Below are 72,089 nucleotides of genomic sequence, written 5' to 3'. Positions count from 1 at the left end.
ACCTCAATGGAGTTTGTTAGATGTCCTACATATGCTTTATTTAGAATGTTCCAGCTACTCAGCATAGTCTATGATCTGGTGTAGTTAAACTCATGAATTAACCTCTGTGCAGTTTGTTAGATGTCCTACATATGCTTTATTTAGAATGTTCCAGTGCAATCTTAGTGTAAAGCATGTGACTCTCCTTCATTTGCTTCTTGCAGCCTTCCCGTTCTTTGATGTCACCAGGTGCCCCCAGAGTCCTCCCTCTGAAACATGCTGCATTGCATCAGACTTGTATAGTTTTCTATTTGTATTTTGAAAATATGCTGGCCAAACAGCAAAGTTTACCTAAATGGCAAGCACTTTTTAACACACAACTGAGCTGGGAGATAAGGACTATTCACTGATGAATTCTTCCAGTTTTATGATTTGCAGCAGCAGAAATCCAGGCAAATTCTCGATACATTATTATTTATTACTGTGTTTTGGTTACTGATTATTAACTAATATGTAATCACAGTACTCTGAACTTCTAAGACATTTATTTATTCCTGAAAATTTACAATGAATTATTCTTTTAATTTAGGTAATTTTAATATCCTCAGTTAATTTCAGAAATAGTAATAAAATTACATTGTTTATAAATTTCTCCAGAGCTTAAAAAATGTTAAGTTGATCCCCAAGCCCACTGGAGACACATTCTCATTTCAGGGGTAACCCACGAGCAATGTCTGGTTAAGTGACATCTCAGAGCACACTATATGCTCTAGGAATCAAAGCCAAGACTGCTTGAGGGTCTAGGTCCAGCAAAACATATTTAAGTATCTAGTAATTTAGAGGGCTTTAATATTAAATTATAGATTTGAAAATAATGGATAGTGTCAATTGTTAACTTAAATAAGGAATTCAGGGAGAGTTAGGCAACCGTATCGATTTAGTCAGTTCTGTTTTTGCACAGTCTTAAAGAACATTTTTGGTATATTGATGGGAATTTGTGTAGAAAAACAATCCCAAACTATTTGCTGTTAAAATTCTGTTTTGTGTTGAAATAGATCAGCATTCTATCTAGCATGTGACCAAAAACAGAGATATTAGAAAGAGCTAGACTTTGAGCTTTATAAGCAGCAACAATAACAGAAATCTTTAATCTGCCTTGCTTGTTTATCATTCATCTCCGTAGTGAACTAGTAGGTTCATAGGTAGGTACTAGGCTATCTGCCCAGAGGCATTTATAAGACTAGTCAGAATGTGTTGGCTTTCACCACCCCCTTAGATTAGTTCCCTGTGCCTCTGTCCAGCAGAGCCACTGAATTGATCCCCAGGGTAAACTTTCTGTTTTCCATCCACTCATCAAGGTTTCTCTTGAAGAGTGTTAGTGAGGAGGTCTACCTAATTTAGACTGGAATCTTGTTCCAAAGCATGGGAAGTCTCTGTGACATGAATCTATCCCTCCAGCATGGCCTATTTATTGTTGTGGTGAGGTCTAGATCCCTAGAGCATGTGGCTTGAGGGGATAAGCTTTTCTTTAGGTGGAGCATGTCCATCAGTTCTGCGTTGGACATGGCCTTGTATGTCAGGCAGAGATCACCTCTGAGTAGGTGGTATGCAACCAAGTACAGCTGGAGTTTCTTCAGTCGAGCTGCATAGGGTATCTGTTTGAGGCCAGTGATCATCTTGGTGAGGTACTTCTGTGATCTTTCCAGCTGTTGCAGGTGCCTTGTAAGATGCATCCCAAATGGGGCGTTGTACTCTATGATGGGACTGATAAGCGATGAGTAGAGGGACAAAATATCCTCTTTTGATCTGGATGTGAACCCTTTTGTGATAAGGTGTGCCACGTAGAAGGATTTTCTAACCACTTTGGAAATGTGATTATCAAAGGAGAGTTTACTATCTACTTGGGTCCTCAGATCCCTTATTACATCTTCTGTATTTAGGGGACTACCACCTATGTGGTATTTTGTGGGTACTTTTTTTTTCCAAATGGGATGACTATTCACTTTTCGGCATTTAGCTTGAGGCCATGATTTTGACACCAGGTGTCCGTCTCAGTGAGGCCCTTTTGGAAGTTGTTTGTGTCGGCCAGAGAGTCAATTATAGCCCCTAGTTTGCAGTCATCTGCGAACTTGGTCAGCCATAGTCCTCCTGTGCTTGCCTGTACCTCTGAGAAGTATATGTCATACAGGAGGGGTCCAAGGACTGAGCCCTGGGGAATGCCACTTGTAACCAGTTTAGAGTCAGACCTAGCTCCTAACTCTTACCATGTGGGTTCTGTCCGTGAGCCAGTTGGCAACCCATCTTGTGACATAGGGGTTTATGTTCAGGCTGGTGAGCTTGTCTATAATACCATAATGGGGAATGGTGTCAAAGGCCTTTGCGAGGTCTAGGTAGGCTGTGTGTACCACCTTTCCTTCGTCTATAGCCTTGGTAACTCTCTCAAAGAAGTCCCCCAGGTTTAGGAGGCATGATCTTCCCTTAACAAACCGAACTGGATATGGTCCAGTGTTTGGAGGTTCCCAATGTCTCTGTTAATGAGTTCCATGATGATGTGCTCCATAGCCTTGCAGACCAAGCTAGTCAGGCTTATAGGGTGATAATTCCTGAGGTCTGTTGTGGCTCCACCTTTGTGGAGCGGAATAACTGTTGCTGTGCACCACTCTATGGGTATGTAACCTGTGGAGAGGCTGAGTTTGAACAGTGTGTTTAGGTGAGGGGTTAGTTCATCTTTGAGCTCATGTAGGATGCAGCCTGGGACACCATCCAGTCCCATTGACGCTGTGTTTTTGGCTTTGGAGAGGGCTGTTTTAACCTAAGTGTCTGTGATTTTTAGGAGCTCTACATTCTTCTGGTATGGTTATGGGCCCTTTTGGGGGTGAGAGGGGGGTGAAATTTGGGCTGAACCTGTCTGCCAGGATGTTGGCAATATCAGTCGGCTCAGTGTATTTTGTGCCATTCTGCACTAACTCTGAGCAGATCTGAGCATTGCCACTTAGATTCTTGACTTAGCTAAAGAATACCTTGTGGTTATCTTTGGAGTCCGTGGCAATTTTTCTTTCGAAACTCGCCTTGAATGATTTTATGAGGGATCATAGTTTCTTGCTGATACTGATCAGGGATGTCTTCCCTTCTTGGGATTTTACTCTTTTCTGTACTAGTTTCCTCCTTCTATTGTATAGCTTGTTTATGGCAGGGGTCCACCAGACTGGTTTCCTTTTCTTAGACGAGTGAGTCTTGGTTTTGCTTGGGATAGCATGATCCATACATTCTTGTAGGTGCCAGTAGAATGCATTAGTAAAGGATTTTGCAGCTTGGACAATGTTACCCTTTAGCATGGGGGCTTTGAAACTTTCCACCTCGGTCTTAAGCAATGTGAAGTTTGCTTTTGAAAAGTTTTTCATGGTGATTTCCTTGTCTGGGATGGGGGCGAAATGTGGATATCCAAAGTGATTTGTTTATGGTCAGATCTAACCAGTTAGGGGTTGACCTCCGGTGTGGAGCACCTGTCGCCCATGTTGGTGATGACCAAGTCCAATATGTTGTCACCTCTGGTGGGAGTGTTGACTAGTTGATCCAGGGCATTTGAGTTTATAAATTCTAGGAAATGTTGGGCAAGGGAGTTAGTACTTGAGTAGTTCTCCCAATTAATGCTTGGATAATTGAAATCACCCAATATTAGGGTGTTTGGTAGCAGTGAGGCTTTGCTGGTACTTTGCAGCCTGGCCAGCCATTGCTAACAATGCATCAGTGCTGCAAATCCCTGAGATTCCAGTCAGTTCTGAAAATGCCTTCAGCTCTCCCCCATTACCACATTCACACTTTCACACAAAAGTAAGGAACAAGAAAGTCATGCAAATGGTCCTGTGTTCCCTGATGAACAAGGGTTTCCATTCCATTTCCTTGTTTGTCTTTGAAAAGTAACTCGTTTAGGATCTCAGTTTAAAACATCATTTTTTTGTACCGGCAAGTCTGCATTTAATATCTTAAGTGTAGTTGTTCCTGTTTGTGAAAGGAATTAACTATACCCTGAATTTGTGTTCACAATTGACCGTTTCAAACATGAACTGGCCAGGTAATTGGCAGTGACATTGTGAAAATAAGAACAAAATCTTTAGCAGTTTTAACAATAAACATCAATTGCATTAAATAGGTAAATATTATTTAAATGTAAATTGATTTAGACTGCACAACTGAAATGTAATTTTAATTGTATGCATGACTTTGAGTGGAACTTTTCTCCAACAAAAGTAACAATCTTAATCACTACTACAGAAATGTTAATGTAATGCTTTCTGAGACATAATGTGGAGCTTTTCTTCCTGGGCCTTCACTTAAAAGAGGTGTTAAACTATCCAATCTGACTTTTCCTGTAAACAAAGGCAATAGATACATACATACATAAATAAATAAATGCATCAACAAACATAGTACTGTGAAAGGAAAGTGCACATACTATTGATATAGCACTACTAAGTCATGTTCATATCACTATAGTCAGATTCTAATTGCTAAGCTTGTACACATCTATGCATTTTAATTCCTTCCTCAGAAGGCCTGGGCTCAAAAGGCTGGGGAGATCATTGACCTGCCCAGGGGGCCAGAGGATAACCTCATAGCATACAGGTAAAGTGTGAGCTACGTGAGTGGTCTCTAATGTGGTTACTGCTCTAGGCATTGGTGTGGGAGTCTTAGTGCTGGCCATCTAAATCCAATTATATTAATATCATTGGCAAACGTCTATCCTGAAGATTTAGATTTATGGTGAGGCTTTAATGTAACACCAATTTTATGCAAATTTATTTTGGAGAAATTAAATGGACACTGGCTTGCTAGGTTAAAATTTAGAGGTACATATCCCAAATTATTCAGTCTCTTTGGACAGTTCACTATTTCAAAATCTTCTGAGTTAGGGGAAGAAATAGGTAATTAGAAACATTTTTGGGAGTGTAATGAATTGACTGACTTTAAAAATTCCCTGCAGACTACTTTTGTCAGAAATACTGGGTGAGCAGGTTGGTGTAACTAAGAAATGATTTTTGAGCTTAGCTTTGATACAGAATTGAAATTGCTTAGAATTAGTAAGGCCTTGCTGAGTTTAATTCTGGTGGCTGCTGTCAAATGAAAAATATACTTTAAAAATGATCAAAACATGGTAGGTTCAGGTTAAGGTACTTTAATCTTGCAGCAAGGAGACAAAAATGTGCTATTACAGAGTTTGTCTAACTAGAAACAGGAAATGATTTCATTTTTATACACTTTCTAATAAGACATTGTCTACCAAGCTGACGTAGCAAGTTACAAGTCTTTTCATCATCACTTGTTGACCACCATTCTCATGAATTTCTGCTGATTTATCAGTTTTTGTGAGAAACTTCCTAAGGAAAACAATGTGGTCTTGGTTACCACCGGTTAGATACATGTTATGTTACCATTCAAGGTACTATGGCTAATTCAAGCACAAAACTAGCAGTTCATTTCTCTAATAATCCTTTGTTTACTTTATCTCTAAGCTTCTGCAGCTGTACATGTTCTCATACTTCGAACAGAGCTGATTGTTTAGAATCATTACATTTACAGGATATAGCATTGTTAATTCATTCATTCCTGACCTAGCAGATAAGCACCTGCTTCTCAAGTACATTTCCAAAAGGCATAAACATGAATATTGCTGTGCTAGCAGTTACTAGGTCAGAGGGCATCTTGCAAGTTTCAGAAAGCACACTGCAGTTTCAAAAAGCATCTTTTTCAGTTCTCATATGAAACTCAATTTGTATATAAAACAGTGCATATAAAATAGAATGAAAAACGTGTTAACTCTTTTAACTACTAATTTGCATTAAGCATACACACATTAATACATATTTTTCTAACATTCCCCCCGTTAATACTTTTTAATTCTATTTTCAAAAAGAATAAACAGTTTGCTTCTTTTCTTAACCTCTTCCAATCAGGATTTGCAGTTAAGAAAGTCATTCAGTTTCACATTCTAGCAGCTCTTCAAATTCGGTACTCTGATACATAGTCTCACAAACTAATATATCTATAAATTCTTTAATTAATTTCTTCATGCAGGGGATTCCACAACAAACACAAATTCCTATTAGGAGTAATCCCACCCCAATGGCAATCAAAATGTTCATTAGGATGGAACCCCACCCCCCAAACAAATTCTGGAAAAAATCCGTCAGAGGGTTTGGGCCTGGTTTGGTCATGGCCGACACTTGCTGAATTACCTCAAGATGGTCATTAATCTCGTGCTAATGATCTGGAATAAACGCACAGCATTCTTCTTTGATTAAAGTGCACGTCCCACCCCTCGCCGCTAGGGTGAAGTCAAGAGCCATTCGGTTCTGGAGCACTACAGTTCTCATTGCATTCAGTTCATCAGTTATCAGTTCAAGAGCAGAAAAAGTTGCATTACTCATCACTTCGAGAAGTTTAGACAGTTTTTGCAGCTCCCAAATCGATGTAACTGCGCCATATGCAGGTAATATGCCTGCCCACGATATGACAGCATCACTCAAGTCCATGTGCGTAAGTTTGGTTCCCACACTATGATGGTCTTTCCAGCCTGCCTCGATCTGTCCCACTGGATTCTCAGGTTTTTTAACAGTCTTTTTGGTTACATCTCGGGTATTTCGAATATTTCCCTGAGGCAAGACTGCAGTGTGTCATATGGCCGGGACCAGGTATCCCAAAAAACAACTGCCGGACCAATTCTCAGGTAACCATTTATATGCCTTTTTACTACACACAAAATAACAGTCCTCTACCTTAGTGGTTACTTTGTTATGAAATGACTGCCCTGCATGAAACATTTTCCTATCTATCACAGATAACTGTTTAAAAAGTATAGGATTACGTTGTACTTGATCAAGAGTCTTATGCATAGATTTAAGAAATGAGTTATAATCTACTACAAGATCCACCTAAATCGTTTGCTTTTGTATAACATTTATATTGTACGGTCACATTACACTTGCTCCAACCCACCTGTGTGGTATCATTTTTGTAAAAACATACAATTCCCTTTTGTGTCACAGGCAAATACAGTGCTACCTTATCATATGCTTTAATAGCTACAGTGTCAAAAAACAGATTTTCCCAGGTCTCATTGACCTCTAGGGGGATAGCAGTCATTAATAACCCCCCCGTATGCTGTTGGTATGGCCGTGCAGACCCAGCAGTTCGAAACATTAAAAGTCTCAGCATACACACGTGTAATCGCCTGATAAGTGTTAAAGTTCGGATGCCAGTCTATGTTTGGCTCATCACGTTTAATCAGTTCAACTCTTGTGGCAGGAAAAAGGAAAGGCCACAACAAAAAGAACAATGTAATTAGCATAGCTATCAAAATGATCATGCAAGTTTTCTGAGGTTGTCCTGCATCTCTGTTTGCTCTATACCTGGCCATTTTGTTCTCGTTGCACAACAGTAACAAGGTTTTTGTCCAGTTCAAAGTTCTTAACCAATTTATAGTGTGTTAAATGAATCCAGGATGCTCGGTCTGTGATCTTGACTGCAGTGGGTGTCGACAGTAGTACCTGGTATGGCCCTTCCCACTTCGGAGAACTCCAGTTCTTTTTCTTCACAATCTTCACCCAGACCCAGGTGCCTGGGGCTACTGCTGCGTCCGATTTTGGTTGCTCTTTATCTGAAACAGAATTTAACTACAAAAGTTTGTTATTCAAAAATTGCCTCATATATCCTGCAAGTGAACTGTCAGCCTCCTGCTCTGCAGACATGAGAGGTTTCCACTGAGGTGTATAATATGCCCTCCCAAACAAAATTTCAAAAGGAGTTAATCCCTTTGCATTTGGAACAGTTCTCATGCTCAACAGTGCTAGAGGTAAACAGTGCACCCAGTTCTTTTATGTCTCACTAATTTCCTAAGCTTATTCTTCAACACCCCATTTTGCTTCTCTACTAATCCTGCAGATTGGGGGTGATACGCACAGTGGTTTTTCAATGATATCCCGAAATAGCGACTAAGTTGTTGTATTGTTTGGTTTACAAAATGTGTACCATTGTCACTATAAATCTTTTCCAGTATGCCAAATCTGGGTATAATTTCTTTAACAAGGACCTTTGCAACAGTAGCTGCATCTGGATTTTTAGTTGGAAAAGCTTCCACCCATTTGGAAAACATATCTATAATGACAAGACAGTACTTTTTATTTTCACATTTGTTTAGTTCTATAAAATCCATACAAATAGTATGAAACGGATACGGTGGTGTAGGGAAACTCCCTTGCTTAGGCTTCAATGCCCCTTGTGCATGATCCTTGTTACAAATATGGCATGCTGCACAAAAATTTTTTGTATAATTAGTAAATCCATATGTCGTAAACACTCGATTCACTAACTGTACCATCCCCCCTGTTGAGACATGGCTCTGCCCATGGCTCATCAAAGCTGCATATCTAAACAAGTTAGATGGTAAGATTGGTTTCTTTTCTTTGGAGATGTACAGTCCCTTCTCAAGGATTGCTCCTCGTTTTATCCACTTTTGTTTTTCTATATTTGTAGTAAGTGTCTGCATTGTTTTTAACATTTCTAAATCTAAAATCTCAGAGGGTTGTAATTCCTCACTCAAAAGAAAAACTTCTGAAGCTGAAGCTGCCTGCTTTGTAGCTGTATCAGCCCTCAAATTACCTTTTGAAATTCTATCCTGTTGTTTGGTATGAGCTACGCATTTGCAAATAGCTACTTTTTGAGGTAACTGAATAGAGTCTAATAAATCTAAAATAAACTGGGCATGATTAATTGGTTTACCAGTAGATGTTATCATTCCTCTATTTTTCCACTGTTGCGCAAAAACATGTACAGTAGAAAAAGCATACTGGCTGTCAGTAAAAATATTCACTTTCTTACCTTCTGCTAGGGTACATGCCCTTGTCAAGGCAATCAATTCTACTGCTTGTGCAGATAAGTTGTGTGGTAAAGACTTCGCTTCTAAAATCTCGGTATCAGAAACTACTGCATACCCCAGTAGGTTCTGTCCTGTAGGACCCCTCCTGCATGAGCCGTCCACATAGTATGTCACCTCGGCATCATCCAAGGGAACATCTGTAAGGTCTTGTCTAGGTAGTGTCTTTTGCTCAATCTCCTGCAGGCAGCAGTGAGGTTCACCGTCTGCAGGGGTTGGGAGCAAGGTTGACGGATTCAAAGTTGTGCATCGTTCAATTGTCATATGAGGTTGGCTCAACAGTATAGTCATACAGGAAAGATGTCTAGCAGGCGAAAGATATGCTACTTTTTCTTGCAGTAAAATGATTGCGACTGCATGAGGCACTCTCAATGTGAGAGGGTGGAACAACACTACTGAGGCTGAAGCCTGCACTGCCATTGCAGCTGCAACTACTGCTTGTACACAGTGGGGCAAAGATCGCGCCACTGGGTCTAACTGTGATGAATAGTAAGCTATGGGGCGTTGTCTGTCCCCATGCTGCTGTGTCAACACTGATGTCATATAACCTTGCTTACAGTCTACAGTTTGAAAAAAATCACTTATGATAGTTTGGTAATTCTAAAACTAAGGAAGATGCTATAAATTGTTTTAACTTGCAGAAAGCTGCTTCTGCTTCTGGTGTCCACTGTAATAAATCCTGTGCTGCCATCGGCTTTTTGAATATCAAATTAGTCAGCAGAGCAGATTCGAAAGCATAATTCGGTATCCAACTCCGACAAAAGTTAGTAGTTCCCAGGAAGGACATCATTTCCTTCTTGGTGGTTGGTCTAGGTGCTTGTAATATTGCTGTTTTTCTGTCTTCATCTAAAATTCTGCCTTCTTTGGATATTACATATCCTAGGTATTTAACTTGTTTTCTCCAAAGTTGCAGTTTGTTTTTGTTTACCTTGTGTCCTTGAGTAGCTAAGAATTGTAATAATGCTATGGTATCCTCTTTGCATTCTTGCTGGGTGGGGGCTGCCAGCAGAATGTCGTCTACATAGAGTAAAATCTGACTACCTTTCGGTGGGATAAATCCCGCCAGGTTACTCATCATCTCTTGTGCAAATATTGTTGGACTTTCACAATATCCCTGTGGTAATCTCGTATATGTATACCGTTTTCCCTGAAATGTAAATGCAAACCAATATTGGCTGTCAGGGTGTATAGGTATTGAGAAAAATGGATTGCTAATATTTACTACAGAAAAATACTTCTGCTGAGGTTTCAAATCATTCAATAAGGTGTGTGGATCTGGCACAGTTGGTGCCCTGGGAATAACTGCGTCATTTACAGCCTGTAAATCTTGGACCATACGCCATTCCTCGTTTGCTTTCCTAACAGGAAATAAGGGTGTATTACATGGTGAATCGGGGGATTCTATTAAGACTCCTTCCTTAAGTAAGGCTGCTATTATAGGTTTGATCCCTATCTCTGCATCCTTTCTCAAGGGATACTGTCTTCTCTGAGGTCTAAATGCTGATTTTTGCGTAATAGTAACTGGTCCTGCTGTACGAATACGTCCTACATCTGATTTCCCTGTTGACCAGAGAGTCTCTGGTATGTTTTGTAAGGCCTTTTCCTCTTCGTCCAGTAAGAGTAATACTCAGCTATCCTCACTGGCCTGTGAGTGCACAGCTGGGTGTGTCTGTGTTATCCAATTCAATTTCTGCCTCTGTGCTCCTTGTTCAGAGAGTTCTAACTCTGTCTGCTTTCCCACCTCGTGACTTTTTCTCCTAAGTCTGTCCACTTCAAATTTCTATTTTTAGTTAAGCTCACATGTGGCAATCGATTAGATTTGTAAAGTGCTAAAAATTCCTGGGGCAATGAACAGCTTATTACACTGTTTCCTTCTGTGTCCCAGTACAAATTTCATAATACTAGCCTGTCTGCATGGTTTTGAAACAACTCTTGCTCATATTCTTTATCAGGTCCTGGTCTATTACAGTAATATAGAGTACAATGCAACAAATGCTGTTTGTCAGTGTCAAGGGAGGGGGATTTACTGATGGCTACATTCATCAGTTCTTCGGTTACTGCCCCTGGACCAGTCGTAACCAAGTCCTGGCTGTACCGATAATATGTCTCAACCTCCGGTTGCACTACAAAAGTATCCATTTGTCGCTGTGCTTCCATACCCTGCATGGTTGGGACTATGGCTATGCCAAATACCTGCATTAAGTCTCTGCCCAAGAGATTTACTGGGCATTTTGCAGAGACAATTTTGCTTTTCTGGGTCATTCCTGAAATGGGGTTAGTTATTGCTATGTCATGGGAGAGTGGCTCCCGATACAGCTGTCCATTAGCTGCTTTTACTAGTATGTAATCTGGTGATTCTGAATCTTCCGGTAATTTGGAAGGATGTATCAGGGTCCGTGAAGCCCCTGAGTCACACAAAAATTTCACTTCCCTCCCTTCCTCCCTTCTACCAGAAGCGTAACTTCCGGTTTTGTGTCTGCTAAGTAGAGCTCCAAGCTCAATAATGCTAAATCCAAAATTTTATTTTCTTCATCATCTACGAATTCATGTACATCCTCGACCCCTTCTGTCACATCCTCTATCCTTGCTACCACACTCGCGTTTGTCTTTTCTTGTTTGTTCTCATTCAGTGATTCCTGACTATCATATAGTCATTCCTCACCTTCCTTATCTTCCGCAGTTACCTTTGTATTTAGCCTGCAATCCCTTGCCAAATGTCCTTTTTTCCCGCATTTAAAACATTCACCCCTTTTCTTTCTTTCTTCAAAATCTTCTGATCGTTTATCAGATTGTTTGTTTCCTTGGGCATTTTTCTTACCCTTTTTCCTGGTTTGTACTACAAAGACTTCTGACCCATCTTCTACCGCAAATACTTGAGCTTTCTTTTTCTTTTTGCTATTAAAATGCCTTTCGGCATGTCTTGCATATTCAAGTAATGACTGTAATCTACCTGTACAATGATCTACCATGTGTTTTGTAATAAAGTTGCTAATGGGAGTAATACTACCTTTTAAGAATGCATTCTTTAGCTGCTGCTCATATGGGGAATCATGTGTTTGATCTTCGGGTATCTGCATTCCGCAATGGTTATTAAAACACTCTAATAATCTAGCATAATATCTATCAACAGTTTCACCTTCTTGCTGTATGCACTGATTAATGCAAGTCCAATCAGCCCTAGGCTTCCACTTTTCAGAGATTCGGTCTGTCAGACCTTTTACTCTGTTATCCAGTTCTGCATTACTATGTGGGAGTGGTCTGAGCTCTGCGTCATGAGGATTCCAGTTGCCACTGATCATGTGCCAATCTGGACCTACAATTTGTCTAACTACTTTTTCTACTTCTCCATTCAAATGGTAACTTAATCTCATACCCTGTAAGTCTTCTAAAAATTTTCTAAAATTAACTTTCGAATGGGGAATTCCCACTGTGGCTTTCCGGATATCTTCCAGTGTCCATGGTCTATAAACTAAGAGAGTCGGATCCTGTCCTGCCTGTGGATTCGGTACTTCTATGAGTGGACATATTTCTTCCTCACTCATAGCTTGTGAATTTTTATTCATTTCATATAATTCAGTTTCCCCTCTCAAGTTGCATGTTCGAGACCTAGTCTCGATAGGATCCCTGACAAACGGTTGTGATTTTGCAGGAACAGCTGGGAATAGCGGAGGTGGATCAGTTTGTCCACTCGCTTCATATTCTGGTAAGGGAAGCGGAGGGGGCAGAGGAGGGACCGTTGCTATTACCAAGTTATTATCTTCTTTGTCTAAGAACATTGCTTTCAAATTTTTAATCTTTTGTTCTCTGCAATTTGCTTCCTCAAGTCACCTATGTGCCTGAGGGACTCCTAATTGCTGCTGCTTTTTTAACTGACTTTTCGCGTCTGTTTTATGTTGTCTAACGAGTTTAACAAGTGCAGGTTTATCTAAATTACCATCACATTTGTATTTTTCAACCCATTTCATGTAGTATTGAATATTATCGACACGCTGCAATTGCATATATTTTGCGTCTTTGGTTAGGGGCGGGTCTCGGGAATTTTTCGTGCACTGATTTCCCATGTTGCCTTAGCTAAGCTGTATTTTGTTATGTGACCTTTCTTATCATGTGGTACCACAGTTCTACACCTTTTCACAGTTTATCTAGAATAACTGTCTACCTATTCTGTTTCCCTGATCTATGACAATACAGTAACCTTTTTGTCCCTGATCTGCACATGCAAATCCTCCTGACAAAAAACAGTTCTGTAACTAGTCCCTGATCAAAAACAGAAAAAGGTAAATTCCTCCTTACCTGACCCTCCGTGAATTGATCCACCAGATCATTGACTCATCCTCCAATCCCAGATCAGAAACAGTGGCTGGCCTCTTTCGAACGACAATTCAGTTAGAGGTCTTTCAAAGCAGAAGAGCCGATTTGGCCTCTTCTCCGTACGGATACATGCCACCGGGGCCCAATTCTGACCTAGGCCTAGAGCGAGAGGTACTTTCCGGTCCGAAGGACCAAACTGTCAAAGGAAAAATATACTTTAAAAATTATCAAAACACGGTAGGTTCAGGTTAAGGCACTTTAATCTTGCAGCAAGGAGACAAAAATGTGCTGTTACAGAGTTTGTCTAACTAGAAACAGGAAATGCTTTCATTTTTATACACTTTCTAATAAGACATTGCCTACCAAGCTGACGTAGCAAGTTACAAGTCTTTTCATCATCACTTGTTGACCATCATTCTCATGAATTTCTGCTGATTTATCAATTTTTGTGAGAAACTTCCTAAGGAAAACAACGTGGCCTTGGTTACCACCGGTTAGATACATGTTATGTTACCATTCAAGGTACTATGGCTAATTCAAGCACAAAGCTAGCAGTTCATTTCTCTAATAATCCTTTGTTTACTTTATCTCTCAGCTTCTGCAGCTGTACATGTTCTCATACTTCGAACAGAGCTGATTGTTTAGAATCATTACATTTACAGGATATAGCATTGTTCATTCGTTCCTGACCTTGCAGATAAGCACCTGCTTCTCAAGTACATTTCCAAAAGGCATAAACATGAATATTGCTGTTCTAGCAGTTACTAGGTCAGAGGGCATCTTGCAAGTTTCAGAAAGCACACTGCAGTTTCAAAAAGCATCTTTTTCAGTTCTCATATGAAACTCAAGTTTGTATATAAAACAGTACATATAAAATATAATGAAAAACGTGTTAACTCTTTTAACTACTAATTTTCATTAAGCATACACACATTAATACATATTTTTCTAACAGCTGACAAAAATGTAATCTCTAGAAAATAGAAATCAAAGTCTAAACCAATCATAGTAGACGTAGTGAACATAGTAACAAGAGATCAAAGAACTGGAAGTGGGATCTTTAGAAAAAGGCAGGAGCAAATTACATAGAAAACATGGAAACTGTGGGAACAATACACGCAGAATGTTTTGGAGGAGGAATGAAGTTTAAGGGAAGGCAGGAGTTGAATGCTCTATGTAATATTCAATTGACAGTGACTGTTTAGAAAATTATATATGATGTATAATGTTTGTGTCAGTATAGTTTGTTTTCATTGATATAAGTGGATGATTGGTTATGTCATAACTGATAGTTCAATAAAGATGCTTCTTTTTTAACAAAAGAAAAAAATATTCTGAGTTAGTATATCTTTTTTGTATTCTGCAGGGTAAATCCCAATGAGGACAGACTCCAGCAGAGTTCAGTGAAAGACATGAATCCTGTAGGAGAGGATGTGGAAGAGAATGAGATCAAATTTGAGAATCAAGAACTGGAGGCAGTAACTATTGAAGATAAAGAAAAAGAAATGTGTAAAGGAGAAGTCAGAAGTGAAATTGATCATGATCCATGCATATCACCACACCGAAAGAAAAAGAAAAAGAGGCGAAGGTAGGCTGTAGGCAGTTCTGAACAACACATTCACATATGTTTCAAGTTTTGAGCAACATTTGGCAACTGGATTTGAAAACAAAATGAGACGTATCATAAGGATCACTGATGAGAGAATGCGACTCTGCTTACGAATCTTCAAGAGATCCTAGTTGCTGGCCAGTTCTTTTTCAGCAGTCAGGGTTTGCCTTCATACATACTGAGTACTACGGGTTCAACAGGTTGTAAGCTCAGCATTGTTTGGGAAATTGGGAAGAAAGTTATCAATGCATTGATGCAGTTTCTTTTGCTAAAAAGGTAGCGTTGTGCAAAAAACTTAGCTTCTTATCTTTTCTCAGTGCATTCAACTTACTAGGCATTGCTAACTTTTCATTCAACAAAACATAAAGAAAAGGTGTCTGTGCAGGTGACATAAAGCTCTGACTATGCCCAAGGTGACCCGAGTTTAATTATTAGTTTGGGTGCTGACAGCATTGGCAGGAAGGATTGGCAATCCCATCCTGGGTGAGTTAGCATGCTTCACCACATCTTCACACTTGACTCCTGGTGGACGCTGGGCATAAATGGGAGTTCCTATCACATAATCGAACTTGTACAAGTTCGAACCTTATATGGTCGAGACCATAAGTTTGAACTTGTACAAGTTCAAGCGTTCCAATGGAAATCTCCGTAAGGGGAGGTTTCCATTCTGTTGAATGAGGTGCAATCTCAGAGTTGGTATATTTAAGTAGCGGGGGGATGAGTGCTGCAGGGAGGCTTGCCCCCCTGCTTACAACAGTTTTTGTTTTTCCTTTTTTTTTATTCATAGTCGAAGTTTTGTTACTTTGAACAGAATGGTTCGTACATTTCGTGTTCGAATTTATAAAACTTCGACTATGTGATATAGACCCTATAAACGGGGGGTGCTATCTTCAGGAGGACAGGGCTGTACACAAGTCACACATTGAGTCATCGATGATATGTTAACATAGTTCATGACTTGTTCTGGGCCAGAATGGGCATGCTCAGGAGGTGGGTCTTTACAAGAAAAACACTATTCAAAAGCAGTATGGCATGGCCCTAGATATAGGTCACAGTTAGTTCAGTGGAGGCTATTTGGGTTTGGTAGACCATGTGAATGAGGAGAGGATAAAAAACAGAAGGAGTTACAAAAAAACAAAACAAGAGAATAAAAAAAGAAAAATAAACTGCCTAAGTATATTGAAGAGTTTGGAGGAAAAGGGAGGCAATTATCAGTACATAAAATGCATCATCATATCTTATCTTTTTGGATAAGAAAATGTGCAATGTTTTTCAAAAACTTGCCTTCTAGCAATGAAAACTTGTTACAAACGAGAAGGGTCATTTACTTGTTGTCTGCCAAATTCCTTTCAGAAAAGCTGAAATCTGACTACTTTTTGGTACAGAAAAAGGAACATGTTAGCAACTGATTTTGTTCATGGAAAGATAATTTTGAATTTAGACATTCCTAATTAAGATTCATCATGGTAGCTTTTTTCATGGTCTTAACAGCAGGACAAGACTTTATAAAACTACACTTTTGATAGTGTTGTAGGTATTCATGAGATCTACTCAAAGGATGCCTAAATAGCATGTTTCTTTATTGAAAGAATGTTCATACCCAAATCACAACTGTGTGATTCCATGATATTCTGCACAGAGGAATAAAGATCCTGAGAAAATGGGGATGCTTTGATTGTCAGATTGTATGAAGGTAAATATGAATTTGGTCAACAGGATTACAACTCTTGGCAGAAGCATCTGCTCTGTGTTCCTCAAACATGAGAGGCTAGTATTTTGGCAGCATTTTGAGCTTTCATATTGAATATGAAATGGACCTATAAGAGAAAAACAGAAATATATTTCCCAGGTTATGATCACAGAGATCTCTGAATTTGTAGAATGGCAAGAGTGAGGTTGCAGAGAATAATGGAAAAAGGAGATGAGATAGGGGTCCGGTAGTTACTGAGAATTTTGCAGAGATTAACAGTCAGGGCCATCAGGGCCTGGTGCTTTTCCAGATATGCCAGATAGTAAGTGCTTATAAAAGGTGGCCAAAACTTCTATGAGATGTTAAACCAAAGCCCCATCTGCTTGAGTTGGTGGTAGCTTAGGTGGATGTAAAATATCCCATGGCACTTATCAGAAAAAAATAGGGTAAGTTTCCCAGGGCCTTAGCCAAATTTCTCCTAGTTAGTATAAATGCCTCTCCTGTAAAGAGGACATTGGCTTTGTGGGAGTAACACAGTTAAAGTGTAAATAAATAAGTACAAAAACGTGTGTCTACTCAAAGGTGTATTTGGCTAGGCATCATATGGTGCTTGAGATCACCTGCCTAGTACTGCTCCTATGTGAAGACTTCTTGAACGCTAACAGGGAAACCTGAGATAGCTGCTTCTTCCTTGGTTAAAATGAGAAAACGAGAGTCTACACAGTAACATTAGATTTCTTGTGAGATTTTACCTCAGTTAGAAATCTGTATTCATATCTGTATCCATAGGCTTCCTTTCGAAAGTCTGAGGGATGCAACTGCAGTCCATGGAACAAGATGCAAAGTGCAATTTTGGTAAATATAATGCACTAAATGATTTGGTCATTTTGGTAAATATAATGTACTAAGAGATTTTGGTAACTATAACATAGTAAATGATTTTGGTAAATAAAACATATTAAGTGATTTTACTGAATGATTTTGGCAAATATAACATATTAAGAGATTTTGGTAAATATACCAAGTAATTTTGGTAATTATGACATACTGGATGATTTTGGTAAATATAATATACTAAGCAGTTTTCATAAATATAAAATTCTAAGAGATTTTCGTAAATGTAACATACTGATTTTGGTAAATATACTAAGAGATTTTGGTAAATATAACATTCCAAGTGATTTTTGGTAAATATAGCATACTAAGAGACTTTGGTAAATATAACATGCCAAGTGATTTTGATAAATATAATATGATAAGTAATTTTAGTAAATATAACATACCAAGTGATTTTAATAAATATAACATAGTGATTTTGGCAAATATAACATACTAAGTGATTTTGGTAAATATAATATTGTGATGCCCCTGCACTGGCCCAGTAAAAATCTGTGGATTTCTGGGGAACCTCTCTGTAAGCAAACAACAGATGGGGCAAATATTTGTCCCAATCACTCTTAAACTGGTCTGCAAATACCCATAGCATGGTCTTGAGTGTAGAGTTTAACCTCTCAACAAGTCCATTAGTCTGGGGATGGTAGAGTGTAGTCTTCAGGTGCTTCACCCCACAGTGCTTACACAGACAAGCCAGCAGGTCTGACATGAAATTGGCACCTCTGTCAGTCATTATTTCTAACAATGCATTTGCTACCTTTTCTGCCTCAATGGAGATCAGAGGTACTGCCTCCGGGTATCTCATGGCATAATCTACTACCACCAGGATATACTTTTTCCCTGTATAATGTGGGGTACTCAGAGGCCCCACAATATCCATAGCTACCCTCTGAAATGGCTCCTCAGTCACAGTCAAATGCATCAAAGGAGCTTTCAACTTGTCTCCTGCCTTGCCTACCTTTTGGCACTGCTCACAGTTTGTGCAGTACCCTGTTACATCTCTGGAAATCCCGAACCAATAAAAGTTCTGCATAATATGTCTCTTTGTACGTTTTATGCCCATATGACCTACAAAGGGAATATCATGGGCTATGGCTAGGAGTGCTGGATGGTAGGCTCTAGGCACTACCAACTGCTGTATACTCTCACCCTCTAGCCCTCCCTCAGCGGTCCACTTTCTGTACAGTAACCTTTTGTCCCAGTATACAGATTCAACCTTCTCTTGAGAATCAGGTGCCTCACTAGCTACCTCCCTCACACCTTGTAATGTAGGGTCTGAGAGCTGAGCCTGTCTCAACTCTCTCTTTGTAACCCTTCCCAGCTCCCCTTCCACAGGAAGTCTGGTATCCTCTAACAGCGGTGCCCCACTTGTCAGCCTGGGTACTACTACTCACCTCTGCCCTTGCAGCCACTCTGTCTAAGGTAACAGGAGTACCCACAAGCAGCTGTGTCTCACATTCAGTCTCTTTACTACAGGGTAGCTCCCTCCCTGAAGTAACCACCTCACCAGTCCTGGCTGCAAGTGTGCAGTCTGTCTGGGTCTCCCCCAGGCTACCAGACCCATGTGCTTGTCTCCAAGGCTGACTGCATGTAACTGCATGAACACATGGTACTGCATTATGAAAATCATTCTCTATTAGGACATCTGCAGGGATATCCTCAAGCACACCTACTTGCTGGCTTCCTTTTCTACCCTCCTAGTCAGGGTGAACCCTAGCCAAAGATGTTTGGAATGGGGTCCCTCCTAAAGATCTGACTGGAGTAGACTGCCCAGGCAAGTAGTGCTCCTCTGTAACCATTGCAGGCTTCACAATGGTTATGTCAGAGACTGTGTCTCTCTTAGCAATGGTCTCTTTGCCATTCACTAAGATAGGACATAACCTCTTGTGGTAGTTTGGTACCCTTGTTGTCTCAAGACAACCTACTTTTGACATTTTTTCATTCCCACTTACTGGCTCTCCCTTTTGTTCCCCACCTTGCCTCCATAGAAATCTATATGCTACATGGCCCCACTGGTTGCATTTAAAACATTTAACCCTAGGTCCTGGACATGTATCTGGACTAGTGGCTTGCCCTGCTACTGGCAGATTCTGTTCAGTTTTGTTGCTTCTGGGGTTTGGTTACTCCATTCCTCATTACCTCCATGACCCTGGAGAAGAGTCAGCATCTCCTTTTCATGTTGCCTGTGCCTCTCATTCTCCTCAGCTTGCAGACGTCACAGTTTCTCCTTTTCCTCAGCTTGCAGACATCTCATTTTCTCCTTTTCCTCAGCTTGCAGATGTCTCAGTTTCTCTGCTGCTTCCATTTCCAAATGCTTGACCTCCAACTCAAGACTCTTTAGCTCCAGATGGATTTTTAAGTCCTCTATAGAAAGGTTGAGCTGTCCATTTTCTGAAAGTTGTACATCTCCACGGCCAGTCTGATCATCCTCCTGGTTGCTATTTTCTGATGTGGCTTTGACCAAAGCTGCAATCATGTCTGCTTTAGTCAGGTTTCCATGCACCAGTCCTTTAGCCTGGCACATCTCAGCCAACTGGCTCCTTGTCAGCTTGATATACTCCTCAACTGACATGCTTGCCTGCTCTCCCTGACTAACTAAGGTAACAAAAGAAATAAAACAATTGTGATATGAACTCTGAATGTTCACTGCATGGCTGATTTAGAGTACAAAAAGCATCTTCAGTGATCAGTGTACACAGGCTACAGGAATTCAATATCCACACCACTACAAGCCAATTAATATGTGATGTGACTAACTTACCACTGTCAAGCAATTATTATGTGATGTGGATATCCCACCACTGCCAAACAATTAATATGTGATGTCCTTGCACTGGGCCAGTAATCAAGGAGCCTCCATCCTCACCACTAACACCAGTGAGGGACGTGCACATTAGGAGGATGACAAGTACACACAGTAAATTACAGTTTCCTTTAAGAGCACACAGAGATCACAGGCAGTCTAGGGCTGATTTCTACCTCTCTCCAGATCCCTAGTAAGACACCGCACTGGCACAGCTATAGGGTTAAGATCTCAGCCGAGTGGTCAAGCCAAAACCTCCAGCACCTGCTCTATCCAACCAGTGCTTTGTGCCCCTGCCCAAGTAGCTAACATAGACACACTTTGAGATTTGAATTATATACAAACACACAGACACTCCTGGGGAAGGCTGACTCATGTTCACTAGCTATGCCCCCTTCTGCCCAGACTATACGGTAGTATCACCTGCCACCAACCACTCTTATCAGCTACTAAAAGGCCCTTCCCAAAGGGTGGCCAATTCTACTATGCAATGTTACTGTTATCCAAATGGTAAGTGTGTCCAAGATGTTAAGGCTATTTTCGACTGGCCTGTACAGTGTTACCAAATACATGCAAGTACTCTAACAGCTTACATATCTCTATACAAAGCCAGCCACAATTAAAAGGTTTAAATATATATATAATAATAAATAATAAAAGTACAAGACAATACCCATTAACTCAACACAGTGGCAATAGAGTTCAGAATCACAGGAAATATTTTAAAACAGAACAGTCTCACATAAATACAGAAAACATCTAAACTAGTCTTGCTATATTCCTATCAATTTCTAAGAGATACTGTGCCCTAAATATCTTACTTACAGAGCCAGGCAGATATAGATGAGAAGTGCTGAAAAGATGTTTACAGGTCCAGAACAAAATACAAAATGCCCTGATTTTCTCTCTGTGACAGTTCTTAAATTATTATTAAACATTTCTGCTGAGTTATCTCAGATTACATCATTCTTGCCACCTCTGCCTATAGTTTCCAGGCCAACAGAAACCTAAAAGTTAGCACCTCATTGTCAAGAGTACTTATCTCTTAGAAGCTTGCCTGGAACTGGGAATCATAAAACTGTTAAATACTTTTACCCTTGAGACCTATAATTATCTCTGTCTCAAACAATAGAAATAATTTCCAGCTGCAGACATTGTCTTCTAGTTCTGGTAAACACACACATAAAATTCTTTATTTTCTCAGAGTTTGCAAGTTAAATCTGTATGTCCCAACTTTTGCTATTAAAACATACATTTGCAGTGACATATAGTCCATATACATTTCTGCTCTTCTCCAGCAGAGTGCACTGTGGTTACATTGTTGGAGCTCAGCATATAACATATAGTTTAATTATGACATATACTTATCATACATTTGTAAGGCAAGCCTGTGGATCACATTAATATTTACAAATGACATAGGCGTATTTACAAAATTCTAACTAGTTGGGCTAGCAGCCTTCACAAACATACTTTGCAATTTTGATAACTGTAACATGCTAAGTGATTTTGTTAATATAACATACTTAGTCTGAGGTTACACTACCTCAAAGTATTCCCTTTAGTGTGTCATGCAACACTCTTGGAGTTAGTGTATATGTGTTTCAGTGGTGCAGGGCACAGCACTCCATATTTGGAGATAGCAGTGGGCTTGGCACCTGCAGGAATTCTTTACTAGCATTACAGCAAGTTTCAATGTTGACATCCTTTATGTTTTGTATTTGTCAGTCTTGAAATTGCTGATGTCACACTTGCAGTAGGGAGCCAGTCATCATCCTCATCATCGTTAACCCTCTTCTTCCCATTTCAGTGCTCATGCCTGACTGTCAAAGACCTACTCTAACACAATCCATCCATCTCTTTGCTGGACTCTCTCATTTCCTCTTACCTTCTTACTGTCTGTCCCAAATGTTTTTCACCAGATTGTCTTCTGCTTTTCTGCACATGTCCAAACCACCATAATCTGTTCTCTTTAATATTTTCTGCAATTGGAGCTACTTTGGCTTGTGCTGTTGTGTCCTTATTTATTTGTCTTTCCCACAGTGTGCATTCTACCACCTGTCTCAGGCACTTCATTTCCATCCCCTCTAGCTTCCTCATCTGGTCTGCCTTTACTGCACAGGCTTCTGTACCATACGGTAGTACTGATCACACAAGTGTTCTGTAGACCATGCATTTCAGCTCCTTTGGCATTCTTCTGTCATGCACCACACCTAACACTCTATGCCATTTGGCTGAACCCCCCTGATTCTTGCTTTGACTTCTTCATTCAGACTTCACTTCTCCTCAACCACCCCTCCCAGATAGATGAAGCTGTTAACCTGTTCCACTATATTCACTTCTATATGAGTTCTCAGCATCTGATTTCTCCCATTTGCTGCCATTACCACTGTCTTATCTGTATGTAGTTTCATCTGATGTGCCTTCAGTTTTGCATTCCATTCCCCTATCCTTTCCTGAAGTTCTTGCTCTGCGTCTGCCTGTAATGCCACATCATCTGCATACAGCAGCTTTGTTGATGTGTGCCTCTGACCTGTTTGCTAATGTCATAGTCAATATCTGCAAAAGTGTACTCAGAGATGAACCCTGATGCACACACACTCTCACTAGGAACCCCTCTGTGAGACTGAACACAGTTCGCACTTGACATTTGATCTTTGTATATATCCTGCACTAATTCTACCAATGTTCCTGGGACTTTGAACCACCAAAGGACTGCCCATATCAACTTTCGTGGGATCTTGTCATATGCTTTATCCAAGTCTAGGAATGCCCAATTGGAGTCTTTCCTCATCTTTAGCTTCTTTTCCAGTATATGTCTCACTGCAAACATTGGATCAGTTGTGCTACATCCTGATCTGAATCTAAACTGTTCATTTCCCATTTTACATTCTACTGCTCTGCTTATCCATTTACCAATCACTCGATCCAGAACTTTCATGCAGTATGATAGGAATTTGACATCTCTGTACTGCCCACAGTTGTGGATGTCCCCTTTGTTCTTGTGCATTGACATGAATATGCTTATAGTAATCTGGTATACGCCTTTTTATGAGTACCCTCAGGAGTCATTTCTCCCCTATCTCACCCAGAATTTTTATTATATCCTCATCTGAGCCTGCTGCTTTTCCTCACTTCATTTTCCTTAGTGCTGTTCTTTCTTCTTCTATGGTGAGCTTCTCTTCTCCTGTAATTGTAAGCTGTGCTGGGGCAGTGCAGCTTCTGTGGGATTTTCTTCATTCAGAAACTGCTGAAAGTACTCATTCCATCTGCCTTTGATGTCCTGTGGACTGGTGAGCAGGTTGTTGCTGGCAACCCTTACAAAGGGTATCTGACTATCATCTTTACCTTCCTGTCTTTACCTTGCAACCTGATATCATTTCTTTGTGCTGTCAGCTGACTCACTTTCCAGAAGTTGGTAGAGTCCCTCCAATGCCCTGTTCTTTATTAGTGCAACTCCTTTCTTAGCTTCTCTGTTAATGAACCAGTATTCCTCCTTAGGCTGGTCCATCTTTACTGTCTCCTCCTTTTTCCTGCATTCCTTCTTTCTTTTGATGACTTCCTGGACTTCTACATTCCAGCAAAAGCTTTCCTTATGTATCTTATTTCCATACCTAGCTCAGCCACATATCTGTTTTGTAGTCCTCATACATGCTGTTTAGAAGTGCTGACATTCTTCCTCAACTCTACCTATTTCCTCATCTTGTTAGGGTGCTAGAGCCCTAAGTAATTCCTTGAACTGTTGTATTTTCTCCCCAGCCAGTTTCCAGGTCATCATCCTAGTCACAGTTGAGCTTATAGTGTCCTCTGACCACTGCTTGCAACTGATTGTGGCAACCAGTTGTTTATGATGTGCGCTGACTGTTTCAATGGGGTTGACTTTACAGTCATTGATTCTACCCCAGTGCCCTTTCCTTATTAGGAGTAAGTATACCTGAGTTGCACGTTGGCCACTCTTGTATGTGATCTTGTAATTATCTCTATTTCTGAACCATATGTTGGCTACTATCAAGCCATTTGCCAGACAGAAGTATAGAATGGCCTCTCCACCTTTATTCCCGTTGTCCCACTAATGTGGACCCAGGCAAGCCTCATGTCCTGTTTTGTCTGACCCAATATGTACATTCAAGTCAGCCATTATCAATACCTATTCATGTTGTCCTGCTTTATCTAAAAGGTCCTGCAACTGCTGTCTGAATGTACACTTCTCTTCACTGTCACAGCCCTGCTGTTGAGCATAAGCTGAGATTATGAATACTGTCCTATCATTACACTGGAGTCTGGTTGCCATGAATCTGTCACTAATTCTGATGGCATCCCTAATTGCCTTCTGAAGCCTCTCTCTCAAAACAAATTCCCACACAATTTCTAGCCTGTACTCCTCCTGAGTACTAGACTCTGGATCTCAAGTCAAGTGGCTTTGTTGTACAGTCCTTCCATCTTGTTTTTCGGGCACATAGGATGTCCAGCTTCCTCTATACCATCATGTCATCTACTTCCAAGCTCTGTCCTGTCAGTGAACCTACATTAAGTGCAGCAATTCTTAGCTGATGTGTAGGGAGCCAGTCAGTATTGCAAATTCAGCTGAATAACTTTGAGCTTCTGCAATATTTATTCAGATGTAGAGTTTGATCATTTATCTCCTCATGATCTACATGCTTTATCAGAATCTTACTAGGAATTTCACCTAGGTGTTTCTTATAACAGCTGTATTTAAGGGTAATATACCTTAGGAATCAGTACTGGATGGATTTATGTTTATGTAACAACTGACAGAAATTGTTGAGACGTGGCTCAATGTCAAGATCAAAAAGATCCTTCAGTGCATTTAAAAATATTTTAGTGTCATTATTTTCTTGGTAGTAATAATGACACTAAAATATTATTTTCTTGGTAATACTGTGGTGGTGGTGCTGCGGTAGCGTTGTCGCCTCACAGTTAGACGTTGCACGTTCGATTCTCAGTTAAAGTGTCTTCTGTGTGTCGACATGCGTGAATGGGCATTCCTTCATTGAAGGTTGTGCGTTAGGCCCGGCAAGCCAGCACGTAAAAAAGGTCTTTACACAGTGTTTTACTACTACAGTGTCATGAATGTGGAAGGTCTTTACATAGTGTTCTACTACCACAGTGTCATGAATGTGGAAGGTCTTTACATAGTGTTCTACTACCACAGTGTCATGAATGTGGAAGGTCTTTACATAGTGTTCTACTACCATGGTGTCACCGAGGACAAACCCATGTATTTTACCAGACATGGTCCCTGCTATATCTTTAAACCATCTTGCCCAACCAATAACGCTGTGGCGTAAATGAGCTGCCTGCTCATGGGCATGTTTCACAACTTCTCATCTTTGGATGCTGAGTATTGTGGATGTGCAAAAGCACCAACATACTGCTTGGATAAGGCTAAAGATATTAAGAAAACTAAAAGGAATTCATCAAACAATCCGTGTATAAAGGGCTCACTCATTGGATTGCATTCTGATAGGATAAATACATAACATACTCGAATACAGAGCACATGCTACTAGGATTACTCCTTATTTTACAAATGCTTCAGCTTGGGAGCTGTTGGAAGCTGCAGGCTGGATAGATGTGTACACTGTTCTGCAGGCTCGGTGGCATAGAGGGGTGGAGCCTTGACAGTGATCTAGACCACTCTAGATTTGATTATTATTCAGGTGTTGAAAGAACTGAAGACATTTGAATCATGGATGAAGAATTTGCAGTTGATTCCTAATAACATATTGTTGTTTTCTGAACTTATGGAGTAAAGCTAAAAGGCTCTCTTGAAGGAGTCCTCTCATTTAGATCCATTTGTGGGGGTTTCCTACAAGCTGAAGTACGCTTGCCTTGGAGAAGTGCCTAAAGATATAGGATAAAAAGCTAAAGATAAGATAAAAACTACATCTAAAAACAATCTGAAGGTTATGCTGCTTAACGCTAAGAGTCTTAACATGAAACTGCACTCACTGGAAGCAGTCCTCACCTTGGAAGATGCAGACATTTGTGCAGTCACGGACATCTGGTTCAAGGTTGTGGAGAGCAACCGAACCATACCAGGCTACATCTCCTTCCGCACATTCAGACCACAAACTGAAGGTGTGAAAACTAAAGGAGGTGATGGATCAGTATTCATTAAAGATAAATATACCTCCAGATTGGTCAAACAACATGATTCCCTGGAGATACTTCAGGTACAATTAACTGTTGGTAAGACACCTATTCAAGTCATTGCCAGCTTCAGGACCCCTCCCTGAATAAGGACACCTACTCTGCCTAGTTGAGTCTACTTAGTCTATCAAGATACATCTGAGCATCATGGTTTTGGGTGACTTTACCTACCCATCCATTGGCTTGGTAAATTACTTGTGCTCAAACTCTCTTGCCAAAAGGTTCATTGACTTCCTTAACTCCAATGCCCTGGACCAGCTAGTTGACACCCCCCTCAAGGGGTGCCAACATCCTGGATCTGGTGCTTACCAATATGGGGGACCACTATAACACCCCCACTGTATGGTCTTCCTTGGTTAGATCTGACCACAAATCAGTCTCGTTCAATGTAACTATCACACCTGACCCCCCCCAACAGCAACTTAACTAAAAAACTTCCCCAAAGCAGATTGTAACCTCTTATGGGACAGTATAAATAGCTTCACTGCACACCCCCAGATGAAATTGTCAGCTATGCCGAGTTCTACACCAGTGCTTTGTACAAATACCTGTATAACTGCATTGACTTGGCTGTACCTGATAGGACCAAAACAAGCTCCTCAAGGAAGAGCAAACCTACCTGGTGGACAACTGCTATTAACAGACTTTAGAATAAGAGGAAGAAATTGCTGTATAACAGTAAGAGAAAGCAAGCCGTAAACTGGAGACACTTCCTCCTCAGCTTAAACAAGCAAATAAGACTTCTTGAGACATTCTCCAAAGCAAACTATGAATCCAGATTAACTTCCTCAACTAAGGACAACCATAAGGCATTCTTTAGTTACATCCATAACCTAAAAGGAAAGGCCCAGATTTGTGCCGAGTTGGTAGTTAATGATACTACATATACTGAGCCTGTGGACATAGCTAAACTGTTGGGGCTGACAGGTTCTGTGAAAACTTCACTCCCTTTTCCCACCACATGTACCTCATGACATCCCTATCACCTATCACCTACCTTGTATCTCTAAAGACCAGGTCATAAACGCCCTCTCTAAGGCCAAAAACACAGCATCTATGGGACCTGATAACATCCCAGTCTGTGCCCTAAATGGCCTCCAACAAGAATTAGCAACACCATTGGGTACTCTACAATCATAGTCTAAGCACTGGCTTCATCCCAGCTGAATGGAAAATGGCCACCGTTATTCCCTTGCACAAAGGTGGTGCTTCAACTGACTCTGGGAACTATAGACCTATTAGCCTGACTAGCCTTATCTGTAAGGCCATGGAGCAAAATCATCACGGACCTTATCAACAAAGATGTATGTAATCTCCAACCACTTAACCCTACTCAATTTGGATTTGTCAAAGGGAGATCATGCCTTGTTAAACCCGGTGGACTTCTTCGAGGCAGTCACCAAGGACTGAATGAGGGGAAATCTGTGAATACAGCCTACCTAGACTTAGCCAAGGCTTTTGGCACTCTCCCCCACTCAGGCATCATTGACAAACTCACCCAGCTAGGTATCAACCCTTATATCATTAGATGGGTCACACTAACTGGCTCACTGATAGAACACATTGTAGTCAAAGTAGGGGAAACCACCTTCAACAGCAGACCTGTAACCAGTGGTGTTCCGCAGGGATCAGTCCTGGGACCTCTATGGTTTGGAATCTATTTCTCCAAAGTACAAGCAAAAACTAAAGGTCTGTGGCTGACCAAGTTTGGTGATGACTGCAAACTGGGAGCTGTCAAAGAATCTCCAAATGACATCAACATCCTACAAGAGGGTCTTACACAAACAAATGATTGGTGCCAAAGTCATGGCCTTAAACTCAATGCAAAAAAATGAATTATCTCCTTCCGTAAGAGCGATGTTCCTGCTAACTACCACATCAATAGCAACACCCAAAGTACTCACTCAGTGGTGAGAGACATGCACACACAGGTTGACAGCAACCTTATCTTTGATCATCATGACTCCACAGTGGTAAGAAGGGCATTCTGTATTGCTCATCTCATAAGTAAGGGCATTGCCTCCAGAAAAAAAAAAGTTATAACCTTTCTGTACTCTTCCCTCATCGTGGCAATAATTGAGGTACAATGCCCCGTTTGATATGTACCTTTCCAAGCACCTGTAGCAATTGGAGAAACCACAAAGGTTACTCACATGGAAAATTCAAGGTCTTCAGCATCTGTCCTATGTGGATCATCTGAAATCAATGTCAGTTTATTTTGTTTCATACAGACTAATCAGAAGTGATCTCTGACTTGCATATGAGGCAATCGTTGACCCTGCTTTATCAGAAATGCTGCATATCTGCAAGTGAAGTGGTATATGAGTTACTCAATCTAAAGACCTTAACCTGATATGTGACATTAATAGAACCTGCTGCAAGGACAGATTTGTCTCCCAGAGGTTACCACACCTTTGGAACAGACTCCCACTTCATGTCAAACAGAGGACCTCATTGGCCCTCTTCAAACGCAGTCTGGACAGTTGGATGGATAACTATAAATTCACCCTACGGGTTCCACCTGTGTCCCTGTTGGACACAGGCATTAGGTGCTGATTGTGGAAATAAGGGTAGAACTTGGCTAGGCTTGCAAGGTCCCTAGAACCATTAGCCTAGTAACTTCTATGATCCTAAGATTATCTAGTTTGGTGATTTGGTAGAGCCACTATGCCTGATGGAGAATATGACTGACACGTGGTCAGAATTAACCAGAGATGAGATGTGGGATGGAGTGTAGGCTAGAGTTAAGTTGATAAGGACCACATCAAGGGTATTAGAGTCTGTAGTTGGTAGTTTTACACTTTACTCTAGTGCATAGGTATTAACAAAGTCTATGAAATGCTAAGTATATCCATTTTTAAATATGTAAGTGTATAGACCCTGACTGAAATTGTTACTTTACAAAAGGCAAAGAGACCTCATGGGTGTTCTTGAACTTAGTTTATCGCATGACAAAAAATTAAAAAGTAGACCCTTGGGTGTGTGCTTTTGAGGCATACAGGTGTGGCTAAAGCAAAAGTGACCAACATTTGATTGGCAGACTGGGTGCTGCTGTTGCCAGCCAGGGGAGATGAGAATGAAAGAGTGATATCAGTTTGCATAACTCAGAGGATGTGATGAGGCTAAGTCCGATTGCATTGATCACTCCTGGAACAGAGAAGGCATCAAAGCAGGGAGTAGACCATAGCATATGTTGTGGACATATCTGGTTTTTCAGATCACTCACATTTTCCCCTGAATCCCTGGATCCCTATGATGTAGGTCCTTAGGAGCCACTAAGGGCCAGGTGTTAGACACATCATTTGTGGTTGTTGAGATGTCCTCTGCAGGCATGTGAGAACCACTCTTGTTGGTCTCTGAGGAGGGAGCGCTTGATGTTGTAGCTTTTAGAAGAATTAAGATACCTGATTACTAGGTAACTCTTCCTGCTTTGAGCTGGTCTGTTTCTGGGGGCTCTCCTAGAAAAAAGAAACCGAAAGTTAAACATTTGGTTTCTGCTATTTTTCTGACTTTGGACAAGGAAGACATATTTGATTTTCCTAAGGGCTTATTTCAAGCCTTTAATTCCTTAGACTCTGATTTCTTACTGAATGGTAAAAGGAAAATAATTCCCTTTATTACTAACAGATATACATGCCGGATCGGTCAAGGCTCGGGTTAACAACGACCATCACCAGTACTGTTGGCCAATAGGGTGCTGGCGGAAATTGGGCTACTGTTGGTCGAAGGAGGAGAAGAGGGGGAAGGCATGCCTGAAGGCAGGTAAAGGCTAGGACTGTGATAGTGAGGGTCAGAACTTTGAATGTTGGCAGTATGACTGGTATAGGGAGAGAGCTAGCTGATATGATGGACCGAAGGAAGGTTGGTATATTGTGTGTGCAAGAGACCAGATAGAAGGGGAGCAAGGCTAGATGTATCAGAGGTGGGTTCAAATTGTTTTATCATGGTGTGGATGGGAGTAGAAATGGCGTAGGCATTATCCTGAAGGAACAGTATTCTAAGAGTGTTTTGGAGGTGGAAAGAGTGTCGGATAGAGTGATGTTTCTGAAGCTAGAAATTGATGGTATAATGATGAATGTTGTTAGTGCATATGCTCCACAAGTTGGGTGTGCGATGGATGAGAAAGAAAAATTTTGGAGTGAGTTGGATGAAGTGGTGATGACTGTACCCAAGGGTGAGAGACTGGTGATTGGAGCAGATTTCAATGGGCATGTTGGTGAAGGGAACAGAGGGGATGAGGAAGTGATGGGTAGGTATGGTGTTAAGCAAAGGAATGCAGAAGGTCAGATAGTAGTGGATTTTGTGAAAAGGATGGACATGGCTGTGATGAATACATATTTTTAACAAGAGGGAGGAGTATAGGGTGACATACAAAAGTGAAGGAAGATGCACACAGGTGGATTATATCTTATGTAGAATGGACAGTCTGAAGGAGATTGGAGACTGTAAAGTGGTGGCAGGGGAAAGTATAGTTAGGTAGCATAGGATGGTGGTTTGTAGGATGACATTGGTGATCAAGAAGAGGATGAGTGTGAGGGCAGCACCAAGGATCAAATGGTCAAAATTGAAAAAGGGTAATTGTGAGGTGGAGTTCAGGGAAGAGTTTAGACAGGCACTGGGTGGCAGTGAAGAGTTACCAAATAGCTGGGTAACTACAGCAGAGCTAGTAAGAGAGATGGCTAGAAAGGTGCTTGTTGTGACATCTGGAAAGAGGAAGGAGGACAAGGAGACCTGGTGGTGGAATGAAGAAGTACAGGAGAGTATACAGAGGAAGAGGTTGGTGAAGAAGAAGTGGGATTGTCAGAGATGAAGAAAGTAGACCAGAGTATAAGGAGATAAGGTGCATGGCAAAGAGAGAGGTGGCGAAGGCTAAGGATAAGGCGCATGAAGAGTTGTATGAAAGGATGGACACTAAGGAGGGAGAAAAGGACCTGTACCAATTGGCTAGACAGAGGGACCGAGCTAGGAAAGATGTGCAGCAGGTAAGGGTGATAAAGGATAATGAGGGAAACGTACTCACAAGTGAGGGGAGTGTGTTGAGCAGATGGAAAGAGTACTTTGAGGGGCTGATGAATGAGGAGAATGAGAGGGAGAGAAGGTTGGATGATGTGTGGATAGTAAATCATGAAGTGCAGTGGGTTAGCAAGGAGGAAGTAAGGATAGCTATGAAGAGGATGAAAAATGGAAAGGCTGTTGGTCCAGATGACATACCTGTGGAAGCATGGAGGTGTTTAGGTAAAATGGCAGTGGAGTTTTTAACTAGATTGTTTAATGAAATCTTGGAAAGTGAGAGTATGCCTGAGGAATGGAGAAAACGTGTTTTGGTACCGATTTTTATGAATAAGGGTGATGTGCAGAGATGTAGTAACTACAGAGGGATTAAATTGATCAGTCCCAGCATGAAGTTATGGGAAAGAGTAGTGGAAGTTAGGTTAAAAAGGGAGGTTATGATTAGTGATCAACAGTATGGTTTCATGCCAGGAAAGAGCACTACAGATGCATGTTTGCTCTGAGAGTGTTGATGGAGAAGTACAGAGAAGGTCAGAAGGAGTTGCCTTGTGTCTTTGTGGATTTAGAGAAAGCATATGATAGGGTGCCTAGAGAGGAGTTGTGGTATTGTATGAGGAAGTCAGGAATGTCAGAGAAGTATGTAAGAGTGGTACAGGATATGTACGAGGGTAGTGTGACAGCGGTGAGGTCTGCGGTGGGAGAGACAGATGCCTTTAAGGTGGAGGTGGGATTACATCAAGGATCAGCTCTGAGCCCTTTCTTATTTGCAATGGTGATGGACAGGTTGACAGACGAGATCAGACAGAAGTCCCTGTGGACTATGATGTTTGCAGATGACATTGTGATCTGTAGTGAGAGTAGGGAACAGGTGGAGGAGACCCTGGAGAGGTGGAGATATGCTCTAGAGAGAAGAGGAATGAAGGTCAGCAGGACTAAGACAGAATAAATGTGTATGAATGAGAGGGAGGATATAGGAATGGTGAGGATGCAGGGAGTAGAGGTGGTGAAGGTGGATGAGTTTAAATACTTGGGATCAACAGTTCAGAGTAATGGTGAGTGTGGAAGAGAGGTGAAGAAGAGAGTACAGGCAGGATGGAGTGGGTGGAAAAGAGTGTCAGGAGTGATTTGTGACAGATGAGTACCAGTAAGAATGAAAGGGAAGGTCTACAAGAGGGTAGTGAGACCAGCTATGTTATATGGGTTGGAGACAGTGCCATTGACAAAAAGGCAGGAGTCAGAGCTTGACGTGGCAGACTTAAAGATGTTAATATTTGCACTGGGTGTGACAAGGGTGGACAGGATTAGGAATAAGTATATTAGAGGATCATCCCAGGTTGGAAGGTTTGGAGAGAAAGCCAGAGAGGCAAGATTACGTTGGTTTGGACATGTGCTGAGGAGGGATGCAGAGTATATTGGGAAAAAGATGCTAAGGATGAAGCTACCAGGTAAGAGGAAAAGAGGAAGGCCTAAGATAAGTTATATGGGTGTGGTGAGAGAGGACATGCAGGTGGTTGGTGTGAAAGAGCACGATGCAGAGGACAGGAAGAAATGGAAACAGTTGATCCGCTGTGCGACCCCTATCGGGAGCAGCCGAAAGAAGAAGATGATTACTAGCAATATTTTCCTATTATGAAGAACAGAGATCGGGAGGTAGATGTTATCTGTCTGTTTATTCTCCTCAGGCAAAGCAGTTATGATTTTGATAAAATGATGCTTCTGATTCTCTGCAGAAAAAAAAAAATAGTTTTAAGTGAGAACAGAGTGAAATTCTAATTTCACAGGAAAAGCACTATGATTTATTACAACTGAATTTGCCTCAGGCTAAAGCTATTCCTCCTGTTTTATCAGCAATATAATATGTTTTCTTAATAGCCCGCAGAATGCCTGGCAGTCAACCTCCAGCCCTAAAACATCTAACAGATTATGTAAGGCCGCCTATTCATACAAATAAACTGCAAATAAATTAAATAAATAAACAAATATGCTTTTCTTAATCCCAAATCTGACCCTGTAGAACCATCTGATGCCATACATTGTGTGAATGCTAATCCTATTCCTTCTGATAAGGATAGGAAAAGCCTGCAACATATTCGGGAAGAACATTTCTTCTTTTGCTAGTTTAACTTTCAGAATTTTAAACTTCCAGGTTCATTTCTTAAAGTTTTTGATAGCTTCTTTTGACATTATAAGCATGTTAACTACTAACCTCAGCTCTTTAGAGAATTTAGTTTCTCTGAATTACTTTATTGCCTCTATTTCTCAGGTAACCAAACATTCTAAAAGTGTTTATTTGATTCTGCAGATGCTGCATTTAGAGCAGCTCTGGCTGGTTCAGTTGTGACATGTACTTGCACTATTTCTATTATATCACGAGGACTTCTCATAATAGCCCTGATTACTGTCTTCATCTGTTTTACCAGTCTCCTAACATTTTGGGTCTTATTTCCTTTCTAAAAACTATTTCTTTTATCTATCCTAATATTTCTATTCACATCTATTAAATTAAGCAAGTTGTTTCTTAGATCATTTTCTTCTGGACTGAGGGCATCTTCTTTGCTCTGTCTTTCCTGTGAGACATCTACAGAAGGTTCCAGACTACTGTCCTGTGACATATGCTCTTCAGATGCATACCTGCTTCACCTAGTACTCCTTTTCCTGTTGACCAACTGGTCCATCATGTTGTAATATTGCCTGTGTTGGAGTTTCCACACTAAACCCTTCCCTTTACAGATGGTATGTCATTTCATTTTCTATTTGTTTAATTTCTACCTTGCTAATCCCTCGTTTACATTTGCCCTTTGTGGTCTTATTTTTTGTTTTGTAAAATTTGCCACATCAGGGTGTTTTGCCTATATTTCTCTTCAGATGTCTTTGGAACTTCTCTTTTTCCTTTGATTAGTTTGACTTTCTTTTCTGCATAAATATCAGACCATATCAGATCTTTTTCTTTCCCATATCCATGTTTCTTATTTATACATTTCAAAAACCTATCTTTTTTTGTTCTATATCTTTTCTCATTTCCTCTACCACTTCTTTTTCTAGGCTTCGCACTGTTTTTTCATCTACATAATGATTTTCCTTGATTTGTTACATTAAGGAACTTTATTTTTTATCTGTAGTTTTGACAGCTTTTCTTGTTTTCTTTCCTTTAATGTCTTGGTCTTGCTGCATACCATCTGTCTGGGAATTCTGGGATTCTTGTGTAATAGTAACAAAACACAATTTCTTCCTTATCCTCAACAGTCCCCTTTATTCTCTCTATGCATCTGTCTTGGCCTGTAGAGAGGGTTATGGGGCACCCTCCCCTTGAGCCTGGTCTAACACACTGCTAGGAATGTCTCCATATCCTAAGTATTCTAGATTGCCTTTTTTCACTCCTGGCCCCAGTGCATACACCAGTGTAGGTCCTTTTTTATCATGGGAGCTGTATTCTGGCCCCAGATTGTATACCAGGGTAGACACTTTTTTTATCACGGGACCTGTGCACCCAGTCTTCTTTTTTATTTTTACCTATTTTTTGGTATATAAAATACACTCTATATATCGGCATCATTTTGCAAGATGTTGTAAAAGCTTGCTCTACTATGTGAGGGTCCTCAACAAGACTTGAGGAATTCAGTTCCAGCTATTTTACTCTCCTTTTCATACTGATTTCATATCTCCTTTTGGATCCCCAATCTGCAGTATAAAATCTTTCATACTAATTAAATTAAACATTGAGATGACCACAATATGGAGTTCATTTCTGCTTGCCCATATGATGGAGCTGCTTGTAAAGACCTTTCTCATATCCTAAGTACTTCTGCAGTCTTCTTTCACTGCAGCATTCTGGGGTGACTTTACAAGTGGTTAACAAATTAAATTAATAATGTTAAGTTGTCAATCTCGCCTTCATTCTTGCTTGATGGGTTCGGAGCCGATCCCACTTGCTTTAGCTCGAGAACTCCTTTTACCAGCTCGAGGCAGCCCCATATCCCATGATGCAAGGCAGGAAGTACCCAGATCTCGTTTGCCGCTTCGCTTGGGAGGTCTTCTCTTTACCAGCTCCTGGTAAGTAATTCACATTTGTGACATTTAAGCCCCTTTTTAGTTAAAACTAATTTGTTTTGATAGTTTAAATTTAAATTTAACTTTTCCTGACAGAAATCCCTGTCTCTTTTTATTTTTTTTTTTAGTCAGTTAGTTTCCCTATCCCATCCCCCCCCCTGTTAGGGTGTGTGTGTTGGTGTTTTTACTAAATACCTTTTGGTATTAGTTTAATTTAATTGGACTGGTGTGTGTGTGTGTTTGTGATTAGGCACCATGTCTAAAGAGAGGGTTTCAGGTTTTAAGAAGTGTGACTCGTGCTGTCAGAAGATGTCTCTGACAGACGGTCACACTTCTGCCTGTGTTTGGGCCCTCTTCACCTGCAGGACTCCTGTGCTATTTGTCACTCCTTCAGCCAGAGAGGCCTGCAGGAGAGACGAAATAAGTTGATTCTCAGGGGTCTTGCCGGAGGGCTCTCCAAGTCGGCCCCACAAAATCAACAAAACTGCCAAGACCCAGGCTTCTGTTTCTAAGCCTGTGGCCTCGGCTCCGACTCGTATCGCGCTGGAGCCGATTCTGGATCCACTAAGCTTTCGTGCCCGATGGCTATCGGTGCAAATCTGCTTTGACCACTGTGGTGTCGGGTTCCAACAGCAGCTCCGACACTCCGGCGGCTCCGACACCCATGTGGCAGGCATCGGTGTCGGCTGGAGCCGATACATCGATTTCTGCGGCTCTGCCGGCCCGAAATCGGTGCCGACAGGATCAGTGATATCGGCTCCGATGACCCTTTCCAGGAAGAGGTCGAGGTCTCCTTCCTTGGGGCCGATACGGCTCCGGCCTCGCCTCTATCGGAAAGGAGCCATCGGAGCCGATCTTCAAGGTCATCCAGGTTATCAGACCATGACCTAGAGAGAGTGGTCAGTAGATTGCTCAAGTCACAGGTACTGGCCCAAATGCTACACAGTCCGTCTCAGCAGACGACTGTTGGTCCACACCCGTTACAGTTCCTCCTTCAACTCTACCCCAGAGCTTGGAGTTGGTTCGGGCATGGTTACTGCTACGGCTGGAGGACGGATACCCCTTGTTCCTTCAGCCCCTACTCTTATCTCCTCTTCCTTAGAGGGATTCGTGGTCGGGCCATGGTCTCCTCCGAGGGTGAGTGGCATCGGACCCTTGTCCGAACCCGCCTTCCCTTGGAGCCTCGGCCTTGGTGAGCTCGCTCCGACATCTGCCTCGAGACTTCCCTTCGGTGGCCCCTGGAGTTCCTAGCTCTTGGAGCGGGGTCTCGGACCTGCCTGGGAGGGCATTCGAGGTGATGAAGAGTGTACTGGCCACTGGTATCAGTCAGCAGTCTCTTCCCGTAGCTCCTCCCTCTATTGTACCTGTTGACATCTCTGCCACTTCTCTTGCTACAGGACCCAGAGATCCTCCGCCTCCAGGTTTCCCCATTGGGAATTTCCCCTCTTCCGAGGATTCTCCTGATGTTTGGAGATCCTCCTAGGAAGAGGACTTGTAAGAGGAAGCATGTAGACTCCCTGAGTCTGTCACTGGATACTGACTTTGATGAGTCAGAGGGATCCCTAGATCCCCCTCTGAGGATGTCTCCTTCTCAGACATCCTAGAACTTCTGAAACAGAGGGAAACTGGCCCACCAACAATCCCTCTGAGGATGAGTCAGTATACCTAGAGGCGTTTGGATCTCGGCCTCCACCTCCTGGGTGTCTCCGCCTTCGACCCCTTATGCAGGTTATTGCACGAAGGCGTGGACAGCTCCTGACTCTGTAGAGCCAGTCCCTAGGAGGCCTTCTAAATTTATAACTGCCCCTAGTGACAAACAATTCCTTACCAAGGGTGTCCCGCTGATGCCATGGTGGCTGCGGCCACCAAAAGGAACTTGCAGATCCTTCCGTGCCCATCCTCCTAATAAGGACTCTAGGATCAAGGAAAGGTACGGCAAGCGGATGTTTTCATCAGCGACCTTTGCTATGCGTTCGCTGAATTATCTTTGTCACTTCACTAGACTCCAGAGAGATATCCTGAAGGAGCTGGGAGAAGTAGTTCAGGATCCTACCGCTGCAGGGGCCCAAGAAAAGATTGCTTCGCAGCTAGGAACCCTCAATTCCATTGCTAACTCCTCCATGCTAATATCTTATGCTGCTGATGGAGCGAGTAGAGCCGCAGGCACAGGTGTGGCTCTTAGACGCCAAGCCTGGATGCGGCTATGTGATTTTATGGATCCTTTAAGGCGTCCTTCACAAATTCTCCCTTTGATGGGTCAGCTTTGTTTGGCCCTCAGGTGAAGGAAACCTTGACCAGGTGTGAGCAGGACGGCAAGACTCTTTCTGCTGTTGGAGTCCGTTTTTTCCACCCTTCTAGGCCTTATCCCAAAGGACAGAAGGGTGGGAAGATGTGGTTCCAGAAATCCCAAGGAGTCACGCCGGATTCACGTGGTCAGTTTACCCCTAGAGGCAGAGGGGTAACAACAACAGGCGCCTCTAGAGGCAGAGGGGTCCCAAGAATCAGGGCAACAGGGAGTCTCTTCCTGAGAAGCCTTTTCAGCATCCCTGAGGTGTTGCCCGGCTGTCCCTCCTTGGAGGCAGTCGGGAAGATTATCACTGTACCCAGAAGCCTGGCATTCCCTCACTCAAGACAGATGGGTACAGTCGATCATATCCAAGGGTTACATAATTCCGTTCGAGGAAAGTCCTTCCCCTCAAGTTCCCTTCCAGATGTACCACCCGGTCTAAGGGACATTGCAGAGTTAGAGATCGCAAAACTACTGCAAAAAGAGCCATTCAGCCAGTCACAATAGACCATTCAGAGGAATCTACTCAAGGTTCTTTTTGGTCCCCAAAAGACGGGAGACTGGAGACCAATATTGGATCTCAGCAGACTCAACAAGTCTGTCAGGAAGACAAGATTCGAATGGTCACTCTTCAGTCAATTCTGCCCTTCTTACAGAAGGACAACTGGATGTGCTCAATAGATCTTCAGGATGCACTATCACATCAAAATTCACAGACGCTCCAGGAGATTTCTCCGCTTCGGCTCGGCTCCAGTCATTTCCAGTTCAGAGCCCTGCCCTTTGGTCTCACTACAGCCCCGAGAGTGTTCACCAAATGCATGGCAGTGGTCACGGCTCACCTGAGACGTCAAGGATTCCAGGTGTTTCCGTATCTCGACGACTGGCTCCTGTCAGCCACCACCAGGCATCAGCTTACAAGCCAGGGATTACAGAATAGACCTTTGTTCTCTTTTGGGCATCTCAGTGAACTACGAAAAGGCATGCTTATCCCGCTGCCACTCTATTACCTTCATAGGGGCAAACTTAAACACTGTTCGGATGTCAGCTACCCTTACAGAACAAAGAGTTTCAGACATTCAGACTCATGTCAGGATCATTCTGGCCAGCAAGAAGGTACAGGCCAGAATGGTTCTAAAGGTATTAGGTCTTATGGCTGCGCCATCACTCTTCTTCCCTGGCTCGATTCTACATGCGCCTCCTTCAGTGGATGCTGTTCACACAGTGGTCATACCAGCAACTCCTATGCCACCAGATTCTGGTGACACGAACATGCAAAGAACATCTTGCTTGGTGGATCACATCGTCTCAGGTTCACCAAGGCAGGTGCTGTACCTCCGTCCCCGATAGCCACTGTCACCACGGATGCCTCCCTGATCGGGTGGGGGTCATTATCAGGGCAGGTTGGTTCATGGGACGTGGCAACCGTTCGAGTACCATCTGCACATAAATGTCCTGGAGATGAGAGCAGTGCTTTTAACGTTGCAAGCCCTCAACGACTTTCTTCCCGTAGGGACAATTGCAGTCCACACAGACAACATGTCTGTAGTCTGGTATATCAACAAACAGGGCGGAACCAAGTCCTACCCTTGTGTCGAGAAGCGCCAGACTATGGCAATGGGCGATCTCCTCTCATCGGTTTCTGGTAGCAACGCATATCCCTGGGAAAACCAACATTATAGCGGACAGATTGAGCAGAGCTATTCTCATGCCTCACGAGTGGTCTCTCAAGCAATCCATAGCGGAAGAGATTTTTCTGGAATGGGGTCGTCCATGTTGCGATCTTTTGCTACTCCCCAAAACAGCAAATGTCCAGACTTCTTCAGCCTCTTCCTCTATCAGGCCATCCCCCAGAGACGCTCTGACCCAGGATTGGCCCAGGGACTTTTTATGCCTTCCCTCCTTTTCCTCTGATCCCTCAGGTGATCCAGAAAGCTACCGCTTTGAGAGCCAAATTGATTCTCATTGCCTTACTGGCCTCGACAAGTTTGGTTCCGTTCCTCCATCACCTTTTGGTGCAGCCGTGGCATCTGGACCCAGTGCCAGATCTACTGATTCACCAATCAGCTGCACCGATCAATCCCTTCTCTCAACCTCACAGCATGGTTGCTCCACTTCCTTCCTTAGCCAGGCTTCCTATGATCTCTAACCCTGTTAGAGACATCATAGTAGTCACAAAATCCTCTACCAGGAGGATTTACACAAGCAAATGGAACGTTTCTCTTATTGGGCTAAGGCCCAAAATTGATCCTTTTACTGCCCCTGTTCAGGCAGTTCTGGACTTCTTAGCAGAGATTTTCCATGCAGGCTCCTCTTCTTCGACAGTCAGAGTTCAGTTGGCTGCTATTTCTAATTTTCATGTCGGGATAGCAGATCATAATATTATGTCCCATAGGCTCTGCAGGGCCTTTTGAAAGGAATTTTCCTACTAAAGCCTCCAATCAGGAATCCTCCTCCTCAGTGGGATTTAAATTTAGTGCTGACATCCTTGATTCTTCCCCTCGAGCCAGCTGTTTCTTGTTCCCTGAAATATCTTTCTTGGAAAACTTTATTCCTAGTAGCTATTACATCTGCCAGGAGGGTGTCTGAACTTCATGCTCTTTATTTGATTTTCACAAAGACAGAGTATCTTTGAGAACTAATCCATCCTTTTACCTAAGGTCGCTTGAAAAACAATCTGAATCAATCTATTGATCTCCTGTATTTTTCCTAACTATTCAGATAGAGCTGAACAAAAGCTACATTATCTTGACGTCCACCGTCAGCTTAGATATTATTTGGACAGAACAAAAATTTAGAAAATCTGATCAACTTTTTGTTTCCTATGCGGATAATAAAAAGGCCTTCCTGTTTCTAAAGTGACTTTGTCCAGATGGCTTTCTTGGTCATCACTGAAATTTATACGATCAGGGAAAACAGCTGTGCTCAAACCTAAAGCACATTCAACTAGGAGTTTAGCTACTTCTACAGCTTTTCAAGCTAGACTGCCTTTAACTATTGCAGCCCACTTGGGCCCTCCTCACACTTTGTTTCCCATTACAAATTGGACTTGGCCTCCAGGGACAGAGCCAGTTTTGGCTCTACAGTCCTCAAGAGTTTGTTCCATTGAGCCACCCAGGATAGAGGTGCTAGGGCGGTCCCATCAAGCAAGAATGAAGAGATTGACAACTTAACATTAAGTTATGTACCTACCATAACGTTCCATGTTAGTTGTCTTCTCGCCTTCTTTCTTCCCTCCTTCCCCTGGCCTGGACAGACCTTGTATAAGAAACTATAATACTAAAGACCATTCAGACCTGGTCCTTTTTCCATTTGTAAGTTTCTTCTTCCTCTGGGAAGTATTGTTTATGCTTGGTGTTATTGCCCTTTTGTCAACAAACGAGATCTGGGTACTTCCTGCCTTGCATCATGGGATATGGGGCTGCCTCGAGCTGGTAAAAGGAGTTCTCGAGCTAAAGCAAGGGATCGGCTCCGAACCCATCAAGCAAGAAAGAAGGCGAGAGAAGACAACTAACATGGAACGTTATGGTAGGTACATAACTTCTTATTTTCAGTGATGCACTGATACAATTTTGAAGGTATTCAGAAACAATTAGCAACATTATGTGAAATAACTTGATGAGCAGTGATGCAGAGGAAGGGGGTGATTCAGACACGCAAGCAGCATGACTTGAAATGCTGGGGTATGCATGTTATGCAAATAAGTACAAATGACATGCAAATGAGTGCCATCATACTAAAAAGACTCATTGGAAGTACAAATGACAAAATCAGACATGGAAAAATGATTTAGAGAGGCAAAAACTTAGTGTGAAGAGCCATGGAACATGTTTGCTCTGAACTACAGGGTTCCTTGGTGTACAGCATCTTCACTCACAGTATTATGCAAGGAGTAGAAGTAGCCTTAGCTGACTCTCGGTGATGCTTTGTGCCATCAGCCTCAATGGCTGGCAAACCATCTCCAGCATGACTAGGGAATTGTTTTTCCCCTTCCATCATGCTTCATTCCATCCTGCCATCCCATTGTCTCCATCCATCAGCTGATCTACCTGCTTCTGCTTCTTGCCCCGGACTGAGCCGCTGTAAATCTTAACATCATCATGGGAGGCATTGCTGGCAACTGCTTCTCCTTGCTGAGGTGGGGGGTTATTATGACCTACCCTTATTTCCCCACCCGAACCCCTATATTTGTTAGCACATCAGAGAGCTACTCCCCTCTGTGCCCTCTGTGGATCATGCCTTCCCTCAAGGAGTATTTCTGACAAATGCCCTCCCCCTGGATGGGTACACCAATCCCTCCCTGACTGTGCTTCAAATGTCCAAGCTGCTAATCAAACCTGGGTTGCCTGGGCATAAGTAGGGCTTTATCTCTCTATGCCATGGTACTGGCATGACCAAGACTTTGATGATCACTACCATGTGGAGAGAGACAGCTTACAGGAGTCTGAGAGTTAGTAGTCATATGCCACTAACACATGGAATTAAAAGAAATACATTGACTGCCTATCTCAGTGAACATGATGCACTGAAGCATTAACCAGTGTTGCTATGGAGACCTTCCAGCATCTGATAAGAGACACATTAGGAGTTTTACAGGTAGCAAGAGCGTATATAGGTTCAATGGACAGCACCAGAGGGCACCTGCACTGGCAGCCTTCAACACAGTCCATTTCTTTGGGGTCCCAGAGGCCACTGACTGCACCCACTTTGTTATCAAGGCCCTACCTGCTCCACATGGCATCCAGTATATCAAAAGAAAGGGTATCCACTCTGTCAACCAGCATTTTGTTTGAGTTAACTTCCTACAGGGTTATCTAACTAGTAGATGATCATACTGCCATCTCCATATGCCAGGATACACTTTTCTCATTGATGTAGGGAATAGTCAGCTTATAATAGTGTCCACTGTTGTGTGCTACAGGTAATGTGGGACATGCCTTGGAACTGTGGCTGATGACCCTCAAGCAAAATCCTAGACCATGGCCAAGATGACAATCAGCACTGCTGATTCACAAAATTGTGTCAAATGTCTGTTTGTACTCCTGAAGGCATGACATTGCAGTAAGTCCCTGACACATACAGTCAGTTATTCATGTTATGTGTTCAGACTCCTGAAGGCATGACATTGCAATGTGCACCTGACACATACAGTCAGTTATTCATGTTATGTGTTCAGACTCCTGAAGGCATGACATTGCAATGTGCACCTGACACATACAGTTAGTTATTCATGTTATGTGTTCAGACTCCTAAAGGCATGACATTGCAGTGTGCACCTGACACATACAGTCAGTTATTCATGTTATTTGTTCATACTCCTGAAGGCATGACATTGCAGTAAGTCCCTGACACATACAGTCAGTTATTCATGTTTTGTGTTCATACTCTTTAAGGCATGACATTGCATTAAGTCCCTGACACATAAAGTCAGTTATTCATGTTATGTGTTTAGACTCCTGAAGGCATGACATTGCAATGTGCACCTGACACATACACTCAGTTCTTGTTATTTGTTCAGACTCCTGAAGGCATGACATTGCAGTAAGTCCCTGACATATACAGTCAATTATTTATGTTATGTGTTCAGACTCCTGAAGGCATGACATTGCAGTATGTACCTGGCACAGTCAGTTATTCATGTTATGTGCCATGTTGTACAACATGGCACACAACTTGCCAACATAACAATACTGTTAAAAATAGGGGGCAGCTAAATGAGTGTTAATTTAGCTCCACAATGGTTATTTTTATGGTTTTTAATACAAAATATTTTAAGATATTTAAGATATTATACACTATAATAAATTTGATTTGTAATTTTCTCTTTTTCTTTTGCATTCAAGAGAGCAGCAAGAGTTTAAGAACTGTGATGTATAAAGTGCATTTTTAGAAAGCATAAAATAAATATTTTTGAATAACACTAAGACAATATAAAAAAAAATAATTTTATTTTTATTAAAATTTTTTATAGTTTTTTTATATTTTTTTTTTTTTAAAAATTTAAAATTTAAGTTAATTTAATAGGTTTAACAAATAAGTTACTATGAATTTTTTTTGTATGTCCATTATTTTATATTAATTTTGTTTATTTTTAATGTTGATTGATGGGTTTCTGTAGTAAATGGCAGCGTAATCACAATGTTTATGGGCTATTAATTAAAGTCTAATCAATTAATTATTGTAATCAAGAGTGATATAAAAGTGTGGTGTTTTTTCTATTTGATTATTCACCTACATCTGAAGAAAGTAAAGCATAAACGAAAACGTGTGTGTGTAAGCATATAGTAGTGCTTGTGAGTTTTTTGGAGTGTTGCCTTGTGGCTGACTTGTCATGGCTTATTACAATAAACTTGTGTTTTAGAAAAGAACTGAGCTTTATTTCCTCCACTGGTGCATATCTACTGGGTAACATAACAATACCGTTTAACAGACCTGTTGCAGCAGCAGTTGAGGATTTGGTCACAGAGTCATTGGAAGAATTGTCTGCAGTCACGCCCTGTGCTAGTGCTAGACAGAGATAAGTGCAATATGCTGTGCCACTGGCAAAGAGGTGGTATCTGGTCTGCAAATAAGGGCTAAGATACCACAGAATAAAACTGCAACATGCATGAGCACTCCCAGGCTGTGTACTACATTGCATTGACTGGCCATGCTGGGCAGGGCACAGTTATCAGTCTGCAAAGTGGGATGGGGCACAGTCCACAGGTAACAGGAATGGTACTATAGCAGTAAGCATTATGGAGATGGATGTGGTATCTATTCACTTGGGTGGGAGGTAGGAGGGAGTCATGGATTACATTCTCCTCTGTTTGAGTAGTTTAACCCTCTTGTGAATGTTGACCCAATGTAAATTGTGGTCCTATGGTATGAAGGCTAGATGCAGCCTGTGTGACAGATAGTAAACAGTTCTGAAGCATGTACAAGAACCATGATGTGGATTCACATATTACCTCAGTGTTGACCACAACTTGATATAGCACATGGATGTCCAAGAGGAGATAGAGGCAGCATGAAACTGCAGAACCATAGCAGCTAGCTTGGTGAGGCATCCCTGTAGTGGACCCAAATGAGCACTGACCATGACTATGAGACTGGCCACAACTAGATGATGACTAGGAAAGATAGGGGTGCAGTCTTTGGAACATTTTGCCCCAGTTGTGTAAGCCTGGGTTGTGACTGCCAGCTACAGACCCCCAACCCTTGCATGACCACTTGCTAGTATCCTCAGGGATGCATCAATGAATGCTATGCTGGATACCAAGAAGTGCAGTGAACAGGTCTGCTCCAAGTCTCTGTATGTCATGTTTCCCTGTGTGCACTTCAGGTGATGTCACAGTACCGGTAGAATTTGCACATCCTCATGAAGGCTGCACTGCATGATCACCATCTGTACCATGATGTGTATAGTGGCTGTCACTGCACTGCAGGATCACCATCTGTACCATGATGTGTATAGCAGCTGTCATTGCACTGCAGGATCACCATCTGTACCATGATGTGTATAGTGGTTGTCGCTGCACTGCGCGATCACCATCTGTACCATGATTTCTATAGCGGCTGTTGCTGTACTGCAGGATTGCCATCTGTACCGTGATGTGTATAGCGGCTGTCGCTGCACTGCACAATCACTATCTGTACCATGATGTATATAGTGGCTGTCGCTGCACTGCAGGATCACCATCTGTACCATGATGTGTATAGTGGCTGTCGCTGCACTGCAAGATCACCATCTGTACCATGATGTGTATAGTGGCTGTTGCTGCACTGTAGGATCACCATCTGTACCATGATATGTATAGTGGCTGTTGCTGCATTGCAGGATCACCATCTGTACCATGATGTGTATAGTGGCTGTCGCTGCACTGCAGGATCACCATCTGTACCATGATGTGTATAATGGCTGTCACTGCACTGCAGGATCACCATCTTTACCATGATGTGTATAGCGGCTGTCTCTGCTTGAAACACTTATGTGCACATCAGCTAATTGATGCCAGGTGTGGTACCCAGAGCAGAGAAATGCTTGGAGTCATGTTGGCACTGACCACATACTTGCCTGCCTCCTTCAATGAGCGTGATGCCATATGTGTGGTGACTCTTTTGTGGCCTAAGTGCAATTTCATAGTGACAGGATGTCTAGTGTTAAAGACAGGTAATGCTGGATTCACCGCTCCTCCACAATCACCTTATATAAGGGCTGTGAGCTTGCCCTTCAGTGTTAGTGCTGATGAGAGTGTCACTGTATCATCTTACTGAGCCATGTGCTTGGTTCCATCATCATCAGTCACTGTGATTTGCTGACCTCGGGCAAGTGCTGGCCTGTTGTATTGGAATCTTCACCAGTGAAACCTGTGAAACAATAAAGCTTATTTATGGCAGTGCTGGGACATATCTCTCATTCTCTCCAATCCACAGTACATAGATTGGTACAGGACATGTATGTAAATAGCATATGGACACATACATACCCTGTTGTTTAGGTTGGCACAGTTGTGGCCTAGATGTAGCTGGAGAACAGCTATTAGTATGTTCTCTGCTGAATAGCTGCATCAAACATATGGAGTGATATACAACTGGGAATGCACAGCTTATTTCTAACCTTGTATATCCCATGCAGACATTTGAACAGTTGTCCCCAGCCCATTTCCCACATGCAAGCCACTGCCAGGTATGAAGTTTCATTCACCTGCACCAGACAGGGTTGTCATCAGCTCTTTCACCTCTCTGAGCTTCTTCTTTCTTGGTGGTCCACCTCTTGTGATGGGTGTGTCCATGGCAATATCTTGTGTCTCAGTCTTGGCAAGTAGGATCATGTCTGTAAATCTATGATGCACCTATACTATTGTCCTGTTTTGACCACCCATAGCACTGATGTCTTGCACCACTCCCTGCCACACCTGGTCCTAGAAAGCCTTGTTGGTTTTATCTTTTACAATTATGCACATGCTATGTGTATGTAGGGACTGTAGTAACACCTCCATGTGTTTGTTGGTGAACCTTTTTAGCCATTGCTGTTGTCTTGGGTCCATGTGTTCTGAGCACTGTCCCCATCCCTCCATTCGCTGGGCACATACCTGTCTGCTATTGTGCTGTAACTATTCCCATGTCTGTCTCATACGAGCACTGTCCCCATCCTTCCATTCGCTGGGCACATACCTGTCTGCTATTGTGCTGTAACTATCCCATGTCTGTCTCATACGAGCACTGTCCCCATCCCTCCATTCACTGGGCACATACCTGTCTGCTATTGTGCTGTAACTATCCCATGTCTGTCTCATACGAGCACTGTCCCCATCCCTCCATTCGCTGGGCACATAGCTGTCTGCTATTGTGCTGTAACTATCCCATGTCTGTCTCATACAAGCACTGTCCCCATCCCTCCATTCGCTGGGCACATACCTGTCTGCTATTGTGCTGTAACTATCCCATGTCTGTCTCATACGAGCACTGTCCCCATCCCTCCATTCACTGGGCACATACCTGTCTGCTATTGTGCTGTAACTATCCCATGTCTGTCTCATATGAGCACTGTCCCCATCCCTCCATTCAATGGGCACATACCTGTCTGCTGTTGTGCTGTAACTATCCCATGTCTGTCTCATACGAGCACTGTCCCCATCCCTCCATTTGCTGGGCACATACCTGTCTGCTATTGTGCTGTAACTATTCCCATGTCTGTCCCATACTGACAGCAGCAATAGGCATAAGACCTCTGTCAAGCTTCCTGGTGCTGATGGCTAATGGAGCTGTGCACATTCTGTGCCCTGTAGCATGTCTTGGAGTCAGTTCTCATAAAGCATAGTATGACCCCCTCCCACTTGGGGAATTCATCCTTCATGCCCTTGTGCTGTGCTCTTTGTCATGGTAAGCTACCCTGGCCCCATCAGCAGGACAGTGAGCTGTTATAGCCTTGTGTTATGTCTCCTCATCTGAGCTACACCTGTCCTGCAGCCTGGGAGCTCAGTGCAATGCTGAGGTGCATTACCAGGTGTCTTATCAATGTCACCTCAGCTGAGTTACTCCTGTCCTGCAGCCTGGGTGCTCAGTGCAGTGCTGAGGTGCATCACCAGGTGTCTTATCAATGTCACCTCAGCTGAGCTACTCCTGTCCTGCAGCCTGGGTGCTCAGTGCAGTGCTGAGGTGCATCACCAGGTGTCTTATCAATGTCACCTCAGCTGACCTACTCCTGTCCTGCAGCCTGGGTGCTCAGTGCAGTGCTGAGGTTCATCACCCGGTGTCTTATCAATGTCACCTCAGCTGAGCTACTCCTGTCCTGCAGCCTGGGTGCTCAGTGTAGTGCTGAGGTGCATCGCCAGGTGTCTTATCAATGTCACCTCAGCTGACCTACTCCTGTCCTGCAGCCTGGCTGCTCACTGCAGTGCTGAGGTGCATGACCAGGTGTCTTATGACATTACAAAGTCTCCTCCACTGATTTCATATCTTTGACATGATTGTTTTAATGCAATCTCCTGTAATATGCTAACTACACCTTTCAATACAGTACAGCAGAACTTGTAGAGTGGTGATTATGATAATGAGATAACTTAGTGAGATTGTCTCTGAATTGCTGCTGTAATGCATTGTAATATCATGCCCAGGAAGCACCACTGTGCTCATCCATTACCATTCCTAGTCCTGTTAAACACTGTACAAAAGAGCGCAGATGCTGTATGCTAGTAATATTGATGAGAGTGCATCATTGCTTCTCAAAAAGTGGTACCACTGCAATCACCCACTCTGACGAGCAGTACAGGCAGCACCATAGTGATCTGCAGAGGTGCCACACCAGCCTGCTTTGCAAGTGGAAGGCAGAGGTTTGGTAGGGTAAGCAAACATTTTACAGTAACAACTGCATGTACATTTGTCAGTGGCTATTGTCCATTGCTTTACTTGCTTATTGTTGGCAGGATCACATTGTACTGAACAGGTTTTGTTTTCTTTTATAGAAACCAAGAAGATAACATGTCTAAGGAGGTCCAACAATATGTTCATTTGCATACGAAAGAAACTAATAAATAACAAAAGAACATGCCAGTCTAGTCATTGAATATAAAAAAAAATATTGTGAGCTATAAAGACTAGGAGAACAGTGTAAGAAATCCTTATGTCAGCCATTTGGTACATGATGGGCTATAAGAATGATCATGGGTAATCAAAACAGATCATGAGAAAGGAGTCAAGTGCCAAATTGGAACAGGCATTCCTTGGGGGTCCTTGCTGGGAACACATTTGTTCCCCCTTGTACACCACTGATCTAAAACTAGAATCAAAATAAGTTGTGCATTAAATATACAGATGATATCAAAACACTCTTTCAAACTGAGATTGTCTCTGAATTGTTGCTGTAATGCATTATACTATCACACCCAGGAAGCACCACCATGCTCAACCCTTACCATTCATAGTCCTGTTAAACACTGTACAAAAACATAGAGTGCAGCCACTGTATGCTAGTAATATTGATGAGAGTGCCCCATTGCTCCCAAAAATGAGCATTATGTGGTGTCCATGACTTAAACTGTACACAGCGGCTGGACTTTGCATTTTTGTACAGTGTTTAACAGGACTGGGAATGGCCAGGGAAGAGCATGGTGGGGCTTCTTGGGTGTGATATTACAGTGCATTACGGCAATAATTCAGAGACAATCTCAGACTGGAAATGGATGAGGTGATTAAAAGCATATATGAGTAGTTTCAAAATAATAATTCTTTTAATATAGAGAGAGTGACTATATTGGGTATGGAAAAGTAAAACATTATTCCACTTATTTAATAGTAGGCTTAAGTACTCTGTAGACTGTAGCTCTGTAAAACAGCTACCTCAGATTGTGAATATGTGTGATTTGTGCATTTGTGTGTACACTCTGTAGACTGTAGCTCTGTAAAACAGCTACCTCAGATTGTGAATATGTGTTTGTGTGTGTTTGTTTGTGCACTCTGTAGACTGTAGCTCTGTAAAACAGCTACCTCACATTGTGAATGTGTGTTTTTGTGCATTTGTGTGTGCACTCTGTAGACTGTAGCTCTGTAAAACAACTACCTCAGATTGTGAATATGTGTGTTTTTGTGCGTGTTTGTGTCTGCACTCTGTAGACTGTAGCTCTGTGAAACAGATACCTCAGATTGTGAATATACGAGTTTTTATGCGTTTGTATGTGCACTCTGTAGACTGTAGCTCTGTAAAACAACTACCTTAGATTGTGAATGTGTGTTTTTGTGCGTGTTTGTGAGTGCACTCTGTAGACTGTAGCTCTGTAAAACAGCTACCTCAGATTGTGAATATGTGTGTTTTTGTGTGTGTGTGTGCACTCTGTAGAGTGTAGCTCTGTAAAACAGTTACCTCAGATTGTGAATATGTGTGCTTGTGCATGTTTGCTTGTGCACTCTGTAGCTGTGTAAAACAGCTACCTCAGATTGTTATACGTGTGTTTTTGCTCGTGTTTTTGTGCACACTGTAGACTTAGCTCTGTAAAACAGCTACCTCAAATTGTGAATGTGTGTTTTTGTGCGTGTTTGTGTGTGTACTCTGTAGACCATAGCTCTGTAAAACAGCTACTTCAGATTGTGAATATGTGTTTTTTATGCGTGTTTGTGTGTGCACTCTGTAGACTGTAGCTCTGTAAAACAGCTACCTTAGATTGTGAATGTGTGTTTTGTGTGTGTTTGTGTGTGCACTCTGTAGATTGTAGCTCTGTAAAACAGCTATCTCAGATTGTGAATGTGTGTTTTTGTGCATGTTTGTATGTTCACTCTGTAGTGTAGCTCTGTAAAACAGCTACATCAGATTGTGAATATGTGTCTTTGTGCGTGTTTGTGCACTCTGTAGACTGTAGCTGTGTAAAATAGCTACCTCAGATTGTTATACGTGTGTTTTTGTTCATGTTTGTGTGCACTCTGTGGACTGTAGCTCTGTAAATCAGCTACCTCAGTTCAGTTACAGGCTTGCTGTTCCTGAACTGTTTGAAAGTTTCTGTGAGGCCATTTTTGCTTGGGCTGAAGGAGGGTCTCTCTGTTGATCAGTGGCAGTGAATAACATTGAGCAGCTTCCCTGCCTCCCGTAGAGGTGGTTACTGACTTGAAACTGTAGTTTTATTGTCCGTTTTGGGTCTATTCCTGCTTCTTTCCAGACCCTGCTATCAAGCACGCTTTAACGTGCTTTAGCGTGATTTAGCGCAAAGTTGCCACTAGAGCAGCATCGGGCAGCTCCGGTTAAACAAGGTTAAACTCTTTCTGGCTCCAGAAAGTCTGTTCTTCAATTTTTCCCTTAGAACTGCTCTGTTAGGAACCTAAACAGTTTACACCTTCACTAAAAAGTGCAGCACTTGTTCCAAATAGCTTTTTCTTCTCAAAAAGCTCAGCACTTGTCTTATAAGCATATCCCTTGCCTTATAAGCATTCTCTTTGCAGGTCAAGCACTCCTATATTATACAAATCTCTCACTAGCAAAACCCCCCAGGAGTGCCCACTTCCCTGCTAAGCCCACTACTTTTCTGTCTCATACCAACTCATAATTATTTCTAGCATGTCGAAGGGTCAGATGCTGGCGTCCTCTCCTGCCCAGTTGGTGAATCTGGGAATTCTGAGACAATGTTATAATTGCCTCATGTACACGGACAACCCTCTCCTCCTCCCACGTAACACTAACACTTGTGAGAGATGCAGCTATTTAGCCAGACTGGAGGCTGAGCTCTCTCAACTCAGGACTGGCAAGACCAGGCAGGAGGAGAAGGCAACTACACACACCACAATACCAGTCTCACATAACTCAACCACACCACTGAATCAAACACATAAACACACTAAGACATACTGGAGGCTCTGAGTAAAAATTTACCTAAACAGCAGAGGCCTCCAAAGCAGACACCCAAGCAACTGCAAACTCAATACACCACACAAACAACACATAAACAACAAAATCAGTGTGCAAAGCAGTCACTGCCCTTAAGGCCAAATACAACACCAAATATACTTGTCATAGGTGACTCCATAGTCAGACACACTGACGTCCCGCTCACCAGACTGAGTAAGGAGAAGGTCACAGTAAGCTGCCTGTCGGGCGCCAGAATCCGCCACATAACGCAAGCACTCAGGTCTCTCAACAGCAGGTACAAGTACGACTCAGTCATTGTCCACACTGGTGTCAACGACCTGAGACGTACCACCTTGGACTACATGAAAAGAGACATTGAGGAGCTCTCTGATTATGTAGCCCAGGCAGGTATGACCCTGACCTTGAGCAGTATCCTACCTTCACCTAGAATGATGCCACAATACAGTGATAAGATGATCAGCTTTAATAATTGGCTTAAATTCTGGTGTCATTCAAAGGGATCCAATGTCTGTCTGCCTGGGATGACATGCTGGACAAGCCACGCTGCTTATGAAGGGACGGCTTGCACCTGTCACCCCTAGGCTTCCGGATATTGGCAAAGGCTCTGCCACCCCCATAGTGCCTTTTTAGGCAAGGCTCAAATTCTAAACCTACCACCCTAGAACACAAAAAGGAAAAACTAAGGGTAATGCTGCTCAATGCCAGAAGTCTCAATCTCAAGATGCACTTTCGAGGCCCTTCTCAGTATGGAGAACATCGATGTCTGTGCTGTGACAGAAACCTGGTTCAAGGCTCCTGAGAGCACCCCAGCACTATCAGGTTTCACCTCATATCATGCTCTGGCCCCAAAATCTGGACAACACCAAGAAAGGAGGTGTCCATATTCATAAAGGACACCCACACCTCAAGGTTGGTGGCAACGACGATGCATCGGAGACCATCCAGGTGCAATTAACCATAGGCAAGACTGCTCTGCAATTTGTAGCATGTTACAGGCCACCCTCTCAAACTCAGGAACCTCACATGGCCTTCCTGAAAACATTGGAGGGGATAAATGTATCTCCAAACACCATCATACTAGGTGACTTCAACTACCATAATATAGACTGGGAACACTACTCAAGCCCAAACACTCTAGCCCAAAGGTTCCTAGAGTTCATAAACTCAAATGCCATGGAACAACTAGTCACCATCCCCACAAGAGGAGAAAACATACTTGATCTCATCATCACGAACATGGGATCACAATGTTCAACACCGGAAGTATACCCCTCACTGGTGAGATCAGATCATAAACTAATCTCGCTGGAGATCCTCATCCCGCCCACCTGAAATAAAAAGACCACAGTGAAAACTTCTCAAAAGCCGACTTCACACTTCTAAAACTAGTGTGGTCTCCTTTAAGGCCCCTGAGCCAGTGGTAAACATTACTCAAACCGCTGAATCACTTACAAATGCCTTCTACCAGCACCTACAGGACTGCATGGATCAGGCAATCCCAAACAAAACTAAGACTCTTTGTACCAAAGGCAAGCGTCCAGTCTGGTGGACCCCAGCCATAAACAAGCTCTACAACAAAAGGAGGAAACTACTACAAGATAGAGCAAAATCCTTGAAAGGTAAGACACCTTTGATCATTATAAGTAAAAAACTAAGAGCTCTCATAAAATCATCCAAGGCAAATTTTGAGAGAAAAATCGCCAAGGACTCAAAAGACAATCATAAGGCCTTCTTTAGCTATGTTAGAAACCTAGGAGGAAACTCCCAGATATGCTCAGAATTAGTTCAAAATGATGTGAAGATTACTGAACCTACACACATTGCCAACATACTGGCTGACAGGTTCAGTGCAAACTTCTCCCTCCCCAAAAGGAGAGATATCTATAACAGAGGATTGTAGCCCCAAACATCTCCAGCCCAGGTGAGAACTGCTCTCTCCAAGGCAAAAACACAGCATCCATGGGACCGGATGGTGTCCCCGGCTGTGTGCTCCACAAACTCAATGAGGAATTAAACCCGCAGTTAGGACAGCTGTTTAATCTTAGCCTCACTTCGGGATACGTACCCAAGGAGTGGCGCACGGCGACTGTGGTCCCACTTCACAAGGGCGGTGCCTCCACCGACCCTGGAAATTACCATCCCATTAGCTTGACAAGCCTTATCTGCAAAGTCATGGAGAGGATCATAATGGAACTCATAAATAAAGACATAGGGAATTTGCAGACTTTGGATCCAACCCAGTTTGGCTTTGTCAAAGGCAGATCATGCCTTTTAAACTTGGTTGACTTTTTCGAGACAGTCACCAAGGCCATTGATGAGGAAAGGCAGTCCATACAGCCTACCTCGACCTGGCAAAGGCCTTCACACAATACCCCACTCAGGTATCATCGAAAAACTCATCAGCTTGAATGTAAACCCATACATCACAAGATGGGTTGCAAACTGGCTAAGTGACAGAACCCACAGGGTCAGAGTTGCTGGAGCCATGTCAGACTCAAAGCCTGTCACAAGTGGTGTCCCACAGGGCTCAGTCCTGGGTCCACTCTTGTTCGGCATCTACTTTTCTGAAGTACAAGCAAACACAGGAGGGTTATGGCTGACAAAGTTTGCAGATGACTGCAAACTGGGCGCCATAGTCGAAAACACATCTGACACAGATATCCTTCAGAAGGGCCTCGCAGAAATGGATAACTGGTGCCAGAGCCATGGCCTAAAGTTAAACGCCAAGAAATGTATAGTCATACCCTTCGGGAAAAACAAGGTTACCCCTAGCTACCATATAGGTGGCAATCCACTGAGCACAGAAGAAGTCATCAGGGATCTGGGGACCCAGGTTGACAGTAGCCTTTTGTTTGACACTCATGTTGCTAAAGTAGTTAGGAAAACCTTCTACATTGCCCACCTGATCATGAAGGGATTCACATCTAGATCAAGGGAGGTCATTGTCCCCCTGTACTCATCACTCATTAGACCTATGATTGAGTACATGCCCCATTCGGAATGTATGTGACCCGACACCTGCAGCAGCTGGAAAGGCCCCAAAAGTTCCTCACCAAAAGGATAAAAAAATATGTGTTATGCTGTTTGTGTGTGCACTCTGAAGAACTCCAGCTCTATTCAGTCTCATACCGCTACCTCAGAGGTGACCTGTGCCTGACATATAAGGCCATGTCAAACCCAGATTTGATGAATATGCTTCACTCTCAAAAATCTAGCTCTGTAAAACAAGGGCGGAGACATAAACCTTGACAGATTATGAATGTGTGTTTTGAGGACATGTTTGTATGTTCACCCAGAGACTGTATGCTGTGGAACAACAGCTACATGTGAGGCAGAGACTCGCTGGCCTTGTGAATATGTGTCTTGACCAATGGATGTATGTTTGGATGCACTCTGTAGACTGTAGCTGTGTAAAATAGCTACCTCAGATTGTTATACGTGTGTTTTTATTCATGTTTGTGTGGCGAAAGCCACATAACTATGGGCTAGGCTTATAAATGCCCTTGGGCAGATAGCCTATTATGAACCTATGAACCTATGAATATACGTGTTTGTGTGCATGCTGTTATTGAAGAGCAGTAAATTTAATCACATTGTAAATTGTTAAAACTTGAAGGCTTACTGTTGTCAAAACTTAGTTTTCTCTCTTTCTCTCGGCTTGTATGTAGCACTTTAAAATCCCGGAATGTCCACATATGTTGGCTAATTCAATTACTGAATTGTAAAACATTTAATTTGATAATAAAATGCTTACAGATGCGAGTTTGAACATGTGGGTCATGCCTACAAAGCCATGTATCTGTAACCTTGTATTATGGTGTCACATTGTATTGCTAACTTTATACTCTGAAGCTGGATTGATAGTCATTTCCTTTTTGGCTATTTTTTGCAAACTTCCATTTCCTTGAAGAACTACATTGTGCTGGTGAACTGCTCATTGTTGCTCTTTTTGTGGTTGGAAGGAGTGCATCAGTGTGCCTCCTTGATTCTTTACCCGCCCGCAGTATATATTGTCAAAGGTTAATCCTTAATACTTTTCTTAATTTGGATTTCCATGCCGCTTCATTTTAAGTAATTCAAAAATGCAGCAGTTAACTTAATCCTGCTTTTTTTCCAACTTCTCAAATTTTAACTGACAACCTACAGTTACATCTTCTTTAAACCCAGTTTAGTCTCCTTTTACATTTTCTGTGGTATAACGTTTAGATAAAAAATGTGTTGTTCTGACTCCCTTTCCAAGAAATACACCAACACACCTTTGTGCTCAGCTGACAGTTTTATCAGGCAGGACAGTTTACAAACAACACATTCATTAACCACCATTCAGCATGTCTTTATACAGGCTTCTAAATTTTTAGACATTAATTAAACCAGTTTTATCTCAGACACTAAATAATGTTTAATGTGTTAATTTGTCAGATTTACTGGACAATACCAAGTGAAGTCTCAGTTTGGCCTCAGACAAGCATTCCTAATGCGTCCAGCAAGGATGTGCCCAGTTTTGACTGGAATGCAACAGCTGAATACCATGGCTCAACAGACTATCTAATGCTGGAGAACAGCTTCCCCAGTAGTAACTATCCAGTCTTCCCAGCAGATCAAGCTACTACTGCTGATACCTTCCCCTTGAGCACCAGTGCAGATCACACTACTACTGATGATACCTTCCCCTTGAGCACCATTGCAGATCATACGACTACTGATGATACCTTCCCCTTGAGCACCAGTGCAGATCACACTACTACTGCTGATACCTTCCCCTTGAGCACCAGTGCAGATCAAACTACTACTGATGATACCTTCCCCTTGAGCACCAGTGCAGATCAAACTACTACTGATGATACCTTCCCCTTGAGCACCAGTGCAGATCAAACTTCTACTGATGATAAGCACCAGTGCAGATCAAACTTCTACTGATGATACCTTCCCCTTGAGCACCAGTGCAGATCACACTACTACTGATGATACCTTCCCCTTAAGCACCAGTGCAGATCAAACTTCTACTGATGATACCTTCCCCCTTGAGCACCAGTGCAGATCAAACTACTGCTGACTATTCCTTCCCCGTGAGCACATATGCAGATCAAACTACTAATGATACCTTCCGCTTGAGCACCAGTGCAGATCAAACTACTACTGGTGATACCTTCCCCTTGAGGACTAGTGCAGATCAAACACCTACTGATGATACCATCCCTTTGAGCACCAGTTCAGATCACAACACTACTGATGATACCTTCCCCTTGAGCACCAGTGCAGAGCAAATTACTACTGATGACACCTTTCCCTTGAGCACCAGTGCAGAGCAAACTACTACTGATGACACCTACCCCTTGAGCACCAGATGAGATCACACTACTACTGGTGATACCTTCCCCTTGAGCACCAGTACAGATCAAACTACTATTGATGATACCTTCCCCTTAAGCATCAGTGCAGATCACACTACTACTGATGATACCTTCCCCTTAAGCACCAGTGCAGAGCAAACTACTACTGATGATACCTTCCCCTTGAGCACCGGTGCAGATCAAACTACTACTGATGATACCTTCCCCTTGAGCACTGGTGCAGATCAAACTAATCAAACTACTAATGATGATACCTTCCTCTTGAGCATCAGTGCAAATCAAACTTCTACTGAAGATACCTCCCCCTTGAGCACCAGTGTAGATCAAACTACTACTGCTGATACCTTCCCGTTGAGCACCAGTGTAGATCAAACTACTACTGCTGACACCTTCCCCTTGAGCAACAGGGAAAACCAAACTACTACTGATGATACCTTCTCGTTGAGCACCAGTGCAGATCACACTACTGATGATACCTTTTCCCTTGAGCAACAGTGCAGATCAAACTACTAGTGATGATACTTACTGATGATACCTTCCCTTTGAGCACCACTGCAGATCAAACTACTACTGATGATACCTTCCCCTTATGCACCAGTGTAGATCACACTACTACTGATGATACCTTCACCTTGTGCACACGATCAGATCACACTACTACTGCTGATACCTTCACCTTGTGCACACGATCAGATCACACTACTACTGATGATACCTTTCCCCTTGAGCAACAGTGCAGATCAAACTACTAGTGATGATACTTACTGATGATACCTTCCCTTTGAGCACCACTGCAGATAAAACTACTACTGCTGATACCTTCTCCTTGATCACCAGTGCAGATCAAACTACTACTGATGATACCAGTGCAGATCAAACTACTACTGATGATGCCTTCCCCTTGAGCGCCAGTGCAGATCACAGTACTACTGATGATACCTTCACCTTGAGCACCAGTGCAGATCAAACTACTGCTGACGATTCCTTCCCCTTGAGCACATGTGCAGATCAAACTACTAATGATACCTTCCGCTTGAGCACCAGTGCAGATCAAATTACTACTGATGATACCTTCCCCTTGAGTACCAGTACAGATCAAACTACTACTGATGATGCCTTCCCCTTGAGCACCAGTGCAGATCACAGTACTACTGATACCTTCACCTTGAGCACCAGTGCAGATCAAACTACTGCTGACGATTCCTTCCCCGTGAGCACATGTGCAGATCAAACTACTAATGATACCTTCCGCTTGAGCACCAGTGCAGATCAAACTACTACTGATGATACCTTCCCCTTGAGCATCATTGCAGATCAAACTACTACTGCTGATACCTTCCCCTTGAGCACCAGTGCATATCAGACTACTACTGATGATACCTTCCCCTTGAGCACCAGTGCATATCAGACTACTACTGATGATACCTTCCCCTTGAGCACCAGTGCAGATTAAACTATTACCGATGATACCTTTCCCCTGCCTAAAGCTCTTGCCACCCCTGTAGTGCCTTTTTTAGGCAAGGTTCAAATGACAAATTCACCACCATAACAGGTACAAGCAGACAAAATCTGAGGGTAATGCTACTCAATGCTAGAAGTCTAAACCTCAAAATGCACTCACTCGAGGCACTCCTTAAAATGGAGAACATCGACATCTGTGCAGTGACAGAGACCTGGTTCAAAGCTCCATAGAGCACCCCTGCATTACCAGGGTATAATTCATACCACAACTTTCGGCCATCTAACCTGGAACGAAGCACTAAAGGTGGAGGCATGTCCATATTCATTAAGGATATCTGCACCTCCAGACTAGTTGCACAGCATAATGCATCCGAGATTATCCAAGTGCAACTAACTCTGAGCAAGACCACAATCCAAATTGTAGCTTGCTACAGACCCTTCACCATGCCCCAGGATTCCCACTCCTCATTTCTTGATACACTGGAAAGTATTAGGGTACATCCCAACACCCTAATAATGGGTGATTTCAACTACCCCACCATTAACTGGGAAAACTACTCATGTACCAACTCTTTTGCTCAATGTTTTCTGGAATTCATAAATTCCAATGCTCTGGATCAACTTATTCACACCCCCACCAGGAGCAGTAATAACCTAGACCTGGTCATTACCAACATGAGCAACCGGTGTTCCACACCAGAGGACAATTCCTCGTTGGTCAGATCTGACCACAAGCTAATCACCCAAGACATCCACATCCCACCCCCTCCCCCAGTTAGGGAAACCACGGTAAAAAACGTCTCCAAAGCCAACTTCACACTTCTTAAGACAGAAGTGGCAAACTTCATGACACCCATGCAGATGGACAATAGAGGTACGATTGCTGAATCCTACACAAATGCACTTTATAAGCATGTACATGATCATGCTATCCCTAATAGAACCAAGTTGCTATCCTCCAAAAAAAGGAAGCCAATCTGGTGGTCTCTGCCATAAACAAACTCTACAACAGAAAAAAGAAACTGTTGCAGAAAAGAGTAAAATCCCATAACTGGAGGAACTCCCGGGTCAACCTCAGTAAGAAGCTGAGATCTCTCATAAAATCCTCCAAATCTAGTTACGAAAACAAAATTGCCACTGACTCTAAAGACAAGCACAAAGCATTCTATAGCTATGTCAAGAATCTCAATGGCAACACTCAGATCTGCTCTGAGTTTCAGCACAATGGCACTAAATATACAGAACCAACTGATATTGCCAACATCCTGGCAGATAGGTTCAGTGTTAACTTTACCCCCCTCTCACCCCCCCAGAGGGCCCATCTCTGTAACAGAAGAATGCAAAGTTCCTGTAATCATGGCTGCACAGGTAAAAAACACACTCTCCAAAACCAAGAACACAGCATCCTTGGGACCTGACGATATCCCAGGCTGCGTTCTACATGGACTACAGAATGAACTGGCACCCTACCTAAGTACCATGTTCAATCATAACCTCACCTCAGGCTTTGTGCCCACTGAATGGCGCACTGAGATGGTTCTCCCACTCCACAAAGGGGGAGCCATGATGAACCCTGGGAACTACCACCCCATTAGCTTGACGAGCCTGGTCTGCAAGGCCATGGAACGTGTATCATCATGGAACTCATAAACAAAGACATTGGTAATCTCCAAACTCTGGACCCTACCCAGTTTAGATTTGTAAAAGGCAGATCATGTCTCCTAAACCTGATTGACTTCTTTGAAGCAGTCACCAAAGCCATAGATGAGGGTAAAGTGGTTCACACAGCTTATCTAGATCTCTCCAAGGCTTTCAACACCACCCCCCACTCTGGAATTATAGATAAGCTCACTAAACTAGGTATAAATCCCTATGTCACAAGATGCGTTGCCAACTGGCTCATGGACAGAACCCAAACTGTGAAAGTAGCAGAGTCCAAATCTGACTTCAGACCAGTGACAAGTGGAGTACCACAGGGTTCAGTCCTGGGTCCTCTCCTGTTTGGTATCTACTTCTCTGAACTATCGGCTAACACAGAAGGTCTTTGACTAACAAAGTTTGCAGATTACTACAAACTAGGAGAAATAATCAAAACTCATAACAATGTGGACATACTACAAAAGGGCCTCACTGAGACAGATACTTGGTGTCAAAGCCATGGCCTGAAGCTCAATGCCAAAAAGTGTATTGTCATCCCCTTTGGTAAAAACTCTGTACCCATGAACTACTATACAGCTGGCAGTCAACTTAATGCTGAAAATGTGATAAGAGACCTTGGGACACAGGTGGACAGTAGTCTCTCCTTTGATAATCACATCACCACAGTGGTCAGGAAATCCTTCTACATGGCTCACCTCATCACAAAAGGTTTCTCATCAGAAAAAAGAGGTCATTGTTCCCCTCTACTCATCACTCATTAGAGCCATTATAGAGTACAGCGCCCATTTTGGTATGTACCTCACAAGACATCTACAACAACTGGAAAGGCCACAGAAATACCTCACAAAGAGGATTACTGGTCTCAAACAGATGCCCTACTCAGACAGTCTCAAAAAACTCCAGCTTTACTCCGTTGCATATCGCCTACTCAGAGGCAATCTCTGCCTAACATACAAAGCTATGTCAAACCCAGAGCTGTTGGACATGCTCCACTTAAAGAAATCCCAATCCCTCTGAGCTACACGCTCTAGGGACCTAAACCTTGTCACCACAATAAACAGAACATGCTGGAGGTATAGATTCATGTCCCAGAAACTTCCCATACTCTGGAACAAACTACCATTGATGTCAAACAGAGCTACTCATTAGCACTCTTCAAGAAAAATCTTGATGATTGGATGGGAAATAGGAAATTCACCCCAGGGATCACTTCTTTGGCTCTGCTCGACAGGGGCACAGGAAAATAATTTTCTTGGGTGGTGAAAGCCAGGGTACATTTTTGGCTAGGCTTATATATGCCCTAGGGGCAGTAACCTAGTACCTACCTATGAACCTATGAACTGTAAGCACCAGTGCAGATCAGAGAACTACTGATGATACCTTCCCCTTGAGCACCCATGCAGATCACACTACTACTGATGATACCTTCCCCTTGAGCACCAATGCAGATCACAGTACTACTGATACCTTCCCCTTGAGCACCAGTGCAGATCACACTACTACTGTTGATACCTTCCCCTTGAGCACTAGTGCAGATCACACTACTACTGCTGATACCTTCCACTTGAGTACCAGTTCAGATCAAACTACTTCTGAAGATACCTCCCCCTTGTGCACCAGTGCAGATCAGAAAACTACTGATGATACCTTCCCCTTGAGCACCAGTGCAGATCACACTACTACTGATGATACCTTCCCCTTGAGCACCAGTGCAGATCACAGTACTACTGATACCTTCACCTTGAGCACCAGTGCAGATCACAGTACTACTGATGATACCTTCCCCTTGAGCATCAGTGCAGATCACACTACTATTGATGTTACCTTCCCCTTGAGCATCAGTGCAGATCACACTACTATTGATGTTACCTTCCCCTTGAGCATCAGTGCAGATCACACTACTATTGATGTTACCTTCCCTTTGAGCATCAGTGCAGATCACACTACTATTGATGTTACCTTCCCCTTGAGCATCAGGGCAGATCAAACTAATACTGATGATACCTTCCCCTTGAGCATCAGTGCAGATCACACTACTATTGATGTTACCTTCCCCTTGAGCATCAGTGCAGATCACACTACTATTGATGTTACCTTCCCTTTGAGTACCAGTGCAGATCACACTACTATTGATGTTACCTTCCCCTTGAGCATCAGGGCAGATCAAACTAATACTGATGATACCTTCCCTTTGAGCATCAGTGCAGATCACACTACTATTGATGTTACCTTCCCCTTGAGCACCAGTGCAGATCAAACTACTATTGATGACACCTACCCCTTGAGCACCAGATGAGATCACACTACTACTGATGATACCTTCCCCTTGAGCACCAGGGCAGACCAGACTACTACTGGTGATACTTTCCCCTTGAGCACCTGTGCAGACCAAACTACTACTGATGATACCTTCTGCTTGAACACGAGTTCAGATCACACTACTACTGATGATACCTTCCCCTTGAGCACCAGTGCAAATTAAACTACTACTGATGATATCTTCCCCTTGAGCACCAGGGCAGATCGCACTACTACTGATGATACCTTCCCCTTGAGCACCAGAGAAGATCACACTACTACTGATGATACCTTCCCCTTGAGCACCAGTGCAGATCACACTACTACTGATGATACCTTCCCTTTTAGCTCCAGTGCAGATCACACTACTACTGATGATACCTTCCCTTGTGCACCAGATCAGATCACACTACTACTAGTGATACCTTCCTCATGAGCAACAGTGCAGATCAAACTGCTAGTGATGATACCTTCCCTTTCAGCACCAGTGCAGATCAAACTACTACTGATGATACCTTACCCTTGAACACCAGTGCAGATCACACTACTACTGATGATACCTTCCCTTTTAGCACCAGTGCAGATCACACGACTACTGATAACTTCCCCTTGTGCACCAGATCAGATCACACTACTACTGGTGATACCTTCCCCTTGAGCACCAGTGCAGATTAAACTGCTACTTTTGATACCTTCCCTTTGAGGACCAGTGCAGATCAGACTACTACGGCTGATGATACCTTCCCCTTCAGCACCAGTGCAGATCAAACTACTACTGATGATACCTTTCCCCTTGAGCACTAATGCAGATCACACCACTACTGATGATACATTCCTCTTCAGCATCAGATCAGATCACACTACTACTGGTGATACCTTCACCTTGAGCACCAGTGCAGATCAAACTGCTACTGATAATACCTTCCCTTTCAGCACCAGTGCAGATCAGACTACTACTGATGATACCTTAACCTTGAACACCAGTGCAGATCACACTACTACTGATAACATCCCCTTGTGCACCAGATCAGATCACACTACTACTGGTGATACCTTCCCCTTGAGCACCAGTGCAGATCAAACTGCTACTGATGATACCTTCCCTTTCAGCACCAGTGCAGATCAGACTACTACTGATGATACCTTTCCCTTGAGCACCACTACAGATCACACTACTACTGATGATACCTTCCCCTTGAGCACCAGTGCAGAGCAAACTACTACTGATGATACCTTTCCCTTGAGCACCACTACAGATCAAACTGCTACTGATGATACCTTCCCCTTGAGCACCAGTGCAGATCAAACTACTAATGATGATACCTTCCCCTTGAGCACCAGTGCAGATCAGACTACTATTGATGATTCCTTCCCCTTGAGCACCTGTGCAGATCAAACTACTAATGATACCTTCCGCTTGAGTACCAGTTCAGATCAAACTACTTCTGAAGATACCTCCCCCTTGCGCACCAGTGCAGAGCAAATTACTACTGATGATACCTTCCCCTTGAGAACCAATGCAGAGCAAACTACTACTGATGTTACCTTCCCCTTGAGGACCAGCACAGAGCAAACTACTACTGATGATACCTTTCCTCCTGAGCACCAGTGCAGATCAGACTACTACTGACAATACATTTCCACTTGAGCACCAGTGCAGATCAGACTACTACTGATGATACCTTCCCCTTGAGCAGCAGTGCAGATCACACTACTAATGGTGATACCATTCCCCCTGAGCACCAGTGCAGGTCAAGATACTACTAATGTTACCTTCCCCTTGAGCACCAATACAGATCACACTACTACTGATGATACCTTTCCTCCTGAGCACCAGTGCAGATCAGACTACTACTGACAATACATTTCCACTTGAGCACCAGTGCAGATCAGACTACTACTGGTTATACCATTACCCCTAAGCACCAGTGCAGGTCAAGCTACTACTGATGTTACCTTCCCCATGAGCACCAATACAGATCACACTACTACTGATGATACCTTCCCCTTGAGCACCAGGGCAGACCAGACTACTACTGGTGATACTTTCCCCTTGAGCACCAGTGCAGATCAAACTGCTACTGATGATACCTTCCTTTTCAGCACCAGTGCAGATCAGACTACTACTGATGATACCTTACCCTTGAACACCAGTGCAGATCACACTACTATTGATGATACCTTCCCTTTTAGCACCAGTGCAGATCACACTACTACTGATGATATCTTCCCCTTGAGCACCAGAGAAGATCACACTACTACTGATTATACCTTCCCCTTGAGCACCGTTTCATATAACACTACTACTGATGATACTTTCCCCTTGAGCACCAGTGCAAATTAAACTACTACTGATGATACCTTCCCATTGATCACCAATGCAGATCAAACTACTACTGATGATACCTTCCCCTTGAGCACCAGTACAGATCTCACTACTACTGATGATACCTTCCCGTTGAGCACCAGTGCAGATCACACTACTACTGATGATACCTTCCCCTTGTGCACCAGATCAGATCACACTACTACTGGTGATACCTTCACCTTGAGCACCAGTGCAGATCAAACTGCTACTGATGATACCTTCCCTTTCAGCACCAGTGCAGATCAAACTGCTACTGATGATACCTACCCTTGTGCACCAGATCAGATCACACTACTACTGGTGATACCTTCCCCTTGAGCACCAGTGCAGATCAAACTGCTACTGATGATACCTTCCCTTTCAGCACCGGTGCAGATCAGACTACTACTGATGATACCTTTCCCTTGAGCACCAGTGCAGATCAAACTAGTACTGATGATACATTCCCCTTGAATACCAGTGCAGATCAAACTACTACTGATGATACCTTCCCCTTGAGCACCACTAGAGATCAAACTGCTACTGATGATACCTTCCCCTTGAGCACCAGTGCAGATCAAACTACTAATGATGATACCTTTCCCTTGAGCACCAGTGCAGATCAGACTACTACTGATGACTCCTTCCCCTTGAGCACCTGTGCAGATCAAACTACTAATGATACCTTCCGCTTGAGTACTAGTTCAGATCAAACTACTTCTGAAGATACCTCCCCCTTGCGCACCAGTGCAGAGCAAATTACTACTAATGATACCTTCCCCTTGAGAACCAATGCAGAGCAAACTACTTCTGATAATACCTTCCCCTTGAGGACCAGCGCAGAGGAAACTACTACTGATGATACCTTTCCTCCTGAGCACCAGTGCAGATTAGACTACTACTGACAATACATTTCCACTTGAGCACCAGTGCAGATCAGACTACTACTGGCGATACCATTACCCCTAAGCACCAGTGCAGGTCAAGCTACTACTGATGTTACCTTCCCCATGAGCACCAATACAGATCACACTACTACTGGTGATACTTTCCCCTTGAGCACCAGTGCAGATCAAACTGCTACTGATGATACCTTCCCTTTCAGCACCAGTGCAGATCAGACTACTACTGATGATACCTTACCCTTGAACACCAGTGCAGATCACACTACTACTGATGATACCTTCCCTTTTAGCACCAGTGCAGATCACACGACTACTGATAACTTCCCCTTGTGCACCAGATGAGATCACACTACTACTGATGATACCTTCCCCTTGAGCACCAGATGAGATCACACTACTACTGATGATACCTTCCCCTTGAGCACCAGTGCAGATCAAACTACTACTGATGATACCTTCCCCTTGAGCACCAGTGCAGATCACACTACTACTGATGATACCTTCCCCTTGAGCACCAGAGAAGATCACACTACTACTGATTATACCTTCCCCTTGAGCACTGGTTCATATAACACTACTACTGATGATACCTTCCCCTTGTGCACCAGATCAGATCACACTACTACTGGTGATACCTTCACCTTGAGCACCAGTGCAGATCAAACTGCTACTGATGATACCTTCCCTTTCAGCACCAGTGCAGATCAGACTACTACTGATGATACCTTACCCTTGAACACCAGTGCAGATCACACTACTACTGATGATACCTTCCCTTTTAGCACCAGTGCAGATCACACTACTACTGATTATGCCTACCCTTGTGCACCAGATCAGATCACACTACTACTGGTGATACCTTCCCCTTGAGCACCAGTGCAGATCAAACTGCTAGTGATGATACCTTCCCTTTTAGCAGCAGTGCAGATCACACTTCTACTGATGATACCTTCCCTTTGTGCACCAGATCAGATCACACTACTACTGGTGATACCTTCCCCTTGAGCACCAGTGCAGATCTAACTGCTACTTTTGATACCTTCCCTTTGAGCACCAGTGCAGATCAGACTACTACGGCTGATGATACCTTACCCTTGAGCACCAGTGCAGATCAGACTACTACGGCTGATGATACCTTCCCATTGAGCACCAGTGCAGATCAAACTACTACTGATGATACCTTTCCCCTCGAGCACTAATGCATATCACACTAATGCATATCACACTACTACTGATGATACATTCATCTTGAGCATCAGATCAGATCACACTACTACTAGTGATACCTTCCCCTTGAGCACCAGTGCAGATCAAACTGCTACTGATGATACCTTCCCTTTCAGCACCAGTGCAGATCAGACTACTACTGATGATACCTTACCCTTGAACACCAGTGCAGATCACACTACTACTGATGATACCTTCCCTTTTAGCACCAGTGCAGATCACACTACTACTGGTGATACCTTCCCCTTGAGCACCAGTGCAGATCAAACTGCTACTGATGATACCTTCCCTTTCAGCACCAGTGCAGATCAGACTACTACTGATGATACCTTTCCCTTGAGCACCAGTGCAGATCAAACTAGTACTGATGATACATTCCCCTTAAGCACCAGTGATTATCAAACTGCTACTGATGATACCTTTCCCTTGAGCACCACTACAGATCAAACTGCTACTGATGATACCTTCCCCTTGAGCACCAGTGCAGATCAAACTACTACTGATGATACCTTCCCCTTGAGCACCAGTGCAGATCAGACTACTACTGATGATTCCTTCCCCTTGAGCACCTGTGCAGATCAAACTACTAATGATACCTTCCGCATGAGTACCAGTTCAGATCAAACTACTTCTGAAGATACCTCCCCCTTGCGCACCAGTGCAGAGCAAATTACTACTGATGATACCTTCCCCTTGAGCACCAATGCAGAGCAAACTACTTCTGATAATACCTTCCCCTTGAGGACCAGAGCAGAGCAAGCTACTACTGATGATACCTTTCCTCCTGAGCACCAGTGCAGATCAGACTACTACTGATGATACCTTCCCCTTGAGCAGCAGTGCAGATCACACTACTAATGGTGATACCATTCCCCCTGAGCACCAGTGCAGGTCAAGATACTACTAATGTTACCTTCCCCTTGAGCACCAATACAGATCACACTACTACTGATGATACCTTCCCCTTGAGCAGCAGTGCAGATCACACTACTACTGATGATACCTTCCCCTTGAGCAGCAGTGCAGATCAGACTACTACTGATGATACCTTCCCCTTGAGCAGCAGTGCAGATCACACTACTACTGGTGATACCATTCCCCCTGAGCACCAGTGCAGGTCAAGCTACTACTGATGTTACCTTCCCCTTGAGCACCAATACAGATCACACTACTACTGATGATACCTTCCCCTTGAGCACCAGGGCAGACCAGACTACTACTGGTGATACCTTCCCCTTGAGCACCCGTGCAGATCACAGTACTACTGATGATACCTTCCCCTTGAGCACCAGTGCAGATCACAGTACTACTGATGATACCTTCCCATTGAGCACCAGTGCAGATCAAACTACTACTGCTGATACCTTCCCCTTGAGCACCAGTACAGATCAAACTACTACTGATGATACCTTCCCCTTGAGCACCAGTGCAGATCACACTACTACTGATGATACCTTCCCCTTGAGCACCAGAGAAGATCACACTACTACTGATGATACCTTCCCCTTGAGCACCAGTGCAAATTAAACTACTACTGATGATATCTTCCCCTTGAGCACCAGTGCAGATCAAACTACTACTGATGATACCTTCCCCTTGAGCACCAGTGCAGATCACACTACTACTGATGATACCTTCTGCTTGAACACGAGTTCAGATCACACTACTACTGATGATACCTTCCCCTTGAGCACCAGTACAGATCACACTACTACTGATGATACCTTCCCCTTGAGCACCAGAGAAGATCACACTACTACTGATGATACCTTCCCCTTGAGCACCAGTGCAAATTAAACTACTACTGCTGATACCTTCCCCTTGAGCACCAGTACAGATCACACTACTACTGCTGATACCTTCCCCTTGAGCACCAGTACAGATCACACTACTACTGATGATACTTTCCCTTTCAGCACCAGTGCAGATCAGACTACTACTGGTGATACCTTCCCCTTGAACACCAGTGCAGATCACACTACTACTGATGATACCTTCCCTTTGTGCACCAGATCAGATCACACTACTACTGGTGATGCCTTCCCTTTGAGCACCACTGCAGATCAGACTAGTACTGATGATACCTTCCCCTTGAGCACCAGTGCAGATCAAACTACTGCTGATGAGACCTTTCCCCTTGAGCACTAATGCAGATCACACTACTGCTGATGATATATTCCTCTTGAGCATCAGATCAGATCACACTACTAGTGGTGATACCTTCCCCTTGAGCACCAGTGCAGATCACACTACTACTGATGATACCTTCCCTTTCAGCACCAGTGCAGATCACAGATCTACTGCTGATACCTTCCCTTTGAGCACCAGTGCAGATCAAACTGCTACTTTTGATACCTTCTCTTTGAGCACCAGTGCAGATCAAACTACTATTGATGATACCTTCCCCTTGAGCACCAGTGCAGATCAAACTACTACTGATTATACCTTCCCCTTGAGCACCAGGGCAGATCAAACTTCTACTGATGATACCTTCCCCTTGAGCACCAGTGCAGATCACACTACTACTGATGATACATTCCTCTTGAGCATCAGATCTGATCACACTACTACTGGTTATACCTTCCCCTTGAGCACCAGTGCAGATCAAACTGCTACTGATGATACCTTCCCTTTCAGCACCAGTGCAGATCACACTACTACTGATGATACCTTCCCCTTGAGTACCAGTGCAGATCAAACTACTAATGATGATACCTTCCCCTTGAGCACCAGTGCAGATCAAACTGCTACTGATGATACCTTCCCTTTCAGCACCAGTGCAGATCACACTACTACTGATGATTCCTTCCCCTTGACCACCTGTGCAGATCAAACTACTAATGATACCTTCCACTTGAGTACCAGTTCAGATCAAACTACTTCTAAAGATATCTCCCCCCTGCACACCAGTGCAGAGCAAATTACTACTGATAATACCTTCCCTTTGAGGACCAGAGCAGAGCAAACTACTACTGATGATACCTTTCCTCCTGAGCACCAGTGCAGATCAGACTAATACTGATGATACCTTCCCTTTGAGCAGCATTGCAGATCACACTACTACTGGTGATACTATTCCCCCTGAGCACCAGTGCAGATAAAGCTACTACTGATGTTACCTTCTCCTTGAGCACCAATGCAGATCACACTGCTACTGATGATACCTTCCACTTGAGCACCAGGACAGACCAGACTACTACTGGTGATACTTTCCCCTTGAGCACCAGTACAGATCACACTACTACTGATGATACCTTCCCTTTTAGCACCAGTGCAGATCACACTACTACTGATGATACCTTCCCCTTGAACACCAGTGCAGATCGCACTACTACTGCTGATACATTCCCCTTAAGCACCAGTGATTATCAAACTGCTACTGATGATACCTTCCCCCTGAGCACAAGTGCAGATCAAACTACTACTGATGATATCTTCCCCTTCAGCACCAGTGCAGATCAAACTACTACTGATGATACCTTCCTCTTGAGCACCAGATCAGATCACAACACTACTGGTGATACCTTCCCCTTGAACACCAGTGCAGATCACACTACTACTGATGATACCTTCCCTTTTAGCACCAGTGCAGATCACACTACTACTGATGATACCTACCCTTGTGCACCAGATCAGATCACACTACTACTGATGATACCTCCCCCTTGTGCACCAGATGAGATCACAGTACTACTGGTGATAACTTCCCTTTCACCACCAGTGCAAATCAGACTACTACTGATGATACCTTACCCTTGAGCACCAGTGCAGATCAAGCTAGTACTGATGATACCTTCCCCTTGAGCACCAGTGCAAATTAAACTACTACTGCTGATACCTTCCCCTTGAGCACTAGTGCAGATCAAACTTCTACTGATGGTACCTTCCCCTTGAGCACCAGTGCAGATCAAACTGCTACTGATGATACCTTCCCCTTGAGCACTAGTGCAGATCAAACTTCTACTGATGATACCTTCCCCTTGAGTACCAGTGCAGATCAAACTTCTACTGATGATACCTTCCCCTTGAGTACCAGTGCAGATCAGACTTCTACTGATGATACCTTCCCCTTGAGCACCAGTGCAGATCAAACTTCTACTAATGATACCTTCCCCTTGAGTACCAGTGCAGATCAAACTTCTACTGATGATACCTTCCCCTTCAGCACCAGTGCAGATCAAACTACTACTGATGATACCTTCCTCTTGAGCACCAGATCAGATCACAACACTACTGGTGATACCTTCCCCTTGAGCACCAGTGCAGATCAAACTACTACTGATGGTACCTTCCTCTTGAGCACCAGATCAGATCACAGCACTACTGATGATACCTTCCCCTTGAACACCAGTGCAGATCACACTACTACTGATGATACCTTCCCTTTTAGCACCAGTGCAGATCACACTACTACTGATGATACCTACCCTTGTGCACCAGATCAGATCACACTACTACTGATGATACCTTCCCCTTGTGCACCAGATCAGATCACAGTACTACTGGTGATACCTTCCCTTTCACCACCAGTGCAGATCAGACTACTACTGATGATACCTTACCCTTGAGCACCAGTGCAGATCAAGCTAGTACTGATGATACCTTCCTCTTGAGCACCAGTGCAAATTAAACTACTACTGCTGATACCTTCCCCTTGAGCACTAGTGCAGATCAAACTACTACTGATGATACCTTCCCCTTGAGTACCAGTGCAGATCAAACTTTTACTGATGATACCTTCCCCTTGAGTACCAGTGCAGATCAAACTTCTACTGATGATACCTTCCCCTTGAGTACCAGTGCAGATCAAACTACTACTGATGATACCTTCCCCTTGAGCACTAGTGCAGATCAAACTTCTACTGATGATACCTTCCCCTTGAGCACCAGTGCAGATCAAACTTCTACTGATGATACCTTCCCCTTGAGTACCAGTGCAGATCAAACTTCTACTGATGATACCTTCCCCTTGAGTACCAGTGCAGATCAAACTTCTACTGATGATACCTTCCCCTTGAGTACCAGTGCAGATCAAACTTCTACTGATGATACCTTCCCCTTGAGCACCAGTGCAGATCAAACTGCTACTGATGATACCTTCCCCTTGAGTACCAGTGCAGATCAGACTTCTACTGATGATACCTTCCCCTTGAGCACCACTGCAGATCAAATTGCTACTGATGATACCTTCCACTTGAGCACCAGCACAAATTAAACTACTATTGATGACACCTACTCCCTGACCACCAGTGCAGATCACACTACTATTGATGATGCCTT

This window comes from Protopterus annectens, chromosome 13.part0, assembly GCF_019279795.1.
Source record: "Protopterus annectens isolate FY-2018-M chromosome 13.part0, PAN1.0, whole genome shotgun sequence".
NCBI lineage: Eukaryota > Metazoa > Chordata > Ceratodontiformes > Protopteridae > Protopterus > Protopterus annectens.
This window is presented reverse-complemented; position numbering follows the sequence as displayed.